Source organism: Prionailurus bengalensis, chromosome A3 (genome assembly GCF_016509475.1).
Source record: "Prionailurus bengalensis isolate Pbe53 chromosome A3, Fcat_Pben_1.1_paternal_pri, whole genome shotgun sequence".
NCBI lineage: Eukaryota > Metazoa > Chordata > Mammalia > Carnivora > Felidae > Prionailurus > Prionailurus bengalensis.
This window is the reverse complement of record NC_057354.1, coordinates 25,809,059-25,879,537: the sequence shown is the minus strand read 5'-3', so window position 1 is coordinate 25,879,537 and position 70,479 is coordinate 25,809,059. Positions and strand designations below refer to the sequence as shown.

The 70,479-nt window shown below is 48.1% G+C and overlaps 2 protein-coding genes and 2 long non-coding RNA genes across 4 annotated transcripts; 3 read left to right on the top strand and 1 right to left on the bottom strand.

Moving 5' to 3' along the window:
• The first annotated feature begins 30,066 nt into the window (after positions 1 to 30,066).
• Positions 30,067 to 40,760, top strand: BPIFA2 (BPI fold containing family A member 2). Its single transcript, XM_043602585.1, has 5 exons — positions 30,067 to 33,031; positions 34,975 to 35,119; positions 35,781 to 35,888; positions 37,564 to 37,716; positions 40,065 to 40,760. The coding sequence occupies exons 1-5, from the start codon at positions 32,875 to 32,877 to the stop codon at positions 40,351 to 40,353; spliced, it is 852 nt and encodes a 283-aa protein (XP_043458520.1). The 5' UTR covers positions 30,067 to 32,874; the 3' UTR covers positions 40,354 to 40,760.
• A 56-nt stretch (positions 40,761 to 40,816) lies between these two features.
• On the top strand, positions 40,817 to 42,939 carry LOC122466945. Its single transcript, XR_006292794.1, has 3 exons — positions 40,817 to 41,301; positions 42,130 to 42,210; positions 42,767 to 42,939. It is a non-coding gene; the product is annotated as an uncharacterized LOC122466945 (long non-coding RNA).
• An 8,222-nt stretch (positions 42,940 to 51,161) lies between these two features.
• On the bottom strand, positions 51,162 to 62,454 carry LOC122496375. Its single transcript, XR_006300786.1, has 5 exons — positions 62,207 to 62,454; positions 59,932 to 60,050; positions 59,624 to 59,758; positions 54,973 to 55,147; positions 51,162 to 52,408 (listed from the first exon to the last, which is right to left on the bottom strand). It is a non-coding gene; the product is annotated as an uncharacterized LOC122496375 (long non-coding RNA).
• Positions 55,577 to 64,041, top strand: LOC122496374 (latherin-like). Its single transcript, XM_043602584.1, has 7 exons — positions 55,577 to 55,676; positions 57,110 to 57,239; positions 58,832 to 58,936; positions 59,836 to 59,985; positions 62,111 to 62,192; positions 62,826 to 62,889; positions 64,028 to 64,041. The coding sequence occupies exons 1-7, from the start codon at positions 55,577 to 55,579 to the stop codon at positions 64,039 to 64,041; spliced, it is 645 nt and encodes a 214-aa protein (XP_043458519.1).
• Positions 64,042 to 70,479: the final 6,438 nt, after the last annotated feature.

Below are 70,479 nucleotides of genomic sequence, written 5' to 3'. Positions count from 1 at the left end.
GTTCACATCAAAGCCCCTTCCACTTCATCACTGTGACCATCTGTGTCACACCCTGGTGAACATAGAATCCCCAGGGCAGCATGTAAAAATGCAGGCCACCAGGTCCCCTCTCAGTGCTTCTGACTCAGTAGCTTCAAGATGGGGAACTGGAATCTGAGTTTAATAAGCTTCATGGGCTGATTGGGGGAAAGACCTGGAGAAACACTGTTTTAGTCGACACTCTTAATTGTGCAATCAGTGAAACTGAGTCTGGAGAGAGCAAGGGGCACATAGCAAGCCGGTGACAGAGTTGGTTTTGGGACCCAGGTATTTGATGCTGAACCCAGCTGGGCCTGAGTGACTTGAGGGCATTTCAAGCGATTCCCCAAATCCCATGAGTCTGCTCCTGTCCCCTGCACGGAGGTGACTAAGAGAGCCAGCCCAGCTGTCAGCTCCTGGCCCCCCTGCACTTTCCCCACAAAAGGTGACTTGGAAAAGGGCAAATGCAGAAACTGGCCTGGCCTGAGCTTGATAAAAACAAGCCGGGCTGTTGCCCTAGGGGAGCCACAGGGCTCAGCTTTCAGGAGCCCTTGTTGTCAGCCCTGAGCCCCCTGCCTGGCCCGGCCCCCACCTCCGCCCCATCTGAACACTAACATCTCACTTCAAGCCCCCCCGCCCCGATTCACCTGCCCCCTGGGGAATTCTGCACCGCCCCTCACCCCCAGTCTCTCTGGCTGCACCCTCACAGCTCTCTCTGTCCTCCCTCTACCTGCCCTCATCCCTCATCCCGGATGTACAACTGTTACCCTCTCTCCAAGTTGCCCAGATCGCTCAAACTGTTTATTGGCATTGTCCTGCTTCAGGGCCTTGTTCTCTGGTTGCTGCACCAGAAGAGTCTCCCGGCTCCTGTCCTTGCCCAGATCTACCCTTTCATGGGCCACACATCTGATTCTTCATCTACCTATCGTTCATTGAGCAACTACTATGTTCCGGGGCACAGGATGAGTAAGACAGCCTCCCCTGCCTCCTGTCCTTTGAGCTTAGGCGGCTCTACTGTTTGAGAGGCCATGCTGGATCTTGGGAATCTTTGCCAAGGCTGCCAGTCTTGGGATCTTGGCCGCTACACAGCCTCTAAATGCCAGGGTCCTCTCCTCTCTCTATGGCACTGGCAGAGAGCAGGGTGCAGGCCCCAGCTCCTCTTCCCAGACTTGGGCAGACCCTCCCCGACTGGAGGGTTACAGAATGTGCTGTAGCTGTGATTCATTTGACCCTCACGTGGGAGCTGTGAGACAGAGCAGGGGTTGGGATTCCCATTTCACAGATGGGAGACTGAGGCATGGGGCATGGGAAGGTGTGACTTCCCAAGGCCACCTGGTGAGGAAAGGACAGGGCTCGGTGACAAGCCAGGCCTCCTGCTCACGCCCAAAAGACTCCTCGCCCTCATCCTAAGAGCAGCCGTGGTTCGGGCTTACTTGGTGCCTGACACGTGATGTGCCCTTGGCAGGCGACTCAGCCAGCTGTCGCAATAGCCCTTTACTTCACGCACAAGCACCAACTGCATCTGACAGACAGACGAGGACACGGAGGCTCAGAAAGGTAGCTTGGGGCCACCTCAAGCGTGAAGAGCAAAGCTGAGATTCAAATGCAGGTTGTCCTGACTTCAGAGCATGTGTTTCTAACCTAAGCCACAGAGACAATGGGGTGACATTTAAACTCAGCCAAACACGGGGTCATGCAAAATGACCAGAGGAGCGGGGTGTGAGGCTGGGAATCAGCAGTCCACATCTTACCAGAGTGTTCAAACTGAGCTCTTTGACCAAATGAGAGCTTCCGGGCAGCCTGATAGAAAAACAGCTTTGGGGGTTGGGCCACTTGGGTTGCAGGACAGTGGGCTTCAGAAGCCCTGCCCCTCCAGGCCCTCTCACTCCCAAGACAGCCCCTGGTCAATGAGGATAATAGTGGTGACAGTGGAGATAAAGTCCTATTAAAATCTTTTCACAGAAGCAGCCAAGATTCTCTGAGCACTTGCCATGTGCTGGCCAGACCATTCGTTACTGCCTTATTCTTGTCCCCGTTTACAGATGAGGAAATTGAGGCATAGGCGAGTTGGTCAATCAGTATGAGAACACACTGATAGCGAAGGGCAGACTCAGGATTTGAACCCAGAGCCCGTAATGCGCTTCCTCCCTGAGTCCCCGGGGGATGGAGCGGGGATACAAGAGAACTTTCTATGGCTTCATCTGCAGGACTGTGTTCTTTTTCCCAAGAACCTTCCTCTCAAAAGTGGCTTCTCCCACAAAGCTCCCCACCTTCCCTTCTACAGACTTTCCTTCTCCCCCTTTCTGAAAGATAGTTCCCTTTCTGTCCCTAATCCCTGTTCAAGGGCATCGGCTGGGAGCCTGGCCGCCAGGGCTCTGAACAAAAGGGGTGTGATGGCCCCACCAATGCCCGGGAAGCGAGCCAGGTGGTTTTCAATTTGCTTTCAGCAGAAGAGGAGTGTTATTGCTGCTACCAATCTACTTAGAGTTATTGGGAAACAATCTTTGATCACAATCTCGTGATTTTTGGCATAAATGTTGGAAGCAGTTCCGAGAATTGAGCAACACCGTCTTAATGAAACTCCCCCATGTCCACCCGTTTGCCAAACAAATAAACAGCAATTGTTTATAGCACTTAGTTCTCCGAAGTTGAAAATTAGGTCTCTGCTGCTTTGCTGAATCCTGTCCCTTCCAGCAGTGACTAAATTCATGTGCAGATAAAAGAACAAATTGAGAAAAAGCTCTGTTCATTTCCTTAAAACATCCACTTCCAAATCAATATTACTTTGTGTTTAATCATTATTAAATTGTTAATAGACTATCCATGAATGTTAATTGCAATAACAATGTAAAAGATTATTTTAAACAGTGCCTTATGGTAAAAAAACAAAATTGAAGAACTTTTAATCAAGATACATATTTTTGATTCAGAGGAGTGCACTTCCCTCTCTGCCTGCCAACCCCCTCCCCTGTTCTTTTCCCATTTGTTAGCTTTGCAACAGCCCTACTGACCTCCTAACTACTCCTCTAACACACCGGCACCTTTTCCACCCCAGGGCCTTTGCACATGCTGCCCCCTCTGCCCAGACAGCTCGTCCCCGAGATATAATTATGGCCTCCTTTCTCACCTCCTGCAGTCTTTGCTCTAAGTCACCTTCTCAGTGAGGACTTCTCCGACCTCTGTATCAAAAATTTCTCTCCCTTTCTCTCAACGCTTCATACTCTCTGCCTTGCCTTTTTCCCTCTTAGCACCAATCCCCTCTTGGTATAAAGACATCATTCAGATTGGATTAGGGTTGACCCTCATGACCTCATTTTAACTTAATGACCTGTTTAAAGGCTCTCTCTCTCTCCAAGTGCGGTCACATTCTGAGGTGCTGGGAGTTGGGATTTCAGCATATCGATTTGGGAGGTGGACACAAGCCAGCCCTTAGCACACGGGAAGCTTCACTTCATGCTAATGCCGCCAGCTCTATGCTTATGATTTGTGCACTTTGTGTTTGCATGTTCTGCTTCAGTAAAGATGTGAGAGGCACATGGTTTAAACCAAAGTATATTAGTACAAACAAAATGATTTGGAGTCTGCTCAGGTGGAAGTTTCTCTGACTAAAAATTAGTGTGTCTTCCAAGGCTCTGGGGTAATGCTGCACGTAAATCCCCAGGGCTGTGGACAGATGGAGAAAGGGACAGCCCACGAGGTTCTGCATCCGGACCCCGAGATGAGAGGGAGAGCTGGCCCGGCTGATTTGCCCCATCCCCCATCTCAGCAGATAAACCTCCTCCCAACCCTCCCTGATGGAGGTCTCCAGACCCGTATATGCCCATTTTACAGATGGTACAAACTGAGGCTTCAAGAGAAGGGACTTACCCAAAAGCCACCCTGGCTGTTTGGTTGTGAGCGTCCTCAGCCCTGACTGAGCCTGGTCACACGGTCCTATCCCTCAGGCCTGGCACCGTCCCACCATTTCCCATGAGCGAGGTGCAAAATGGGCAAAGAGCCTGCAGGCAGAGAGGGAGGCCAGCCAGCTCTTGCCAGGCAGCCTGCCCAGCCCAGGCGTCCTTTGGCCTGGTCACCTTGTGACCAGCTCCGGATTCCCACACCAGTGGCATCCTAAGGACACAGGGCACAGCCTGGGTGCCTGGGAGGGATGAGAAAGTGGGGTTAAGATGAAGTGAGACCTCCTCCCCTGTGGAGGTCAGGGGACCTGGGTCCCTCCTCGTGCAGCACTCATTTGCTGTGTGATCTCGCTGAGCCCCTTTGCCTCTCTGGGCCACAGCCTCCTCTCCCAGGAGAAACACACTGAGGATGAGTGAATGGCGACAGAAAGACCCATCCTCATGGCCACAACAGCCCTCCAATGGCACCACCCTTTAGAGTTTGCCGGTCAGCCTTCCCGACCACCAGGGAAGCACTGCTGAGGCCGGTGCCTGGAGGGCATCTGAGACCCTGTGATAGGACGTGACACATTCAAGATTCCCCAGCTGGCCAATGACAGAGCCCCTAAAGCCACTCTGGGGACTCTGAGCCCAGCCTGGGGGCTCTGCCGCTCCTTTGGTGACCCCTGGGAGGAGGGAGAATTCCCACAGGAGTACTGGCATTTCCAGAGAAATTGTGGCCCTTCTCTCAAACAGAACCAGAATTCTCCCAACAACACTGAGACTCCTTAGGGATGTTGACAATGCCCTGGAATTCCCTCAGGATTAGTGCACCGCCCCACCCCCTACCCCCAAACACTATATTCTTACAGAACACTGGTCTTTCTGAGCTGTCATTAGAATTCTTAGGAACAAAGGCTCTTCAACATAGAAAGATTTCGTAAGGAAAGGTTAGCATTTCTCAAGAATTGGAGTATCCTCTCAGAAATGTGAGTTTCCTTACGAATTTTGAGATTTCTGACACCCACAGAAAGGCTGACAGTCTCCCCCAAGTCAATGATTCTCCCCCAAGAAAACTAAGAGACTCCACAGGAAGTTGCCTAAAAATGGAAGCTAACTTCCGGGGCACTTAAGATGCCTCAGGGAATCAGGTAAAAGCCGTGTTCTATTCCCAGAACTTTGCAAGATGCACACCAAGAGACGTGGGTGCCTGCAGAGAACCCCTCCACACACACACCCACATACACAATTGCGTACATGATGCAACACACACACAGACACACACACACACACACACACACACACGCAGGGATTCATGGTGGTCTCAGGAAGTGACAAGTTCCCGCCCAGCTGACCTCATGGCCTCATCCTCCTCAGGCCTCCTGTTCTCCACCCCACCTCCTTGCTGGTATCAGCCACAAGTGGCCAGTCTTCCAGAAGCCCTGCTCAGGGCCCCCAGGGCACCTGCCCGCCCCCTCCTGCCTGCTACTTAAGCTCTTCTCCACCACTGGCTCTCACTCCAGGGGCAGGTGGAGGAGACCCGAAGGTCCCAGGTGACGGGAGCCATAACCCAGGTAAGGGTCCCACATTCCCTGCTCTCAGAGGCCTGGAGAGCAGCCGGGTGGTGCTGGATAAGGAGCTGGAGCCCTGGGTTCTGGTCCTAGCCGTGACACTGTCCTGCCAGATGACCCTGGGGCCTCAGTTTCCAGATCTGCAGAATGGAGACCCTCAACCTTTGGTATATTATGTCTGTCAAATAACCAACACCACATCTATGGGAAATCCAAAGCCCACTTGTCCAAAGACCAGAAATGTGTCGGCTTATGAACACACTGTGTTGATTTTGCTCATTTGTGGCAAATATTAAGGATTCAGAGCACTCCCTGCCTGGGAGGAAGGGACACAGAGATGAGAGATGAGTGCTAAGCGCAGGGCCCAGAATCTGCTGGCGCAATTGTCATTGTCATTGTTCTGGAGGCTGTTAGCCCAGAGAGAACAGGTGCTCTGCTCGTGTGTGAGACCACTTCGGCCACCTCCCCGCAGGTCCCAGGCCAGAAGGGGGCATGAGCTCCCTTCACATGACCGGGGTCTTGTGGGGAATCCAAGGGGGTGGCAGGGTGGGGATTGCAATTGGGCATCTGCAAACAACAATCATAACTGTAGTTGTTCCATTTCTCGGTCCAGTTTATGAGGACGCAATCCCCCCCTTCCTTCATCTGCAGGGTGCTCGATAGGGGACCCCGCGGGCACCACATGACACCAGTCTTTTGTACGTACTACCAAGAAAGCCAACGCGCTGCGAATTAAACACATGAATTGTAAGATGCCTCCTGATTTCAGAGACAGTCCTGTGAGAGAAAAATCTGGGTCAAAGCCACTTAAACGTGGTAGTAAAAACCAGATGGTGTAATAGATATGATGAGCTTCTGAGTCCTCCAGCAAAGGAGTGCCCTCCTGCCTGCCCACTGTCTGCCTGTCTTTCTTCTTTAATTCCTCCCTCCCTTCCTTCCCCACTGCCTTCTTTCTTTCTTTCTTTCTTCCTTCCTTTTTTCCTTCCTTCCTTCCTTCCTTTGTCTTTCTTCTTTCTTCCACATTTCTTAAAATTTCTTTAAAGTTTAAAATTTCTTTTTAAATTGAGTTGCATACATAAAATGTACATCTCGATGACTCTTTCCTTATGTGTACACCCATGTAATCACTGCCCAAATCTCAAGACAGAACACTTCCATCACCCAAGAGTCTCCCCTATGCCCCATCCTGGTCATACCTGCCCCCAGAGGGGACTACTCTTCTGGCCTCTATCCCCATGGGTGAGTCTTGTCTCATCCGCTTTTGATCTCCATGGAAGCAGAATTGTACTGACTTCTTTTGTTCAACATAATGCCTGTGAGATCCACTCGTGTCGCTGCGTCTGTCAGCTCTCTCTCATATTTCTTTCTTCTAACTCAAATGAAATCCAGTCCAGGAACCCTGGCTCCTCCCTTCTTCTGCCCTCCCCTCCCTGGGATGCACTTGGGCCCCAAACAAGTTCCCCCTGTGTGTGTTGGCTGTGCCCACTGCCCCTCACCCAGGCTGCAGAGTGGCCCCAGGAGGTCCTGCTGCCTCCTCCCTCAGCCTTCTGGTCAACCTGAGGCCTGGAGGCACTCCACAGGCCATTCTTTCCAGCATTTCTCACATTCAAGCCTTCGTGAGCATCCATCAGGTGAGAGTGCAGACCCAACATTCCATATCTGCTTCCTCACGCCCAGGGAGGGTGAGGTCTGCCTTACTCTGGTGACCTCCAATCCCAAGCTCCTTGTGTCTGTTTTCCCTCCCTCCAGCTCGCTCAGCTATAGTTCGGGGCTTGAGTTCTTAAACTGGCAGTCCCAGGGATGGAGCCCAGCAGTGTGAGTGCACAAGTGTGTGCACATGTGTGCGTGTGTCCCACAACATATATTTGAATCACTTTTTTTTTAAGTTTACTTATTTATTTTGAGAGAGAGAGCATGAAGAGGGGAGGGGCAGAAAGAGAGGGAAAGAATCCTAAGCAGGCTCCACACTGTGAGCACAGAGCCCAACTCAGGCGTCGAACCCATGAACCGTGAGATTGTGACCTAAGCTGAAGCTGAAAGTTGGATGCTTAACCGAGCCACCCAGACGTCCCTATTTGAATAACTTTTGAACTCTGACTTAGTTGCCAGTATCTTAAAATCAAAAGTTTCAATTCACCCTCTTGACAAGTTGTGTGTGTGTGTCCATGATAAGCCAGGCCCTACTGTGGAGGCTGGGAATACGCAGTGAACAAAACAAGGACCTTGCCAAAAAAGGACCTTACATTTACAGGCACTTGCCTCAGAATTAAAAAAAAAAAAAAAAAATCCCTGCTTTTCTGGAAAGTTCTAACTTCTAGCCAGAAGGGGTCCACGTCTCCCATATGGTACAGTTGGCTAGTGTCTTGTAAAAATCACACATTTGGAAAGGCACTTGCCCTCCAGTGCATGGCAGCCCCTTCCCTCATTTGAGCTGCTTGCCTGGCTCCTGAAGGCATTTGAATCCTTTACGCCCTGGTCTAGACTTCTGGAAAGCGACTACTGTCAGTCCTGATCTACAAGGAAGGCTGATGAGGACCTTTCTCAGCCTTCTCCCTTCCCCACTGGGCTCATACCGTCTCCTCCCCACCTCCAACACACACAGAAAAAGCCCAGGCCTAGGACTGGAGATGGTGGGGGGTAGGGAGTGGGGGGTGGGGAGGACACATTCCCTCCCAATTTCTATAGTATTAAAAACAAATTCCAGGTGATTCTCAAGAAGCTACCATCTCTGTTAGATTATTAAGAAATTACCTTTCCAGGGAGCGCCTGGGTGGCTCAGTTGGTTAAGCGTCCCTCTTCAGCTCACGTCATGATCTCCCAGTTTGCGACTTTGAACCCACAGCAGGATCTGTGCTGACACCTCAGAGCCTGGAGCCTACTTTGGATTCTGTGTCTCCCTCTCACTCTGCCCTTCCCCTACTCATGCTCTCTCTCTCTCTCTCTCTCTCTCTCTCAAAAATAAACATTAAAAATTTTTTAAATAAGAAATTATCTTCCCAGGAGTGCCTGGGTGGCTCAGTCAGCAGAGCATCTGACTCTTGATTTTGGCTCAGGTCATGATTCCAGGGTCATGGGATTGAGCTCCACTTTGGGCTCTGTGCTGAGTGCAGAGCCTACTTAAGATTCCCTCTCTCTCTCTCTCTCTCTCTCTCTCCTTCCCCTGCCCTTCTCCCCCCACTCATGCTCTCTCTTTAAAAACAAATTAAAAAAATAAAAAAGAAATTCCTTTCCATGATCACTGCTATCTATTAGGGTTTCTCATGGGCCCAGTGCCGTGCCAGGGGCTTTGTGCACATTATCTTATTCATCCTCCAACCTCCTTGTAACAAGGGTCTGCTCTCAGCTTCATTTTACAGCTGAGAGACTTAGGCTCAGAGAGGTAACCTCACTCAGCCAAAGTCACCCAGCAGTTAGATGGTGAGCCTGGAACTGGGAGCTGGATCTTCCTGCCTCCATAACCACCTATAAGCCCCCACTCTAATCCACTCCCATTCTTGCCAAAGAGGAGTCCTTGCTGATCTTCTCTGGAACTGAGGAGGTTGGCCCAGCTCACCACCCATCCTGCCTTTGTCTCCTTGCCTCCCCCGTGATGGGACTGTGCTAAAGAAAACGGGCAGAGAAGAATATTCCCACCATTAATGCCTGCTGTATACCCGTAGGCTCTGTGCTAGGATCCAGGGATATCATATCAGAGTCTTTCTTCAAAAGGTGACACACAAGGGTGAGTAAGTTGCTACAGTGACTGTGATAAGGGAGATCATTGGCTTTAGCCCTTGTTACCACTTCCTTTGCATCCAATTTAGTTATATATTGTTGCATAACAAACTGCCCTCCAAATTTGGTGGCTTCTATCAGGAATTCAGGAGCAGTTGAGTTGGACAGTTCCAGCCTGGACTCTCTCTGTGTTGGAATTAGGTATTGGCTGGGGTTGTAGTCACCTGAAGGCTTGCTCACTGACATGTCTGGCGGGTGATGCTGGCTATTAGCAGTGTCCTTGGCTGGGACTGTCGGTTGGAGCTTACCTGTGGACTCTGGATGGCCTGGGATTCCTCATAACATAGTGACTGAAGCCCAGGGCAGGTGTCTCCAGAAAGAGAGAATGGAAGCACAGCATCACTTTGGTTGTGCTGCATTCTTTGGAGCAATCGCCAGCTTTACCCCGACTCATGGAGGAGGAATACAGACACCCCCCACCCCCGTATTAACACTGCATGCAGAAGATGTGGGACAGGATAAATATACAGTTGTGGTCGTCTTTGGAAAATGCAATCTACCATAGCATCCTCATCCACTAGCTCAAGTATCCGAGGGAATTCAAACAATAACCATCTCTCATAATCCTGGCTCTGTCATTACCGCTGAGTCACCTTGGCCAAAATTATCTCACTTCCATTTCTTCGGCTATAAATTGAAGTTAATAGTGCGTGCCTCTCAAGGTTGTTAAGAAGATTTGACTAAGTGAAATGGTGAGTGGAAAGCACCTAGCATGGGAACTGGCACAGAGTAGGCCCTCGGCAAATGGCGACTGCTGCTTGCCATGTCTACCAATGGAAGCGTTAGACCGTAGTATGCGCTCTGGGGCCAGCCTGCCTGGCTTTGGGTTCTCACTGCCACTTATCAGCTGTGTGTTCTAGGGCAAATTATTCTCTCTCCCCACACCTCACTTCTCTTGGCCATAAAGCAAGCATGATAAAAGCACGTATTTCATAAGGTCCTCGTGAAGGTAAAATGGGGTGATGGAGACAAAGTGCTTGGCAAGATGTCGGGCACATAACACACTTAGTAAACTCTGGCTGTTCTTAGGACCACATGTGCAGAGGAACTTACTGACCATTTACAAAGCACTTCTATATCCAGGGCCGTGTTTTCCTCTCAAGAAGCAGGACAAGTAAAAATATGTCAGTTTTGCAGATGAAGAAGCTCAGAGGCTCAGAGAAATTGAGTGGCTTGACTCAGCCACACAGAAAGTGACCAGGAAGATCAAATGAGACGCCAGGGCTCCTGGATCCCAGACTAAGGTTTCCCTGTTGACCAAATCTTGTCTCCATTGGTACCCAGAGGGAACCATCCCCAGTGGGGATGTGTTTGTGGGCTCTCTTCCTCCCCTGGCACCTGCTTAGCACAAGCCATGCTCATTTTGGAGGTCCCAGGTCCCAAACAGGTAAGTTACCCCATGCTTCTTGGAAGCTCCTTCCAAGGAGATTCCAGAAGAAACTCCCCTCTGTTGGACAAGCTGACACCTGTCACCAAGTCTGACTCATTAGAAGTGCTTAGATTTGCAAGTGATACAGGAGGCCCTCTGCCTTTCCTAGAGGTTCCTAATCCCTTTCGGATCCCATTTGGTGTCTAGATCGTATGTTTAATACAAACCTCATGTCATTTCTCTGCCCTCTCACTGTAGTCTTCTTACACTTGGTTCCCAGGCAAATCTTTCCAGCCTCCATCTCTGATGACCTGAGTCCCATGAGATTGTAGTGCCAGCTGCTTTGGAACCACATTATCACAGACTTGTGGCTTCCGGTCTTCTGATAAAAGACTTTGGAAACCACTCATATGCCTCAAGTCCAGAGTCTAGTCCATATTGTCTCTGACTGTTTGTTATTTGGAACCCCACTCCAGATACTAATTTCTGTCATAGAGATTGTTTGATTGCAAGGGACAAAAACTTTCCCTATGAAATAGTTAAGCAAAAAGATTGATTTATCAAAAGGGGAGAGGTGTTATCCCAGTGATTTCAAAGTTCAGAAGTCCCCCGGGCCTCTCAGACCACTAACACCGAGATCTGGGAAGCTGTCTACAGTAAAGCAGTTACACCCCCCTTGAGGCCACCGTGCTTGTTTCTCAGAGCATAACTGTATCATCATTTTCTTTGCTCCATCATAAATAGCCCCAGTGTGGTCTCCTTGTGTCTGACTTGTCATTGCCTCCTGAGTCAAATGCTCAATAAAATCTAGTAAGAGAGTCTCAGTTCTACATCTATGAAGGTAACCCTTATCCTGGTTCCTGGGCAGGGTCACAGAGCTGTTTCTGGGATGAGCTTATTCCTGTGGCTCTAGTGGAAAGGTGTGGCCTTGGACTTACCCATGCACCTTTGTCCCGGCAGGCAGTAGAACTGGAGGTCTCCTGAGCAGTGGTGGTCTCAGGCCTTCTCAAGACTGGCCAGGTACTTGGCCATGGTGGTGTGCTTGGGATGGGGCTTCTCAGTGGGAGCAACCAGCAGGCTCTGGCCACCAGCAGTTCTTCAAGTAGCAGAGGAGCTGTCCACGTCTGTGAACAGAACTCCTCTGAGAAGGACCAGAAGTACATTTTCCTAAGGACCATGACACTGACGATGTCACTGAGTACAGTATCTAGCCCAAGAAATCCAGTCTTGCCCTTGAAAACAAACCTGCTGACCACACCCCCAGTGAGAACAGCTGGGCCAAGTCCTACTCCACCCATGAGAACCCATGTGGCTGCTTGGGTCACCATGAGTTACCCTGATCAAAGTGAGATGAGGGCTCAAGGTTCTGCTGACAAAAGCAATGTGATTGGTTAAGGGTCTTTAGGCCACCAAGGAATGACTCTCCCCGGACAGCTTGGTCAAGAAGGTATGAAAAACCCTGGCTACTCTGACCACAGTCATCAGCCCAACCTGACATTATAGGTGTGGGAGTTATGAGTGTTTCAGGCAGTGGTCTTCCTGCAGATGGTTCTCTAGAAAGTGCTGCCAGGTCTGAGGTGGCTGTGTCTGGCAGTTATAGTCAGTCTGGGTCATCTGGTGGTTTTGATCAATCTAGGGAAGAGCCAGTAAGTGGTCAGCTTGGGTCAGGGAAAACTGGGGGTTTTGGTCAGTTTGGGGTGGGATTAATGAGTGGTCAGACTGGTGTGATTATGGTCAAATTGGTGGTAGGTCATCTGGTGATTATAGTCAAATTGGGGATAGGCCATCTGATGGCTCTGGTCAGCTAGAGAATGGGTCATCTGGAAGATATGTTCAATCTGGGGCAGAGTCAATAAATGGTCATCCTGAGTCTGGGTCATCTTGAGGGAAGCCTTTAGAACAACCCCAAACATTTGCTCTGGAAGGGGAGGGCTGCCTGCACTGCAGAGGTGGAGAAAACAAGACCAGTGACTTGCCTCCAAGAGTGGTCTGGGACCCAGGGAGTGCCCTGGATGTGACTTCCCAGGCCATTCTTGCTTAGGCCCCCATCGGAGGTTCCCCAGGAACTCAGCTCACACTGTCCTCCTGCTCAGCTTCCTCAGTGGCTCCATGCTGGATGTGACCATGGAGGCTCCCTTAGCGATGCCCCAGACCAGATCTGGCCAAGTCTTACTCGCTCTGCAGAACTGTCAATCTGTCTTCACTGGGATCCACATGTGAAAATGGTAGGTACTACACAAGGAGGGCACAGTGGGGGACAGTGCTAAGCACAGTGGCAGCTACCAGGCTCACTGGGGACCACAGTCAGGATGCGACAAACCACACCACCAGAGCATCTGTCTTCTCATTTCAACCTCTGACCAGGTTTCTCCACCAGGGAACCTACATTTCTAAACAGAAAAGGATATCTTCTTGCTAGAAGCACGTATCTTCCATGAAAGTGTCCCTGAGTATTGCATGGCCCCTTGCCTGTGCTCACACAGAGAGACCCTGGGCAGGATCTCTGTCAAAGCACCTCTCACACTATGTTGTAATTGGGTGATGCACCTACGTGAGGTCTGTGGGGGTAGAAGCTGCCTTATATTTGTCATTAATTTGTTCATTTATTTACTCAACAAATACTGAGCCATTCACTATCGTGTTGTTCCTGGAGATACACTGGAGAACAAGACAGAGAAGGATGAGTAGATGGTTGGATGGACAGATGAATAGATGAATAGGAGGATGAGTGCAAGGATAGGTGGCTGGGAGGATGGATGGATGGATGGATGGATGGATGGATGGATAAATGAATGGATGGATGGATGGATGGATGGATGGATAAATGAATGGATGGATGGATGGATGGAAGGATAGATGGATAAATGGATGGATGGATGGATGGATGGATATAGGGTGGGTGTGTGTATGGATGGAGGGATGTATTAAAATGTAAAAAGATTAGCTGATGGCTCAAAAACTCTTTTGTGGTCTCCCCTAAAAACCTAAGTTTGGTTCCCTAGATGAGTTCTAAAAATTCACACTTACTTAGTTTAAGAGCAATGAGCTGGGGTGCCTGGGTGGCTCAGTCAGTTAAGCGTCAGACTTCGGCTCAGGTCATGATCTCACGGTTCATGGGTTTGAGCCCCGGTTGGGCTCTGTGCTGACAGCTTGGAGCCTGCAGCCTGCTTCAGATTCTGTCTCTCCCTCTCTGTCTGCCCCTCCACTGATTTCTCTCCCTCTCTCTCTCTCTCTCTCTCTTTCAAAAATAAACATTAAAAACATTTTTAAAAAGAGCAATGAACTAAGGGTTAATCAGATTCTGTATCACTATATTTCAGACAGACAATCCCCTGAATAAGTAAGTGTCCAGATGCTGGCCTGGGAACCCAGTCACCACCTAATGGATAATCTCTAAGATCATTTTTCATGGTTGAGAGGGATGCTGTAAATCACAGATGGGTGCTATAACTCAGGAGTGAAATTGAACATGGGTTTAAAAAGATAGGCAGGCAAGCCCTAGAACCCAATTGCCAGCTGTCTGTGGTCTTTTCTGGCTCCCAGAGTCTGAATTCAACGCCTCAGAATCAAGATCACAAACTTAAATGCCCATTAGGGGTAGGAAATTAGCAAAATCGGTAAGTGGGCTCCAGTTAAGAGAAGTACAACATACGAGTTCAATTTCAGTTTTAGGGATCCAACAGAGAGTGGTGGGCACTACGGCAAACTGGACGCTATGTTTCTTATCTGAAGAGGACAATCCCTCTTTGGCTCCTGCTGGCTGTGGCCATTTGGGAAGGCGGGCCCTGTCTTGTCAGATTTCTGAATCTTAAACAGAAACTGAATATTTGGGTTTTTATGTAAAGTTACTTCATTTTTAAGTTCTGAAAACTCACTGTAAAATTTTAAAAGACTGTGCTTGCAAAAGAAGACACTCCTGTGGGCCTCTTTTGGTCTGCAACCTGCCACTTGGCAGCCACTATTTTAGAACATGGTTTCTAAGAAGAAATGCCTTCTATGCACCTTAAAGCAAGTCCCAAGGAATGTAAAAGCTCCCACCTGTTTATAAGGTGGTAGACGCCCTATTAATGACAGGTAGCCCTCCAGCCCATATCTTTCTTTTACTTACTGAATCGTCACAAGAACTTTATTTTCCATGCTACACAGGAGACGCACAGAGAGGCTATGTAAATTGGACAAGATCACACAGCCAGGAAATAGCGGCACTGGGAGGCAAACAATCCGTGTTTTTAACTATCATGGTAATTTGAGTTAATATTTGCCAAGCGCTGAGACTGGTCTTTGGAGCAGAAAGAAAAACATTTTATAACCATCAGCTATAATTGTTGTTATTATAAATTTCCCCGATCCCCTTTGCAGCCTGCTCTCTTCAGGGACAGAAGTCATGCTGAAACGGGTCCTGCAGAACTCCTTACCCAACGTGGTGAGTTTGACAAAAGTAGACCCCATAGATCAGCTAGAGGTACAGAGGGACGGCCAAGGTAGGGATAGTCCACACTGGCAGTTTTATCCCTGGACTCTCCAGCCTCCCAGAATTTCGCTGCCCTGTCCTTTGCCCGCATCCCTGATGCTGGGGAAGGGGGAGAGAAATAGGGGACTGACGTGTGCCAAGCCGTTTTCACCTGTGGAAGAAGGAGATTTGTGTCGTGTTTATAAAAGACTCTGATAAAATCACTCCACTCTGTACCTGGCCCGTCAGGGGCTGGGCTGGGCTGGAAGGGTGGCCCAAGCCTCCTGTCACAGAGACCTCTGCTTATCTGTATTTCGGCTGTGCCCAGTTGTCTGATTCTGGCTCTGCATCACCCATCAGTTGAGCATTCTGAAAAGTAAGACGTGCCATGGGCCTGAGCATTGCTCTCTTGCTAAGACACTGCAGTAGCCACCCCACCCACTCCTGTTTTCTCCCCTTCATGGCTTCAGAGAGATTTTTCTGACTCCTGTCTCTGATCAGAATCTTCTGGAGCTTCCCATTACCAGGAGGATCAAGTTCAAACCCCCAAAGCTGGCAGTCAAGGCCTTTCCTGCTCCAGCCTTATTGTCCTCTGTCCCCATCTTGCTGCTCCAGCCAGCTGATCTCAGACATCCCATAAACTCCAGGACCTTTTCACACATTATAGTTTTGCTCCTCCCTCTGCCTGGAAAAATCCCACACCCCTTCAAGTTGTGGCTCCAATAGTTTGTCTTCTCCAAAGTCTTTCCAGATCGCTCCAGGTGGACTGACTCCCTCCTCAGGACTGCCACGACCTTGTGCGCATGTATCCATCACGCTTATCATATTGTATAGTAACTGTTGGTTTCTTCCACTAGAACAAAAGCTCCTTGAGGGGAGGGACTCTGTCGTAGTCTTTCTTGTGTTTGTCTTATAGCTCCTACTTGGGCACAGAGCAGGCACTCCATATATACTTTGCTGGAGTATGAACTGGAAATGAAAGGGGAGAATGTGGTTGGATGACAGAACAAGGGGCGGAAGTATTAACGAATAGTAAAATAGAAAAATGAAAACATGTATGATAGTATGGGTGGATAGAAGAATGGATGAGTGGCTGGATAAATACAAGGAGGTATGGACAGAATATGATGGAAAAAGAATGGAAAGAAGGAAGAACGAAGGAAAGGGAATTTAGATGTATGGGTGAATGGATGGAAGAATAGGAGACAGTAAAAATGATGGATGGATATAAGAGAAGCGGGAAAGATGAAGGATAATGGATGGGTGTACAGACAGATAAAGGGATGGATGGACGGATTGTTATGTGCCAAGTTAAGAATGTTCCACTCTCTTGTGCTGGAAGACGGTAGGGCTCTGAGCCTACGATGTATTTTCCAGCAATTTGGGAATTATCTCCCCCTTCTGGATAAGTCTGTGTATGACAAGGACAAAGGAGGCTCTGAGTCTGTATTTCAATTTGATCTCTTGTGTCTCCTCTTGTCCTCCCTCCCACTGCCACCTCTGTCCCTCTCTCTCCTTCAGATGTCCACTCACTCAAGTTATTTAGGAACCCTTACTCTGCTCTCACCCAAGTGCCCACATCGTCTGAGCCTTATTACTGCCTGGACTTTCAGGTAAAATCAGCAAGTTCTCTCCTGAGAATCTTCTGAGATTAGCCAAACCTTCACATCTGAGACTAGCTCGGTGGTGGCCCCACCCCATCACTCACTGGTCTTCTCTGTCAGGCAAATGTGCCACAGCTGCCCTGTCAAGAGAGGCAGGCTTGGCTGCTGCTTGACTGTGCGACCTTGGGCGCATGGCCTTAGCTCTCCATGCCTCAGTTCTCTCATCTGTCAGATGAGAGTGATTATCAGACCCATATGAAGTGATCATAGCTCATCAATTCCAAGACACACATTTCCCCCACATTGTACCATTTCTGAAGTTGACATATGTCTTATATTCAATGGTATCCCATAGTTGGCAATTAAAAAAAAATTCCTAGTGGCACATTAAGATCATGTGTATCTTAATCTATGGTTTTTTGACATGTATGAACTATAGTACAATGATTAGATGAGAAGATGTCTGGTCCTTGTCCACCAGAGTAGAGATTCAAAACTTAGTGGTTTATTCCCCTTTCCCCTAGATTTATATCCATAAAATAAACAATCAGGTTAGTTATTTAGGATCACAATATGTGGGGTCCATGCTGGAGAAGTGGTCCACGGTGGAGAAGTGGTCCATGCTGGGGGAGTGGCCCATGGTGGCCTCTCCTGCATCCCTCTCTTCTGAGCTTCTTCTAAACATGAACATGGTCCAGCCAGCACCCCGACTCATGGGAAGTTCTGATTATGAGGAATATGATTTGTTCCACAAAGTAGGACCTTCAGGGACTTTGGGAACAACAGCCCCCATGCCTTCCAGCACTCAACTGCCCAGACTCAGAGTTGGGAATCCAGATTGTAGGAACAGCTCTGCCACCAGCTCACTGTAAGACCTGGGCAAAGCAGTTCACATCTCCAAGTCTCCTTTTTCTTGTCCATAATCCCTCTATGGCAAGTTTGTCGTAAGGATCAAATGAGAGGCTTGGGGTCTGGCATGCAGATGGTGCCCAATTAATGGAGGCTTTCCAGTTTTTCCCAGGACAAACACTTCCCGGCCTCTTTTATTAACTGGCTGATTGAAAGTAAGTTTTTTCTTCTCATCTCCACCCCCGTTGCTTCCCAACCTCATTGCCTTCTTCAGTGTTGACCAGTCCTTTCTCAAGGGCTCTGAAAGCATGGGCTCTGGGGCCATGAAGAGCCTCCCTGACACAGAATCCGTATTTTGGTCCATAAGGAGCACTAAAGCTGGGTTTTTGGATAAGCAATGCCACAGTGACCAGTGGGGTTCCTGAGATAGCCTGCTCCATAGTGATTAATGTTAGATTTGAATTCTAGGTTCTCCTATTCCATCGTGATCCTTGTTATAGATTTTCCTGAAGCAGCCCATTCCATAATGATCAATGTAGGAGCAGAGTTCTGGGGATAGCCCACTCCGCAGGCATCAGCATTGAGATAGAGCTCCTGAACTAACCTACTCCATGGTGAAGAGTATTGTCAAGAAATTCACTCACTCTGTAATAGTACTTCAGGGAAATTGCTGAAATTCTCTACTCCATAATGATCAGTGTTGTGGGGTTCCTGGAATATCCTACCCCATAGAGAAGACTTCTATCATGGGGTTCCTCAAATATTTTACTGTTGTGGTCAGCTATCGGGATATCTCATTCCATAGTGAAGGTATTACCGTTGGGTTTCTGGGCTAGCCCATTCTCTTGGTGTTAAAGTGAGGTTGTTCTTAGTATTATATGTAAGTTTCCAGGCTGTCTCACTTTGGTGAAAAGCATCGTGGTGAGATTCCCGGGATATTGCACAACTCTATGGTGAGAAGCTCTCCAATAAAGCCAAGTGATCTCTGAGTCTTAAAGGAGGTGTTTTTTTTTTTAAGTTTTATTTTATTCTTTATTTTGAGAGGGAGAGAAGGAGTGAGCAGGGAAAGGGCAGAGAGAGGGGGAGAGAGAATATTCCAAGCAGGCACCGTGTTGTCAGTGCAGAACCCAATGCAGGCTTCAAACCCATGAACCGTGAGATCATGACCTGAGCTGAAATCAAAAGTTGGACACTCAACTGACTGAGCCACCCAGGCACCTCAGGAAGGTTTTGTTGTTGTTGTTGTTGTTGTTGTTTTATTACATCATTGTGTTTTCATTCTATTTCCCAAATCCCCTATGCTGAGGGGTGGGGGAAGGAAGGGAGGAGACAGGAGCAGTGGACAAAGGAGAGCTGTCCTGGCCAGACTTCAGGACTATCATCATAGCTTGCCTCAGCCCACCTCCGTCTCCTCTAGGTTTCTCACCAAGATTGGGTCCCCAGCAAAAGACAGGGGAGGAGACACGATCCCCTTCAAGCAGGAAGGGGCAGCCTGTAGTCGCCCTGGAGAGCCAGGGACGGCCTGACTCATCTGAGAGGCCTCTAGTGGCTTCCCTGGGATTTCTCCGTGGTTGTGGCGAAAGCCAGGGAAGATGGCCAGAGAAAGCCCTGGCCTCGGCATCCTGAGAACTGAGTTCAAGCCACAGTTCAGCTACTAGCTCTCCAGGTGACCTTATACCAGACCTTTCCTCTCTCTGGGCCTCTCCTGTCCCATCTGTAAAATATGCACAGTTTCCGAAAGCCTTTCCCTCAATGATGAGTGTTGGAGACATAGGAGAGGACAAGGCCAAAGGCTGGAGAGGCCTGTAGTGGCCATGGTTTTTCCAGGGGCCTCTCCAGCCTCCGCTCTTGTCCTCTCCCATGTGCTACTACAGGCCTGCTTCACAGTGACAACTTTTCATGTCTCTCTTTGCTGCCAGTTGCAGAGGCCCAGTGGTCCTCCTATCTGCAGGATCAGCATGGCACCTTGCCGGGACTCCAGTAAGGATGTTTAAACCCCGGAGAGTCACTGTGGAACTCTGGCCCCATCTCGAGAGACCATCACTTGATGATCTGCCACAGCCGAACTGCCAACAGTCCCTTTGTTGGGCTTGGGCTTGGATGTGCTGGAAGACGGAGTACCTCTCCAGGAAGGTAGGTCAGCATGGGGCTGGTTATGGCAGGGGAGTCTCTAAGAACTGAACCAAAGGAATGGAGTTCCAGTGGGGGAAGACCGGGCTGTGAACATGGCGCCCCCATCAGAAGGTAGGTCTGCTGTACAGCCGAGGGTTTGAGCATTGTGGCTGGCCGCTGAAGCTGGGGCCATCTTCTGCCTGGTAAGTAGGGCCACAGCATTCCCGTAAGACGCACGATACCAGGCCGCTGACGAGCTATAAGCCCTCCAGGGCCCAGAGGCAATGGGTGCTACCAGTGAGGTTGCCTGGGACCCTCGGACCCTGTACCCTCATCTCCCACTTGTCTGTCCTCCGCTTTCCTCTCCTGTATAACAAATTTGCTCCAAAGCCACTTTTTCAGGTTTAAGATACACTTCAGGATCTGCCTGGAAAAAATAAAATTGAGGAACAAGAGAACACACGTTTAGAATCCTGGAGGGTCAGAATCCGGGCCTCAGAGGGAACCTGAGATCTTCCTGATGGGTGGGAAGGAGCAGGAATGTCAGGCCAGTAGGTCCCACATCACTGAAGCCCTGACCCTTGTTTTGCATGAGATCCTCATGATAAGGCTGTGACAGGGAGTGGGCGGCCCCTGTCACAGCTCTTTGGTGCAACAGTGATGGGGCCAGGCTTTGGAGTCAGCTAGACCTGAGTTCAGATCCTGCCCTTCCACCGACGCTCTGAACCTCAGTTTTGTCTTCTGCAAAACGGGAGTGAGAATAGCCCCTATCTCATAGGGTAACCTTAAAAAACTTCATGAAGAAAGCGGCAGTGCAGAGGCTGGGACTGCGTAGCAAGCTGCCTCCACCGGGTAACAGTCTAAAACCAATGAGGCCAACAGAGCAACCGTGCAGAGATGTGGATATAAAACTTCAAGGGGGTGTGAGAACCCGCAGTCAAACCCTCCGCGTCACCCCTGATCCCCAGAGAGAAGCCCCTGCAATCACAGGGGTGGAAACTGCATGAGCTTCAGCTGCCCCCTCGCCCCCATCCCTCCACCTCCGGAAGGAGTAAGAACAGACTGGCGGGACAGCCAGGTGATGGGGGTGCAGTCCCCAGATTACACCACAAGGTGGAGCCATGACCCTGCTAATCCATGCTTCCTACCCTGAAGCCTGAAGATCCTTATGTAAAGCAGCATTTTTGACGCCAGGCACCCCTCTGGGCACGGGCCTTTCATGATCTTAATTTTCAAAGCCATCCCTCAAGATCAGTATCACTAGCTCCATTTTAAATATGGGGACACCGAGGCTCGGAGAAGTGACATGACCAAATGTGAGGACTAGAGAGTCATAATACTTGGGCTCAAATCCCAGTTCCTTCAGCCCACTAAGATACTTAACCTGTCTGTGCCTCAGTCTCCCCATCTGAAAAGTGGGGCTAATAATAGCAGTAACATTATGATAGTTTAATAGACCTTAGCTATTTGTTTTTATTCCGTGCCCAGCCCTGTGCTCCGCACCTCACATGAATCACTTCATGCGGTCCTCACAACCACCTTGGGAGGTGGCCATTAATATCCTTTTTTTTTTTTGCAGATGAAGAAACTGAGGCTCAGAGAGGCTAGCTGCCTGTCCCATTTCCACCCAGCTAGATGGAGGCAGAGTGAAATTCAAAGCCAGGTCTCCTGGCAGAGAGCAGGAGGAGGTATCCAAAACCTCAGAGGAGAGAGATGCCCTAGATTCTTGTCCCGGCCTACATCTCCCTGATGCTCTGGCCTCAGTTTCCCCACTGGTGCACAAGCAATTGGAATGCATGAAGCCAAGCCCCTTTGCCACCCCCGGTTCTGTGACTCACAGTGTGGCAGCCAAGAGACCCCATTCTGGAGGTGCCAGAGTTGGGGCATAGGAACCCCCAGGGACAGAAGGGCCCCAGGTCTCCGCGGGTCTCCCCACACCCTGCACAAAGCAACCCCAGACCTCAAGCCTCTCGAGGACTCCCTCATGTCACACGGACCCATGGCCTGAGGACGCACTGACAGGTGTGGCTCACAAGGCCATTCTGGCCCAGCAACACATATGACAGTATTCATTCTCTCAGCCGCCTTCTCCAGCACCGTATTTGCGAACCACACGAGGCGCCTGTGGGCCTGGAGGAGAGCTGCGTGGAGCCAGATGGAGGGACAAAGAAGGGAGAGAGGGGGAAGCGGAGTGGCCTTCAGCGTTCTCCCCAAGTCTCTGCTGTGCCCCCGGGCACCTGGTGTCCTCGGTCCAGCAATAAACAAGCCTGGAGGGGCCTCCAGTTGCCAAAGGAAGCGGAGCAGGAAGCTCTCGGGAACATTTATTCTTTCAGGCAACAAATACAGTCGGGTCACATTTGCTGTGAATCTGATTCATGCAAACATGGAATCATGTCCTGCAAAATACTAATGAGGTTTCACCTTGTGAACAGAAAGTTAATTATTTCTTTCATTGTTAAGAGCACACAACCAAACACACCCCAGCCTGCCCCTCCTTGGGAGGAATCGAGGCCCTTTCCATTGACACCACACCCCCTCCGGCTCCCTCCCTCCCTCTCCCCCCTCACAACCAGCTTCCCCAGAGCTGAGCCGGGCTGCCTCCCTGGGCTCTGGTGAAGCTGTGGGTCCTGGCGGGGTTGGTCCGAGCCTGAGAGTCTGTATTCCCACAAGCTCCCTGCAGAGGCTGAGGCTGCCGGTCCCTGTGTCACCCACTGAGCAGCAGGCGCGTGGGGGGCGCGGCCAGCCCCCTCCCCACCTGGCTTCTATCGGTCACCCCACAGCCCAGCTCCAACAGTGTCCTCAACAATTTCAACGTGGAGGAACTCTGTGGACCCTGGTCGGCTTCATCCTATGTGGCCCCAACACAGATGCTATTTCCTCCTCCTTGAAATTAGTTCTTCCTTTGGATCCTCCCCCCCCCCCCGCCCCCCACGGTCCTCCTGCCTCTAAGCGTTGCAGCTCTTCCTCCTTTTCCCCCCAGGGTGTGTTCCTACCGGCCAGTCCCTGTTCCTGCACCCCAGCCACTGCGGTTTGTTCAGAGCCCTTGGCCTCCCCAAGTTGACAATCGTGTGTGTCTGTGTGTGTGTGCGCGCACGTGCATGCAAGGAAGACACCTGTTCCAAACCTACGAGTGAGAAGTGCCGGCTAAGTGTGCCAGTGAGGGCTTCATAGAAGGGGTGCCCTGAAGGATGGGGGGGGATCTGTCTGGGTGTGACATCCTCAGACCTAGCTCTGGGCACTGGGAGGAGTTGATGCAAAGCAGGCTCAGGAGGCCAGAGAGGAAGTCCTGGGGATGATCCAGAAGAAACAGAGAGCCTGAGCATGGCGGTAAGCGGAGATCCCACTGGACCTAGGTCCTGTGAGGAAAGGCAGGCAGCTCGCTGTTTTCTCCATACTTTCTCCTCCTCTTTTACCTGGGCGGCCTCTACCTAGTGTTCTGGAACTCTGCCTTCTCTCACTTAATGTACCCCCAGTCCCTCCTTGCCAGGATCGGCACCTGGTTTTAGAGAGAAGGTTCGAAGAACTGACTTACCTTGCCTAAAATCACAGAGCTGGTAAGAAGCAGGGTCAGGATAGAGACCCTCCACCCTTCTCCCAGGCAGGCATTGCAGACCTATCTTAACTGAGCACTTACTATGTGCCAGGCCCTGTGCTGAGGGGCTTAAACCTCACCTAATCCTCATGCCAGTGTCAGCAAATTGGCCTTCGGGTGATTTCTATTTTGCAAATGAGGATTGGAGGCTCAGAGAGGTGATGTAACTTGCCTAAGGTCACACAGCTAGGAAGTAGGAGGGTTAGGACTTAAACCGAGGTCTGGTCAGTTACTACAAGTCCCTGCAAGATAAACATACTCAAAGCCACCCCAGGCTTGGGGATTATGCCAGTGTTTGTTTTCTGTCTTCTCTGTCTCCACCTGTACCATAATGTCTTATCATTTTGTTCAAGTCTCAAAAGGCTCAGTTCAACGCGATTCTGTTTATGAAGGGCCTTCACCAGGACCGGGCTCTGTGTCAGGGACAGTAGCAAAGCCTCAGGAGGAAAAATTCTGACCATCTGCAGGGGTTTTCAAAGCACAGAACATATTCAAGTATGTTACCTGCTTTGTGGAGAGTAATCACAGGCGGGTATGTTTGCCTCCACACTCTGGTGGGGTCTGAGGGTAGACGCACACACGAGTGCTCTCTGGGGCGCAGCACCTGGCGTGGGGCAGGGCCAGAATAGAAGCTCCATAAATATGGGATGAATGAATGGATGAAGGGATGGGAGGATGGACGGGAGAGGGAGTCATAGGTTTCTGGAATCTTCTCGCTGGACTCTAGATCTCATCCCCTACATTTATCTATTCGGCCAGATGGCCAGCCTGTCCGTTAACCTGTTCTTTGCATTCTAATGCACTACAGTGTTTATGGGGACCCACCGCAAGCCAGGCCACAGCTGACTGCCGGACGCACAAAGATGGCGGAGCCATGAGCCATGAGCCGTGACCTGAAGGAGCTCCAGTCCACGTTCCTCCAACTAACACATTTTAATGAGTGCTTCCTCTGACACCGACCTTGGGCTGGGTGGTGCTAGGGAAGAGACACGAATCCGAGCGCTTCCCCTGCCCATGATGGGCTCCCACAGGCCAAGGGGGTGTGAGTTACCAGGGTATAAACGAGTGTGTGGTGTGAGAGGCTCGGAGCATGGACTCTGGGACCAGGCTGCCTGGGCTCTGATCCCAAGTACTCACTGTGAGTGACCCTGAGCTATTCACTTGGCTTCTCTGTGCCTCAGCTTCCTTGTCTGTAAAATGGGAACAAAATAGCACCTGCCTCTGGTTGTCTGGGGGGGAGTGAGTACCTATGACACTATAATTTCCTGCCACTCATGAGTGATGGCAGGGGCTCACCTAATGCCCCACAGGGTGGCCCGTCTCTGGAACAAGTTCATCTTTGCAACACAGGGTGTGGTACTCAGGAGGTGCCCAATAAACGGTGATCAAATGGAAGAGTGGTCCCAGCTCAAAACAACTTACATTTGTTACATGAATGAACGAACGAGGGAGTGAACGAATGAGGGAAATGTTTCAGAGCTGAAAAAACAAAATGTGTTTTCTCTAAAATCAGGAAAAGAAAACCAACGTCAGGATCCCAACATGTGTAATTAAAGGTCTTCAGACTGTGACATCATGACAACTTTGTTCACTGTTACATTTAGCAGTCGTGAAAATGACAATACATGGGAAAACATTTGTCACTTGGATCCTTCTTGTTTGCCAAGAATTCCTGAGTGGGTAGTTCAAGTGTGGGAAACTGGGGGCCTATTGTAAATTGGATGAATTATTCGCACCTGACTGATTTCAAAGGAAAAGGGACAATCCTTTCAGTCTTTTCCAGTAAAATACAGGAATTTCACTGGGTGGATGAGTAGGTGCGCATCTCTGCAGCCATCATCACCTGAGGAAGGGGTGGAGAGGGGGAGCCTCAGCCCAGTCCCCAGGCCCCACCCCTCTGCAACCTCAGCCCCACCGCTCCCCCTGTCTGGTCTCAGTGAGCTGGATGACCTTTTAGGACCTTTCTTGCCAGGGAATTGAGCCATGTTGGGAAAAAGATACCAGCTCAGAGGTTAAGGGCTGGGTCAGTGGGACCAGGAAGCTGCCACGGTGGAGATTAGTAATCACACCGAGGTAGCACGTCCCAGGCTTGAGACAGCCAGCTAATCCTTAATGCCTCACTGGAGATTTTCAATGAGAAATTCATCCCACGACCCTCAAAGCTGGGGCCCTTGTCCCCGAAAGGCAAATACCTGCCATGCGTGGAGACTGCCTGTCCCCTGGAGAGGGGACAGAGGGGACAGAATACTCAAGAGGAGCCGTCACTGTTTCTGTTTCCGGGATGGCTCAGACGAGCGGCCTGGACCTCAGGTGGCCTCGGAGGGGACCGACCTCTCCGGCCACCACCAAAGGCCCTTTGCGTGCCCCCTCACACCCGTGTCCTGAGGGTTTGGAGATCGTTTGCTTGGCTGGGAGGGGACACTGATACAGCACCCCAGCATTGTGCCAGCCCCAGACTGACATCCTCAGACATCACAGCAGACCGAAGAAACACTGAGCCCAGCATTAGCACCCAGAGCAGAGAGGCCAGGGAGACCCAAGGCCGCACAGCTGAGGGGAGAAGTGGGCCTGGCCAGCCAAGCCCATGCTCAAGGCCACTCTGCAGCCCAAGGGCCACCAAGCAGGTCAGCAAGCAGGGGCCAGAGCGAGAAAGGAGAGGTGGGTTGTGCCATAACCTCTGGGGAGAGGCAGATACGCATGGAAAGTACTAGCAGACAGAGAGCCATGGCTCTCCTTTGGAGGAGCCACCTGTGGGCGAAGTCCTTGACCTGTGTGTAGAAATAATAACAGCGGGGTGCCTGGGTGGCTCAGTCGGTTAAGCGTCTGACTTCAGCTCAGGTCATGGTTTCGCTGTTCGCGAGTTTGAGCTGTGCTGACAGCTCAGAGCCTGGAGCCTGCTGCGGATTCTGTGTCTCCCTCTCTGACTCTCCCGGCTTGCACTCTGTCTCACTCTGTCTCTCAAAAATAAATACATGTTAAAAAAAAAAAAAAAGGTTTTTTTAAAGAATCCCTGCCTTCTGGAGCTTCCATTCTAGAGGGAGGATGAGAACCACACATCTTTCAAAAGCGCTTACAGGCTGTACACATGTTACCTTGTCTCCTTTTCAGACTGGTCCTGGGAGGTAGGCACATTTATTGTGCCCACTTAGGAGATGAGAAGGCTGAGTCTCTGGGAGGGTAAGGTCACAGGGCTGGTAAATGGCCGGGGGAGGATTTAAGCCCAGGCCTGTTGTGTCCTTTGTCATGCTCCCACACTGTCCCTTGTCATCCTCCCAATTTCCCTGGGCTCCTACACACTGCGCTGCATCACCCCTCGCTACTGTTTACTGCAGCAATAATAACGAAGATGGTAACTGTTATCCACGGAACACCTCCAGCAGGAGCTGAGCTGGGCTCTCCACTGCCATTTCCTCCTCTGGCCCCCCGCTAGTAGCTCTTCTGAGGTAGAGACCATTCTGATTCTCACTTTATGCTAAAAATAACAGAGGCTCAGAGAGGTTAGGGCACTGGCCTGCTGTCACACAGTCAACAAGGGGAAAGACTGAGACACACAACCAAGGCCAACTCAATGCAGATGTGCTCAGGCCAAGCCGGAGGGACCGTTAGTGATCACCCAGGCTCCTCGTGCCCGTCCTGAAAGGTGGCAGACATCACTCGCCAACCATCTCCTCCAAGCCCCGGAGCTGCCTCAGAGGCCATCTCAGCAGAATGTTCCATCGAGCCCTGCGATCAAAGTCGTGCACGAGACCAGAGTTCTCAGACCTCCCTAAATTGGCCCGGGAGGGGAAACTGAGGCCCAGTGAGGAAATGCACGAGCCACACACCAGCGTCCCAGGGAGCCAGGACTGGTGGGCACTGGTATACGGGGGGCCTGAACCCATTTCAGCTCATCGGGACCTCACTGCACACAAAAAGAAGAGGCACAGCTGCTGCTAGGTGAGCATGAAGCCTATCGGACGCACTGTCTCCTTTAGCCTTGTCACTAACCCCGTGGTGGCAGGGCTGCGTGCAGACGGGAAAACCGAGGTGGACAGGAGTGAAGGGACCAGAAACCAGCAATAACGATAATCACCCTCGTCACTGCTGTTACCATGTGTTGAGGGCCTACCTCGTGCTAACCCTTCCACGCGGGTTACCCTCCTCATCCTCAACAACACCCCTGGCGGGTAAGTCCTGTTGTTAGTCCCATTTCACAGATTGGGAACCTGAGGCTTCCAGAGACGACACCCCTTATCCAGGTCATTCAGCCAGCAACAGGCAGAGACAGGGGATTAGAAGCCAGGCCTGCCCAAGCCCCGAGCCAGGCTCTGACCACCACCCTCAGAGCCCCCTCGGCACCCTTTTGATTTCCACTTTGCCCCTGGGATCCAGGCACGGGGGTGTTCATCCCATTTTACAGACGAGGAAACCGAGGCTTGAGGTCTTTACGACACATTTGGCCTTCTGGGCTGTGTTCCTGGGGTGGGAAAAACTCTCTTCAGGGATTTCAGCCCTGTCCTCAGCTCTGTGCCCCATGGCCGGAGGAAGAGGGGCCCCACGTTGGCAGAACTAGGTGCCAGGCGAGGGGGGGGTCTGATGACTGGTCCAAGGCCACCCAGCACGGCTCTATTAGAGGGGTTCTCCAGGTCCCCGCCCCAGGCTTGGGGACCTGGGCCGCAACCCTGCTCATGCTCTAATGGTAGCACCACGGTCAGCGTGAGGAGAGCTAGGTCCCCAGCCACCAGTCCTATCCCACCCCCGCCCGGGCCACGTTTGCTTGAAGGACAGGCCGCTGGGTCCTTACTGAGCGGCAGGTGGGGGAACAGAGGAGACACACAGGATGCTTCTGAGCCCTCTGCCAGGGCTCCCCAGCCTGATGCCAAGTGGCACCCATTGGCGTTTCCTGGGACCTGTTCCGGGTTGACACAGGCCCAGGGCACCAGGCGTTACAACCAACTCAAACAGCAGAGGCTGAGGGATAAACAGGATATTCAAGCTCCAGGGCTCTCCTGCCCCGCCAGCTGGCCTCAGTGTGACAGGGGTGGAGGGATCTTCCCTGGGGACCCAGATGACCAGTTCCTGTCTTTGTAAAGCCAGGGCAAGCCACCTCCTTTCTCTGAACCTCAGTTTCCTCAACTGGTAATGGGACTCCCAAAACCTCCTCACAGGGTGGTCGTGAGGACTAGCTGGGGAAAGTGCCCCGAAAGCATCGAGCCCAGCACCAGGCACCCAGCAGCTGCCGGACACTCCCCTGCCCCTACCTGGTACAGGGCACTTGGGCAGAAAAGGGGGACTCGCTGCTTCTCCCAAGAGGCCGTGCCTGGAACAGCCGCTCTCAATCGGTGGGTTACCATTTCCCAGCCCTGCCCTCTCCTGTCCCCGGCTTCGAGCAAGTTGTCTTTCCCGCCCCAGCCCCACGCTCCTCATCCGAGAAACGGGGCAGTAACATGCCCCGCAAATCCGCTGGGGAGACGAAACCAGATGAAGTCAAAGCACCGTACAAAGTAGGTGCCCAATAAATGGCAGTTGTTACTGTCCATCGTCTGCTGGTATGGGTCTCATACCAGCTTCTACAAGAGAGACTACACTGTAGGGTGCTGTGCACATAAGCTATAGGCTTGTTCCGGTCATGTCTAGGCTGAGCTGGGGCTCCAGAGGTTGGGGAAGGGTCACAGGTAGGCCATAGGAATCAAGGTACAAGGCACCTCTGAGTGAGTCATCCAGTCCAGGTGTTTTCGTTTCTGGTCAACCGCCCCCCACCCCTGGGGGTAGCCTAGACACGGACCCCCTTGGGGCTCCAGGAACCCCTGACCCAAATTAGCTGGGGATGAGACTCAAGTACCTGTATGTTAAACATGCTTCCTAAGTAATTTTGTTTAATCTTTTTTTTATGTTTATTTATTTATTTTTAGAGAGAGAGGGAGAGCATGAGCGGGGGAAGGGCTGAGAGAGAGAGGGAGAGAGAGAAAATCCCAAGCAGGCTCCGTACTGTCTGCCCAGAGCCTGACATGAGGCTCGAACCCACGCACCGTGAGATCATGACCTGAGCCAAAATTAAGAATTGGACGCTTAACTGACTGAGCCACACAGGCGCCCCTAATCTTTTCTTTTTCTAAGGCTATTGCCCAAATTAGAAAAATTCCAACAAAACTGAAAGCCGTACAAGAAAAGAGGAAGATAAGAGGGGTCCAAGGTCACTGCACAGTCCTTCTCCTTTTCTGGGCCACAGGCTCCCCAGACTTCCCAGCACGGAGGTTAAACTGATGCACTCTGGGCTCCCTCTGGCTTCGGGGTCTGCAGTGTTTTAAGTATAGGGTGTAACCCTCAAGTAGCCATCGGAAGGGAGGAGGCCAACGTGAGCCTACAAAGGTGTGAGTCAGGACTGCTGTGGGTTTGAGTGGCAGGAATCCCACTCACACGGGCTTAAGAAAAAAAAAAAAGGAAGAAGAAATTTATTTGAACCGAAAAGTCCAGAGATATACATGACTTCAGGTACAGTTGGATCTACACACTCAAATGACAAACTTTCTCATTTCCTTAGTATTGGTTTCATTCTCCAGTGGTCTTCACCAGATAATTGTATCTGAAGTCCTTATTTGTTTATTTGTTTATTTATTTTTCATCTTTTTTTTAAATGTTTTTTACTTATTTTTGAGAGACAGACTGCGAGCAGGGGAGGAGCAGAGAGAGAGGGAGACACAGACTCCGAAGCAGGCTCCAGGCTCTGAGCTGTCAGCACAGAGCCCAATGTGGGGCCTGAACCCACGAACCGTGAGATCATGACCCGGGCTGAAGTCGGACGCTTAACCGACTGAGTCACCCAGGCGCCCCTGTATCTAAAGTCTTTAAAGGAAAAAACAGACCCAGGCAACCTGTGGAGACCCAAACCCCGCTTTGTGGGTAGTAAGCTCTTCTCATTCAGAACTGCAGTAACATGATCTCTAGGCTTCTGTAAGTTCTCCTCGTTGCGGGCAGGGAAACATATCTGTTTTCTTCAGAGGAGTCTAGCTTGTGCCATCTTGTTCTTGCACGTGCACATGCACGCCCATATGTGTGCATGTGTGCACACGTATGTAAATGTGCTTGTTCAAGAGTCCCACACCACTGTTAGGAGTAGGATCTGGAGAGCCCCAGGAAGAAGAGGGCCTGAGTTCCCTCCACTTTGATAGATTTAGCCTGGTCTACACCAGATTTGGGGGATTCCCCCAAATGCTCCAGCAGATGGGAGCCCTTAAGGGTGTGGCGAGGGCCTGTAAGCAGAGCCAGTGAAGCAGCAGAGGAGAGAATGATCCGGAGAATACGGCTCCTTAGGAAGCAGGACCTTTGAGCTGCACAGGGGAAGTGTAGGGCCCACTACTCACTCGCCTGTCTCTGTGCCACCCCAGGAGCACCCCAGGGGACAGGAGCTTCTAGTCAACATCACCTCAGAGCTCAGCTGTGAGAGGCAGCTATGCCAGGGGGGAGAGGCTGGTTTTGTCCTGATGTGCTCTGTGCTGAGGAACGGTGCCACAGCAGCCACGGTGGCTCCAGGAGGCCACAGCGGGGCCAGGCAGGTGAGAAAAAGAAAGAGGCAGGAAGCCTGACGAAACCACATCCCCAGGAAGGCAGCCGGACCCAGGCAGAAAGAGAACCTGAAGGGAAGAATTGTGAAAATGCACATCACTCTTTAAACTTAGGTCAGGGAGATCTGGAACCACATGAAGCTCCAGCCACATGAAGCTGCACGGGACCTCAGCAATCACCTAGTCCAATTTCTGAGCATCTCTGGTGATGGGGACCTCACCACCTGCCCAGGTGGGTGGCTGGCTTTACAGGGTGCTCCAGGGAGAGGCCCGGAACATTCTAAGGACAGGTCAGTGTCTTAGGGACCCATGCGAGAGGAAGGCCCAGAGCACAGGACAGTAACAACTTGCTGGAGGGCAGGAAACAAGTTAAAACAAAAAAACCCAGTTGTGATGATTTGTTGTGAAAGAAGCCGGCAAGGAGCTGAGGGTGGGAGCGGCTGGCTCCCTCAGCTGGACAGTCAGGGAGGTTCTGGGGAGGGGGGTGTCAAGGGCTGGGGACAGCTGGGGATGAGAGCACAGCCTCTGCGAGGGACCACGGCAGGAAAGAGGTTGGCACCTTTCTGAAACAGAAGGAAGGCCAGTAGGGGCTGGGGAGGGAGAGGTAGGAGATGACTCTGAAAGGCAGAGCACAGAGGACACAGGCTTCGAGAGCCATGGCGAGGACTCTGGGGGTAGGCTGAGTAACACCCCTCCGGCTGCTGTGCTGAGAGTAGAGCGAATGGAGGCAAGTGGGCAGAGGGAGACCAGGGATGAGGCTGTTGGTGTGTATCTCCTGACACTGGCTGTGCAGCCTCAGGTGAGACGCTCGACTTTTCTGGGCCTCGCTATTGCCCACATATATGGAGGTAATGTGGGGCAAGTTTTGTTCACTCCCAGGAGGAGCTCCCGACCAGCTAGATGGAACAGGCTGTGGGGGATAGGAAGCTCTCCGTCAGCACAAACATCGCACTGAGGCTGGCTCCACCACGCGAGATTTTGTGAAGAGCATTCAGACACCAGAGGAGGGTTGGGTAGAATGACCTCCCTGGTCGCTGACCCTGACTCTCTGTGAGCCATTATTCTAGCCCTACCTCTGGACCTGTCTTGCTGGGTGACCTCAAATTGGTTACTTCCCCTCTCCGTGCCTCAGTTCCCAAGTGAGGACAGAATTAGCTGGATGATCACTCTTGGTCCTCCCACCAGAACATTCTCCTCTTCATCCATTCTCAGTCTTTACCCCAACCCTCACTCACAATGGCCACCATCTTGGCACCTGGATGCTCCATGAGAACCTGGTCTTAGTCTTGGCAGAAAGTCCTCTGCGTGTCCATCCATTTCAGTTCAAGCATCCTGGGTGACCTTTGGGCTGGAAATCTCTCTGCTCATCCTGGACAGCGGTTATTTTCTTTGGAATCGCTCTGGATGGCCCCGGAACCAGGGCTTGCTTCTGTGCACAGCCTCCCATCCTGTCACCACCACATAAAGGCCACCAGCCCCTAGCAGATCCCAGGAGACTGTGCAGAGGAACAAGGATTTGCAGACATCCTCCTCCAAACCTGTGAGTGGTGGGCTTTCCCCCTGATGGCACCCCACGTGGCGATCTTCAGAATGTTTGGGGGGCAAGAGACAGAAGGATGGGACCACTTGGATTAGCTAATATTTTGAGTGTAGCATTATTATTGACATCCAGAACTCTGATCAGAGGACGAAGACAGCAAGATGGTGTGTGTGTGAGGGTGCCCCCTAACCTTGACTCTGGGAAGGGGCCAGAGTGGGCTTCACAGAGGGCGTGATGTCTTACTGAAGCTGGAGAGTCAGTAGGAAATAACTTAGGTAAAATTGCAAAGACAAGGAGGCAGAGGCGCTAGCATGTGCAAAGGACCTTTGTGTAAAGAGCACAGATTTGGAACTAAGTGTGACTTGCCAAATTCCAGCTCCTCCACTCACTGGCTGTGTGTTTCTGGGCAAGTTGCTCTAGCTTTCTGATCTGGGTTGCCCATCTGTAAAACGGCAGATAACCACATCTACCTTAAAGGAATGTTAAGTGTAAGAGTAACAGGTGCTTATCAAAGATGATCCTTTTCTCTCTGGGTAATTCTCACTCTTGTTCCTCCTGGTGTCAAAGTGTTAAGACAAGATGCTTCAGCTTTGGAAACTTGTTCTCTTGTGCGGCCTGCTCACTGGGACCTCGGCATCTCTTCTTGGAGACCTTAGCAACGACCTGAATAATGTTGTGGACAAGCTGAAACCTGCTGTTGAGAAAGGACTTGAGACCATTGACAATACAGTTGAATGTGAGTTATCAAGATGATTGGCCTAAATTCTATGCCCGCATTACCAGAGGCTGCCACCAGGGGATGCTCTTTACGAGTGGTTTGCTGAGAAAGGTGGCTATTCAGTTCTAGTTCATTCACTTATTTTTCTAGGAATAAGCAATGCTCAAATGAATATCCCTTTACATACTACATCGTGGCAAACTTTTCCTAATATACACGTAGGATAAATTCCTAAAAGTGAGATTTCAAAAGTTCAAAAGTTATGCATATTTTAAATTACAGTAGTTGTTGACAAATAATCCCTTACATTAACATTCTCTCCGTTAGTCTTGGGAGAGCGCCTTCCCCTCCCCCACCCTTGACAGCACTAGTATGGGCAACTTAAGTGTTTTGCTAATCTCATAGACAAAAGATTATAACTCATTTCACTTTGTATTTCTCCAATTATGAAAGAATCCACTCATTTTTTCCATATTTTATTAGCTGTTTACATATTTTAGCACATTTTGTTCATATTCATAGCCTATTCTTCTGCTACGTTGTTCAATGTTCTTATTAATTTGTATTAGTTCATTGGAAATTAGCCATACTTTTTTTTTTTTTTAAATTTTTTTTTTTTCAACGTTTATTTATTTTTGGGACAGAGAGAGACAGAGCATGAACGGGGGAGGGGCAGAGAGAGAGGGAGACACAGAATCGGAAACAGGCTCCAGGCTCTGAGCCATCAGCCCAGAGCCCGACGCGGGGCTCGAACTCACGGACCGCGAGATCGTGACCTGGCTGAAGTCGGACGCTCAACCGACTGCGCCACCCAGGCGCCCCGGAAATTAGCCATACTTAAGCCCTAACTAGGTAGCTTTTTTTTTTAAGTTTATTTATTTATTTTGAGAGGGAGAGCACACACACACACACACACATGCACACACACACACGTTTGAGTGGGGAGGGGGAAAGGGGCAGAGAGAGAGGAGGGAGAGAATCCCAAAGAGGCTCCGGGCTAACAGCAATGCTAACAGCTCCAAAATGGAGCTTGATCCCACAAACTGCAAGATCATGACCCGAGACAAAACCAAGAGTCAGATGCCTAACCAACTGAGCCACCCAGGTGCCCCTAAGCCTAGGTAGCTTTAAAGCTACATAGCTTTATATTTATTTAATTTTGTCTCTTTTTTTAATTCTGATTTCTTTTTGTTGTTGTTGTTGTTTTGTAAATGTTTGTCTATTTACTTTCAGATAGAGAGGGAGAGTGGGAGCTGGGGAGGGGCAGAGAGAGAGGGAGAGAGAGAGAGAGAGAGAGAGAGAGAGAGAGAATCCCAAGCAGGCTCTGTGCTGTCAGTGCAGAGCCCAACTTGGGGCTCAATCTCACAAACTGTGAGATCATGCCCTGAGCCGAAAACAAGAGTTGGACCCTTAACCAACTGAGGCACGCAGGCACCCCTTTACGAATGCCTCTAAATGCCTGATGCCAAGCTCTCATCCTCGAACTCCCATTTGCCACTTTTATGAGTTGGAGCCATACTTTTCCCTTGATTCTGGATTTTCCACTTCTTAGTTTATTCTCTTCATTTTGTTTGACCCAGTTTCTGAAACTTGTGTGAACATCTCATTCAGAGCAATAGACCACCCCCCCCCCCACCTCAACTAGAAGCTGGTGTACAATCGATATCAATTGCCTCGTTCGTTGATTGATTACTCTGGGTATGAATGATGAGTATGTATTAGTACAAAGGCAGCACGGAAGGGACAAAGGCTCCCCAGCCGCACGACTTTAGGCACATTTCTTAACCTTTCGGTCCTTTATTTCCTCATCTGAAAATGCAGATAATAACAATATCTACCTCATTTGGGTTGTTAGGAAGAGTAAATAAAATAACATAGGCAAATGGTCTTACCTAGCGCCTCGTACATGGTCACTGCTCCATAAATGGCACACAACTCTCAATGGCAATTGTTTTTGTCAGCTATCCTTCAGAAACTGAAGGCTGACGTGGCGGTGCTTCAGGATTCCAAGGTTTGGCAGCTGGCCAAGCAGAAGCTGCAGGAAGCTGAGAAGTTGGTGAACGATGCTCTTTCGAAGGTCCTCTCACTTAAGAACGGGACTTTGAGGTGAGTTGATGCTTCAAGGTGGAGAGCTTTGCTTCAGGAAAAGGGTACACACATCTTTGGGGAGGTGAGTTTAAGATCAAAGACAGAAGGGTGGATAAACCTTGCTCCTCCTCATAGAGCTGAGGCCGTCTGAGGCCAGGTTCATCAGGGCTTGGGCAAATTAGAAGCAGGGCCGGGGGCTGGTCCGAGCAGCTCATGGGTTTGGGCTTCCACATTCTGTAATTTCGGGATCCCGGTGAAGGTCCCTTTAATCCTCACCCCCACCTGCTTGCTGGTGCCTGAAGTCCCTCTTCCAAGGAATAAGACCTTTCTTCTCCAAATATAGCTGAGGGTAAAAGTCTGGATCCCCTCAGGAGAGAGAAAACTGGAATTCATACCACATAGCTGGCTCCACACATAGAGTTTTGGAGTCAGACGGTTCTGGGTTCAAGTTTTGATGCTGACACTTATTGCTCCCCGGAATCTGTGGGGGAAATGACATCCATCTGAGTGCCCGTTTTTGCTACGCCTCAACACGGAGAGGATCAAACTTCCAAACAGGGCGACCGTGAAGGCCAAAGAAGGCAGGGGTGGTGAGGCCCAAATGCTCAGCGTGATGCTGGCATCAGGGAAGCATGGCTGTCACGAGGAATAACAAAGGCAAACCGTGGTTTTTGCACAGCTTGAACATCCTTAACTCCCGCATCCTGAATATCAGAATTGAACTGACTCCTGATGGCGAAGGCATTAACATAAGGGTCCCCGTCACCGCTAATGTCACCCTGGCTCTGTGAGTATGCATTCGAATCTGGGATTGGGGAGTGGCAGCGTAGCATGGCCAGGGGATTCCCAAATTGGAACCAGGCACTTTTCCATGCTGCTATGTGGCCTTGGGCCTCAGTTTCCCAATCTGTAAATGAGGGGGCCTTTCCAGCTCTAAGATCTGAGACCTTAAAATGTTCTGATGAACTTTGGCCATCACCAGGTCTCTTTTAAAAGAACCTTCCAGGAGCGCCTGGGTGGCTCAGTCGGTTAAGCGTCCGACTTCAGCTCAGGTCACGATCTCGCGGTCCGTGAGTTCGAGCCCCACGTCAGGCTCTGGGCTGATGGCTCAGAGCCTGGAGCCTGTTTCCAATTCTGTGTCTCCCTCTCTCTCTCTGCCTCTCCCCCGTTCATGCTCTGTCTCTCTCTGTCCCAAAAATAAATAAACGTTAAAAAAATTTTTTTAAAAAGAACCTTCCATTAAATATTTCTGAAATCGTAACATTTGTACGATTGTAAAATTTGTAACTTTTACAATCTAATTGTAAAATCTGAAAAATTGAGAAAACATGAGCATTCACAACTCTTTGGCAAAATTTCCTCCAGCATTATCTGCTCTCTTGAGACTCTCTTTGAATGGCAAGGACCACTGTGCCTAATGCATATAGTATTGTACAGTATATAATGAAGGGCGTATGTGACAAATACAATTTTAAAGTATATTAATGACTTTAAGAAAGAAAGATAGGAGAATGAGCATGTGTGGAAGCAGATAAATGGAGGACACGGGGGCTCCATCATTCATTGGCAATGAGATCTTGGGATGGTTGCTTAGCCTGTCTGTACCAGTATTTCCCCATTTTGAAAATAGAGATAATAGTGCTTTTCCCTCATGGTGTTTGTGTAATGACATGGATTAATCCAGGCATTTTAAAAAAAATTTTTTTAGTATGGAAACCAATTTGTCAATAAATTTCATATATTAAAAAAAAAAAACCATAAACATTTTTCTCTTAATCTGATCAAAACAGACTAAGTCTGAAATTATAAATAATTCTTGTTTTTATGTTTTTGGAATTTCATAAAACTGTGCTGTAGGCAGAATGCTATGGACTGAGAAGATAAGTCTGCCTGAGAGGGAAGGAAATATAAGGCCTCTAGACTCTATCATTTTATTAAAGGAGAAACTGAACTGTAAAAAAAAAAAAAAAAATTTTTTTTTTTAAAAGTTTATTTATTTTTGGGACAGAGAGAGACAGAGCATGAACAGGGGAGGGGCAGAGAGAGAGGGAGACAGAATCGGAAGCAGGCTCCAGGCTCTGAGCCATCAGCCCAGAGCCCGACGCGGGGCTCGAACTCACGGAAGGCGAGATCATGACCTGAGCTGAAGTCGGACGCTTAACCTGAGCCACCCAGGCGCCCCAATCCAGGCATTTTAGAAATGCCTGGCATATAATTTGCCCTCGATAACTGTTAACTATTGTTATTATTTTAATTATTATAGTGGTGCTATATAAAAATGTCATATGAGCCATATCCATGTGGCTAGGCAAAGACGCCCCTAACATAAATATGTCAGTCTCATAAGGAATATAGATGACACTGGCATCAGCCATAGACATCCTGGGTAGTGCGTACCCACAGTGGAGGAAGCTTAGCAGGCCTTCTCGACTTGCATTCACTGGGAATCTTATTTCCTACAGGCCTCTCATTGGCAAGAAGGTCAACCTGAAGGTTTCTTTGGACCTCCTGACTAGCCTCAGACTTGAAACCGATGCCCAGACTGGCATCCCCAAAGTGGTCGTGGGAGAATGCCTCAGTGACTCAGACAGCATCTCCATCACCTTGCTGGACGGGTAAGGCCCTTGTTCCACCTCAGCAGAGCTGGGCTCTCGGGGGAGTTGAGGACCCCTAATCTCAGCCCTATTCCTATACCCACGAGGCAGCACCATGTGGCGAAAAGGAGTTTCGCTCTGGAGTCAGACAGACCTTGGCTCTGCTACCAGCTTGTAACATTGTGACCAACTTAGCCCCTCCGAGCCTCAGTTTTCCCTTCAGTGAAGGTGATAATAATGCCTGCTCCTCAGTTGCTGAGCCGACCAGATGGAAAGACACAAGTGTTTGGCACCCAGCCTGGCACACACTAAGCTCTCAGGGATCATAATACCCATGCGGACTCTGTCTCCTTGTTCTCTCCGTTACCGAGACCAGAGTGTTGACCTCTGAGCACGAATCTGTTCATTCCCCCTTACGGTGCTGCCAGGATTCTGCTTCCTGCTTTTTGAAGCTCTGTTGTTTTGTGCATGTGCACATTTAGGATTGTTACTTTTTCTTGAAAAATGGACCCCTCTATCATTATGTTATATCCCGTAATAACAACAACAACAAACTGTATTCACCTTCTTGCCTCCATGTGGGGGTGGGGGGAGAAGAGAAGTCAGTGCTTACCATGGGCTCTAATTTCCGATTGCCCCCAGAGAGGCCTCCACCCACTGGAAAATTCCCAAAATGAGATCTTGAAAACTCAATCCTCTCCATTAAAATCATCGATCCCTGTTAATCCACAAAACCTATGCCTTAAACTGTGCTTGAAAGGGCATGTTTGCCGGGGAAAGAGGATTGGGAGAGGAAGGGTGACCCTGGAGGTGGCTCATGGAGGAGGAAAGGCTGGAAGCTGAGGGCTGGGGCAGGCTGGCTTTGGGAGGAAACAAGGCTGGCTTCTCAGCTCTCAGCCGTGAGGGCTATGAGCAGAGGTCACTCTACCATACCCCTCTCGAGGGATATGACCGCAGGTTGCCTGAAGTTCCCTCCCCCCACCCAAACCAAAGAAAGGCTCTCCTGCCTGATGTTATTTGGGAAGGCTGGGATACAAAGTGACAGACCTGAGCCCTGCTGGATACGGCCTTTTCTGCAGGTCCCAGGGAATTCATCCTGTCACTCTGGGTCTCAGTGTCCACATCTGTGAAATGGCATTCCTCTCTACTGCCCCCAGCCTGCTTACCCCAAGTGCTCCCCACAGCTGTCTGGGCTCAGTATGACCTGGCCCCACCCTCAGATCACTGTGCTCTTGCCATCACTCACTGTGTTCCAGGCACCCTGGCCCTTACTCTGGGCTCAGAGAAGCTCTCTCCCACCTCTAGACCTGTCCTTGTTCTGGCCTCCTAGAACACCTTGCCCCTCCACCTCCATGTTCTTCTTAACCTTCAGGTTCTAGCAATGCTTCCTCCTGGGGCGCCTGGGTGGCTTAGTTGGTTAAGCGTCTGACTCTTGATTTCAGCTCAGGTCATGATCTCATGGTTTGTGAGTTCAAGCCCCACATCGAGCTCTGTGCTGACAGTGCCGAGCCTGCTTGGGATTCTCTCTCTCCCTCTCTCTTTGCCCCTCCCCTGCTTGCACACATGCTCTTGCTCTCTATCTCTCAAAATAAATAAACTTAAAAAAAAGATTTTAAAAAGTTTCCTTCTATTCTCCCTCGAAATAGTCTACTCTAGCCCTTCAGAGTACTTGTCCCAAGTTGTCCTTATATATTTAATTCTATATTTACTTCATTGCTTCTTTTAGCCAAAAATGCTTGAACATCTGCTATGTCCCAGATAGGCTCTGAACTCTGGAGAATTTTTGATGACAACAGACAAGGACCCTGTTTTCCTGGAGTTTATTGTCCTGAGGGAAAGGCAGGCAGACAAGCTTCCAGTCCATCTGTAAAGAGCCCTCAAAGAAAACGTCAGATTATAATGTCAGACACATAGCGGTCTGATGCAAAGCACTCTCTTAGGCGAGCAGTCAGGGAAGGCTGCTCGGAGGAGGTGTCGGTCATGCTGAGAGCTGAAGGTGGGAAGGAGCCAGACTTAGCAAGACTTGTTTCATGCTTAGGTACCAGGAGGCATGGTGCTTGTGTTTTGCTCCTCCCCGTGGCCCCAGCCCAGCTTAGTGCCTGGCATGTAGGTGGTGATCTGTAAATATGTGTTGAATGAATAAATGAATGAATGAAGTCTTAAGGTCGTGAGGAGACTCTCACAGGTTGAGGTGAGCCTCTGGTCAGACGTGGGGTGCCCCTGAACAGCACTCTGTGGTTAGAAAGGCGTCACAGTGTCCCTGGGTCTATGTGACTTCAAGGTGCTACATCATCTCCCACCCTCCTCCCCGCTGCTATGTGGCAGTTCTCCCCATTTGCCTGGCTTTATCAGTTGCCTCTCTTTTCCAGCCACAGTCAACTGATCAACAAGGTCCTGAACTCCATGACCAGCATCCTGGAAAAGACTGTGTCCCACCTAATAGAGAAGGATGTGAGTCCTCCACTCCTGGGGGCCCAGAGACATGAGGGGGGCGGGCGGGGGAGAAGGGAGGCAGGTGTACCATTCACAGGCCTGATCGTATTCTCTGGCACCTTTTCTTCCAAGGTGCAAACTTCTCCTTGGGCTGTCAGCTGGAACCTGCACCCCTTTACTCAGCCTGGGGAGCAGGAGAGAGGAGCAGGGCCTGACAGTAGCTGAAATCATTGGGTCCCAAACTTGAGCCACTGGCCATATCTACCTGGCCCTTTTAGCTAATGTGTTCCTTTAAACAATGCAATTTTACTTAAACTTATTTAAATACATTTATCTTAAAAGAAAACTATATCTCTACCATAATTAGAAATTAATATCACTTAGATAATTAATTAAAGCAATAAACACCAACCTGTAAAAATAGGTATTTTCATCATTTTCATACGTACACACATATGTACACACAAAGTTCCAGACATTCTGAATCAGTCATTCTGGAAGGGGGCTGGGTATCTGGGTTTGTGAAAGAAAAATCCTCCACGTGGCTCTGTGATTCACTGAACGGGAGCCTCACTACTCAAAATGTGGTTCTCTGACCAGCAGCATGGACCCTCACCAGGGAGCTTACTAGAAATGCAGGCTGTCAGCCCGCCCCCCTGCCCCACCACCACCCCAGACGTGCTAAGTCAAAATTTGCATTTTAGTGAGATCCTCAGGGGATTGTACACACAGAATGGTGAGAAACTCTGCTCTATGGTTCCCAGGGCCCCATCTGATTTCTTAAAATTCCAGGGTGCCAAGGTTCAAGGTTTCCAAGAGTGTAGGGTTCTGGGATGTGAACATTCTAGAGTCTCAAGGTTCTAGGGTTCCAATGTTCTAAGGTTTTAGAATTCTAACATCCTATTGTTCTCTAGTTTTAGACTTCTAAGTTTCTGTTGTTCTAGAATCCTAAGGGTCAAAGGTTCTGAGATACTCCTGGGCAGCTGGCAGTTTCTCCCCAGCTGATAATGATTTGTCCTCCTTCCTGTTCCTGGCCCTCGTCCCCCTCCCTCCTTCCCTTCTGCCCTGTTTCTCCGCCCACCCCACCCCACCCCACCCCCGCCCCACAGGTGTGCCCACTGATCCACCTCTTGGTCTCCACCGTGGATGAACATATTTTACATGACATCATTGGTAAGTCACAGCCTGGGGACGGCGGCAGGGGGAGCTTTTCCCTCTGCAGTCTTCTAAGGTTAAGCACGCACCCTGCACCCACCCCACGGTAGGTCTGGCCAGGGGACCCTGGAGAAGCAGGAGGACCCAACGTCTGAGCAAGCTGGGGGAGTGTGGCTGGATGGAGTCTTTGCAGAACTGAGGGGGTTCTGTGGGCCTCTGAGAGCTCTCTATCATCCCTCTCTAAACCCACAGAACCTGCCTGTGAGATGTGAGAAAGAAGAGCGGCCATATCTGGGTTCAAATCCTGGCTCTGCTATTTAGCAGCTATGGGGCCTTGTTCAAGTGGGTCTGCCTCTCTGAGCCTGGGTTTCCTCCCGGGTGAACCAAGATTGTAAACACCGGAGGCTGATGAGTGGATTCAGAGGAAAAGCTGGCCTCTTTCCCTCCTTGTGAAAAGCCGTGGCTTCTCCTCCAGCCATGGGGGGTGGGGGAGTGGCTTTCTTTGTTCTCTGGGTCTCCAGGCGTGGCTGGGGTTGCCGAGCAGAAGTGGGTAGGTGAAGGTATCAGGGTCCTGGAGGTGGCCCTTCTATGGAAACAGCCACAGGTCAGTTCCTTGGGCGATCTCTCTACACTCTGCATACACCATCCCGTTGGAGCCTCGCAACAACCCTGTGGGGTGGGTGCTGTCATTATACCCATTTTACAGATGAACAAACTGAGGCTCAGAGAAGTGGACTGACATGCCTGAGGTCCCATGGCTGTCAGACTGACCCGCTGGAGAGCAGCAGCCATGGGGGTCTGGTTTCTATTGGAGAATGAGGCCTGCTATTTATTTTGTCCCTTCAGATAAACTTCCAAAGGACAGCAAACCGCAAGCTGCTGCCTGAAGAGGGGCATGAGGAGGGTTGCTGTGATGCCCAACCAAAGGTAAGGGGTGGCTCTGTGCCCCATTCAGGGGAGGAGGCCCCTCCACAGGCACCTGTGGTGAAGCCAAAGCAAGGCTTGGCTTCTCTCTTTTTAGCAGCAGGCTGAGCCCTAATTTTGGTCATAGACTGAGCTGTGACCCTGGCCCCAGCCTGAACCCTGCCTGGTCACACTCTGCACCTTGAGCCTTATTCTGACACCCAGAATGAGCCTGGATCCTAGTCACAGACTGAGCCCTGACCTTGATCTCAGACTGATCCACGATCCTGGTCATATACCGAGCCCTGAAAACCCTGGCTCTAGTCTTGGCCTCTGATCAGTCTTTTCACATCTGCCATTGCTCCTAAGGTGAGGGGAGAGAAGGGTGAGGGGAGGAGGACAGGTCCGTGTCAGGTGCCAGAGACAAACCCCAAACCACAGGTGCCAGTCCCTTCTCCAAGACGTGAGACTCTGTAGGATATTGTGGAAAAGAGTTCGGGCGGCAGGGTCTGGTGGCTGACAGGGATCCACAACAACCCCACTGCGGTCAGTGCCCTAAGCCCTTGCGGTCTCATTCCAGCTCAGTTCCCAGTGGCTTGACTGTGCTCCATCTGGTAAGGTACGGCCACCATCCAGAGTGACAGCCTAAGTTCAGCCGGAAGGAGCCCTAACAGATCCTTCTCTTCATGGTTGGGACAGCAGCCTCTGTGCTCACCGCCCTCCACCCCCTGCAATAAAAAAACAATTTCTGCACCCTCCTGTGTGGCTCCTTTTATTCCCTCCATTGGGATAGGGAGGGGGCAACTGGGGCGGTAGAGACCTGGGTGGGATCTGGAAGGGATATTTGGGACTATCCATCTTGTTTCACAAGGCACAGAGAGGGCAAGAGACTGACCCAGGGTCACACAGCCAGTCGGTGGCAGGGGCAGACCCCTTGATTCATCCATTCACACGTTCGGCAGGTATTTAGTGAGTCCCTACTGTGGACCAGGCAGGCAGTGGGAATGCGACAGTCACATTCTGGGTGACCCCACCTAGTGCTTTCGTCCCCTGCCCTCCAGGGACTCTGAGAGGCCTTGTGGAGGACCGGGGACATCTGATCCATGGGCTCAGGAGTACAGAGCAGAATGACGTAGGGTCAGGGGCCTAGGCCACATCCCAGCCTGCCCCTCCGTGCCCCTGAAGGGCTGGAGCTGAGATCAATTCAAGCAACCCCTGAGAACACCCATGGTCCCCAGACTCCAGGGCTCATCTCCCCTCCAACTGCCAGCCTGAGAGCCTGTGCGCCCACCTGCCAGGCTGCACGGAGGCCCAGCCAGCCTGGTGAAGCCAAGGGTCCCTTGGAGACCAGCTGCTGTCTCCAGCCGAGGTCGCTTCTTCCACACTCCAGAGCTCAGCTCACCCCCCAGGCTGTGCCAGGCCATGGTTGAGTCAGCATCGCTCTGCTTATGTTACCACCACTGCCATCCTGCGGAGCTGCCTTTGCTGGCCACATGTGACCTCACCAATTCTTAACAACAGCCAGGAAACACTGTTCTTGTCCCCATTTGACATATGAGGAAACTAAGGCTCACAGAGGGAAAGTGACTCATCAAGGTCACACAGGAAGCAAGTGGCAAATCTGGATTTGAACACACAACTATGAGAGTCTTTGCTCAGAGAAGTGACATCCCATCGCCCAGGCACTTTGGCTGCCTCCTCGGCCCCCAGCAGGCACTGCTTTCTTCTGCCCCGGACACATGAGAGCCTCTCGAGGCTGCTCTTCCTCCCTACATGCAGGCCTCAGTTTCCCCTTTGCCCTGCAGGGAGGAGGATGACACCCCATCCAAAAGGGACTGCCTCATGGGGTCCAGTCACCTCAAGGGACTCTTGAGTCCCTGGAGTGGCCTGGAGGGGCCTCAGACCAGCTCTCCTGAGTGATCCCATGAGGACCTCAGTTCAGATGTGCCAAGGGGCCGCTGGGCACAGGGCGAGGGCCAGGGAGTTAGGCACATCTGAGCTCAAGATGGCCCCTGCCACTTTCTAGGTCTGAAATCTTGGGTAATTTACTTAGCCTCTCAGAATCTGGAGTTTCTCCCCTGTAGGGAATTAACAGTAAAACCTCGGTCACTAGGCTGTTGCGAGGATGGGAAGTGTTTAACTAGGGCCTGATAGCTATTGCGTCCCCTCTACACACTGAAATTGCTATCACAACCACCCTAGTGTTTGTTGATTGACTGCTAACAGCCCTGATGTGGTAGAGAAAACCACGGTCCTGGGAGATCGTGGGTTTTCACCCCGTCTTTATCACAACACTGCCAATGGTCTCCCAGTGGTCATTCTCTCCCCTCCCCAGATTTTAACTGGGCACATCGTCCCCAGCCAGAGACTACATTTCCCAGCCTCCCTTGCAGTAGCCATGCGATTAAAGTCTGACCAATGGCATATCAGCAGAAATGATGTGTTTGAAAGGAAGGAGTTCCTGGCTGGCTGGCTCAGTGTGTGGAGCATGTGACTCATGATCTTGGGTTGTGAGTTCAAGTCCCACATTGGGAACTGAGCTTTAAAAAAAAAAAAAAGAGGGGGGGTCCCTCTACTTTCTTCCTTCTATCAAGTTAGAAATGGGAATGAGCAGAACTTCCTGAGACCTAGAGGTAGAAGCTGTGTACTGAGCCAGCACAGCTGCTCCTAAAGCCCCTGACCACCCACCTCTGGGCTCCATGGCAGTAAAAGAATGAGCTAGTGTATTTAAACCAGTGTGTTTTGGGGTCTCCTTGTCAAGGCTACTTTGTCTCTATTCCACCTGCCTCCTTCTGCCAATAACGTGCTGTGTGACATTAGCCTGCTAACTTCTCTCTGAGCCCTGTTTTCTTATTTGCACAGAGATCCCTAAAGGGACAGAAGTTAGTGCTCCCTCCAGACTTGAATGGGAAAGAGAATAAACATTTATTGAATCCCTACCACATGCCAGGTACTGTATTAGACTGGTGATTCTTTGCCCCCCAGGGGCATTGGCAATGTCTGGAGACATTTTAATTGTCACAGATTGTTGCAGATGCTACTGGCATGTCGTGAGTAGAGGCCGGGGATTGTCACTTAGCATTCTACAATACACAGCACAGCCTCTCACAAAAAAGAATCATCCAGGCCAAAATGTCAACAGTGTTGAGAATTCTTGTATTAAACCTTTATGTACATTATCTCATTGAATTCCGTTTTTTTCTGAGGGATGCAGTGAATGGGTCTTGGGGGAAGATGTGGCAACTAAGTAAGGCTCAGAGAGGTGAAGTGACTTGCCCAAGGCCACACAGCTGGTCAGGGGCAAAGCTGGATTTAATCCAAAGTCACCTTCCTCCAGAGCCGGTGCTTCCCTTCTGGCGGGGGAAAAAGGGTGAGTTTTCCTTTCTCGCTGTTTTGTGACAACCCCTCCTCCCACAAAAAATACACAAAGGAGGTCTCAAAATTCAGGGCTTCTTTGGGCAGTAACCAACTGGAGTCATTGCCAAGCCTTTGTCCATGCTGTTATGTCTACTGGGAACACCATTCCTCCTCCCTCCCCAGCTGGCTAAATCCTGCTCAGCCTTAAAACTTTGCTCAGGGGCGCCTGGGTGGCTCAGTCGTTTAAGTGTCCGACTTCGGCTCAGGTCATGATTTTATGATTCATGAGTTTGAGTCCCACATGGGGCTTTCTGCTGTCAGCCTCAAACCCACTTTGGATCCTCTGTCTTCTCTCTTTGCCCCTCCCCTGCTCCCCCTCCCTCTCTCTCTCTCTCTCTCAAAAATAAATAAACATTTAAAAAAAGGAAGAAAGAGTGTCAACTCTGGTTAGTATGGTTTTTCCCTTCTTTTCTTTTTTAACATTTATTTTTGAGAGAGGGGGAGGGGCAAAGAGAGGGGAACAAAAGATCTGAAGCAGGCTCCACCTAATGGGGGCCACCAACCAGCGAGCCTCGAGATCATGACCTGAGCTGAAGTCGGATGCTTAACCCACTGAGCCGCCAGGCGCCCCGGTTTTCACCTTTCCTATTCATCAGTGCCCCCATGAGCCCGTGAGCTCCTTGAGGGCAGGTACCTCGCTCCTCTCGACAGCCCCAGCGTCCAGAAAAGGACCAGATACAGTACAAGCACTAACAAATGTTGAATGAGTGAGTGAATGAATGAATGAACGAATGAATCTCTTCTGTCTGTATACAATCAGACACCATCTCCAGGACACCTGAGTGGGTAGGTGCACAGGAAATTTCTAGCAAGCCAGACTGGGGGTATAGGAGACTTGTCATCATTTTCTGTCAATCAGGGCCAGATACCTGGGACTTGAGGACATAAGTGATAGACTACGACCAAATGCGGGGCTCCTAGGTAATTGAAGCCAGAACATGGGGCGGGTGGGGCCAAGGCCACTCGGCCCCACCGGTGACTAACGTGGGCAATGGAGGTGAAAGGAAAGAGGGTGCAGAAGTGACGAGGGCTCTGTTGTGAGCCTGGCGCCCCTGCTACCAGCTCTGGCTCAGACCTCAAAGAGGGGTGAGGGCTTCCTGGAGACGGTGACACCTCATGAAGGAGGCTTTGGGGACAAAGAGGCCATACGGAGGAGGAGAGGGAAGAACTGGCCTGAGGGAATATATGGGAAGAAAGAAGGCAAGACCTGACTGGACCCCGAATCAGCCAGAAAACAGAGAGCAAAACTGTCGCGCAGGCTCTTTTAAAGGTTTAATTCAGTTAAATAAATGCTGGATCTTTCCAATGTTTGCACCATCCCTTCAGGATAACATCTCAGGATCAAAATTATTTACTTTATGCCTTGGAACATTTTAGGATGCCAGGAACACATCATAGAACTTACCAACCCGGATCTTTCTGTTTACGCTAGGATGAGGGAGTATATACATTTCACCGTATATTTGCCAGCAGGTAGACACTTTTATTTTAAATATTTGTTCTTTGAATGGGAGTGGAATAAACTTCATCGCCCTGGAAGAGCTGAAGGTCCCAAGTTAGGAGAGTCAATTATTCCATCAACTCAACAGATTATTTTCTCAACTTTTTTTTTTTTTAATTTGGGGAAATACTGTGTTTTACAGCTGAATGAAAATACAGCTCTGAGAACTGTGCTGAGCTGGTGTCACAATGATGCAAGAAACTGGGACTGGGTGGGGGAACTGAACGGGGATGCTGAAATTTGACAAATTTCATTTGTTGGGGTGACTCACTTCTGTGTTAATGTTTGTTCAAGAAATAACATGGATTTTCCAAAAGGAAGAGGGTTGTTGAGCACCTAGCTAAGCCAGGCTCTGTGCCTGATGACAGAAACAGGACCCCCTGCCCCTGAGCGCAGCAGCCTCGAGGGGATCCTGCAAAGCTCCAAGTCCACGGCAGGGGCTGGGAGTGAAGAGGGCAGGACTCGGGCTCATATCCCCCCTGGGAGGTGGGGGTGAGAGAAAGACTCGGAGGAGGGGCTTCTGGCCCAGCCTGGAGCTGAGGGGCATCGCATTTTAACAAAATGACATATTTTATGAAAAATAACCCCATGTTCCAGAAAACATCAAAAGTGAGAGGAGTGGCTCTGTTTTACTTTCTTTCTTTCTTTCTTTTTTTTTTTTAATTTCGCGGGGCGCCTGGGTGACTAATCAGTTAAGCATTCAACTCTTGATTTTGGCTCAGGTCATGACCTCACCATTCAGGAGTTCAAGCCCTGCATGGGGCTCTGTGCTGACAGCATGGAGCCTGCTTGGGATTCTCTTTTTCTCTCTCTGCCCCTCCCCTCTCTCGGTCTTCTCTCTCTCTCTCTCTCTCTCTCTCCCTCTCTCTCTCTCTCTCTCTCACACACACACACACACACACACAAATAAATAAATAAACATTTTTTAAAAATCTCCATAACGACTGGTTTAACAGAAGACAGCTGGATCCTCGCATCTGCTCTGCCTCTAGTCAGTTCCAATATCACATGTCATGGAGTTCTCAGAAAAATCTGCTCTACACTTGTAAGATAAATAAGAGAGAAGAGGCAAATAATGTCTTCATATTAATTCAAAATTTTTTTGGACCTCGCAGACCTCCTGGAAGTTTGTTGGGGGCCCCCAGACTACACTTTGAGAACCACTGGGCTAGTTACTAGGAAGCCATGGAAAGTTTCCAGACAGGAGAGAGACAATCTCAGCAATCAGTTTCAGGAAGTTTCCTCTAACAGGTTGATATGTTGGGTGGGTTGAAAGGAGGCAAAGGCCATGGCTGGTCCAGGTCCCACCCAGGGCAGGAGCTGTTGGGGTGGAGAGCTGGGCTGTGGACAGAGAGAGAGGGTGGCTTCCAGGGAGGAGGTGCCCATGAGAGAGGTACAGCTAGGGAAGTCCATCCTGCAACTTAATCATGCTGAGCCTTTGCTATCCTGGGCCCCCCAGACTAGGCTCTGGGGCCAGAGCTGATGGCTCAGGAGCCTACATCCCACCGTCCTCAGCTTAGGAAGGAGAGAGTGTTGCAGGAAGGCACTAGACCTCACCTTTGGTTCTGATTCTCTTTATCTCATATCCAAGGTCAGTAGGCAAAGTCACATTTGTCCCTGTTGTCCTGCAAGCACTTGCCCATCCAATGACCCTCTGCCTACAGACACAACTGCTAACTGGAGCAGCTGTACTGACAATGGTATCCGTGGACCTGCATTTCACAACCTTGATCGAAGCTTCCAGACTGTCTCACCACACCATGCCACAGTCACACCCCTTGGTATTTACCCAAAGGAATTTAAAAGATGTGTCCACACAAAAACCTGCACTTGGAGAATTTAGCAGATTTATTCATAACTTCCCTAGCTTGGAGGAACCAAGATGCCCTTCAACAGGTGAATGGATAAATAGACTGTGGCACATCCAGACAGTAGAATATGATGCAGCACTAAAAATAAATGAGCTATGGGGCTCCTGGTGGCTCAGTCACTTGAGCACCCAACTCTTGGTTTCTGCTCAGGTCATGATCTCGTGGTTTCTGAGATCAAGCCCTGAGTTGGGCTCCACACTGACAGTGGAACCTGCTTGGGATTCTCTCTCCCTCTCTCTGCCCCTCCCCTGTGCTCTTCTCTCTCTCTCTCTCTCTCTCTCTCTCTCTCTCTCTCTCTCTCTCAATAAATAAATAAACATTAAACAATTTTTAAAAAGAAAGGAATGAGCTATCGGGTCATGAAAAGACACAGAGGAAACTTAAGTTCATATTACTCAGTAAAGAAGTGTACTAAGTGAAAAGGCTGCATACTGGATGATTTCAACTATATGAAATTCTGGAAAGGGCAAAACTACAGAGACAGTATAAAAAAATCAGTATTGTCAGGGGCTTGGAAGGAGGGAGGGATGAATTGGCAGAGCACAGAGAATTTTTAGGGCAATGCAACTGTTCTGTATACTGTAGAAGTAGATACCAATCATTACACATCTGTCCAAACCTACCGAATGTACAACCCCCAGCGCAAGCCCTAATGTAAACTGTGGGCGTTGAGTGATAATGATGTGTCAGTGCAGGCTCATCGTCATAACAACAGCCCACTCTGGTGGGGGATGCTGATCATGGAGGCTGTGCGTGCACAGGGACCAGGAGGTATACCAGAAGTCTCCGCACATTCTGCTCAAATCTGCTGTGAATCTAAAAGTACTCAGAAAAAGTCTATTCAAAACAAACAAACAAAAAAACCCTTCAAGGTGGAGGTTCCAAGCCTGGCATTGTGATTCCCTTAGAACCTGACCCCTGACTGCCTTTCTGCCTCCTCTCCTGGGCTTCCTGGCCCATGTTCTACAAAGAGGAGGCATGCAGTGATGTTTTGGTGGGTGGCCAGGAGCTCTCAAATGACCCACATTAGGATGGCCTTCCGGCTCTAACATGTATCCATAGGCAGAAAACATACTGGATGAAACTGAGTCGTGATTAAGACCTTGGCTCTAGAATCTACCTCCTGGGTGTGGATCTTGGCTCTTCCAGGGCTGGAAGCACACCACTCAGCTTCTTGGAGCACAGCCTCTTTGCCAGTAATGTGAGTGTTGGAGCATCAACCCCTCATAGGGTTTGGAGAGGACAAAATGAGTGAGGTATGCAAAGCATGCGGTGCAAGGCCTAGGGAGGCAGAAGAACTTAGACACAGCCCCTAAAAGCTGACACATTAGCAGCAGAAACTGAAATCCTCAAACTTGGAACTGAACAGGGGGACAAATGGTCCCAGGTTTGGAGTCAGAGAGAGATTAATTTCTACCAGGGAAATCTGTAACACCTTCTTAGTAAGGGTGAGTGAGATTAGAACAAGGCTTCAAAGAATGGCTCCTTAATTCATTCATTCCTTTCACACAGATCTATGGAGTATTTGCTACTTTCCAGGAACACAGGAATAGTTCGAACAAAGGTCCTGAGGTAGGAGGGGCAGGGCATAGCAGGGAAACAATGTGTAGGCAGCACTGGACGTAGGCTGCATTTAGGGATGGTTGGCGAGAGATCACCATAAGGTCCCCACAGCTTGGACTTTGTGGAACTGTCTGATCTTTGCCAAAATGGTTAAATGACTTAGTGTGGCAGACAAGAAAGTACTTTTCAGCTGTCCCTTCAAGGAGACCTGCCACAAAGAGGTTAGCTGGCTAGTTATTCTCCATATCTATGTGTATGTCCAGTTGCACAGAACGAAGACTAGAGAGCAATGAGCCAAAGTGCTAGTAGAGGTTATCTCTAAGTAGAGATATTGTTTTCTTTATGCATTTCTATATTTAAAAATGTTCCCTCATGGGGCACCTGGGTGGCTCAGTCAGTTAAGCATCTGACTTCAACTCAGGTCATGATCTCGCAGTTCGTGAGTTCAAGCCCCATATTGGGCTCTGTGCTGACTGACAGTTCAGAGCCTGGAGCCTGCTTCAGATTCTGTGGCTCCCTCTCTTTCTGTCCCTACCCCCCCACACAAACATTAAAAAATAATCAATAAATAAATAAATAAATAAAATAAACAAACAAACATTTCCTTGTAAACAGGGATCATGTGAACAATCTGAAATATATGTTATAATATATTTTTGAAATTAAAGCTTGAGTGGGGTCCCAGTTTTTGGAGCAAATGATGAAGCATATCTGTCCTTCAGGCCTTGAGGAACAAGCCTTCTCAGTGTAACAGAGAACTGTTCCTCCTACCCAATAAGAAGGCCTCAGCTCTGCTCTAAAAGGAGGAATTTGAGATGTGGTGTCAAAGTTACAAGCTTGGGCATAAGGCAGAACTAGATTCACAACCTGATTCTACTGTAGACTAGCTCTATGATCTTGGGCAAAGTTTTCCTCTCTTGAGTCTTGGTTTCCTTTTCTGTAAACTGGGGCTAATAATAGTTTTTACATGGTAAGGTTGCTATGAGGATTCCACAAGCATTTGTGAAAATTGCCTATCAGTGCTGGAATTATAATAGATGGGGGAACTGAGGCCAAGAAAGGGCATGAGGCCTGACCAGTATCAAAGAGCAAGGCATAGGTAGAGCCAGGGTAAAACTCAAGCCTCCCTGAACTGAAGCCAGGATACATCCCCCCTTGACTCCACTCAGAGTAGACTGAGTGGCTTCCTCCTTCACAGTCCTTTAGGTCCACCTCACTCATGGCACAAATGAGGAAACCAGCAGATAGGGCCATGAGTGAGAGTCATGAACGCAGCCTCCAGACTCTCTCAGGGCTCCCAACATTCTCTACACCTCTGCATTTGCTGACATTCGTGATGTGCAGTTTGAAATATGTTTTTGACACTTCCATCAAATGTCTTAAGTGAGTCCCTATCTCCTTAATCCTCTAGGACTTCTATGCAGGAATGTTTGCTTTGGAGGTATTGGATGGACGTGGTGAGATTGAAGACTTCTCATCAGTTTCCTAGTGCCACGTCTTCCCAGCAATGGGGCCATTCGCCATTTATAAAGTCTGCCCTACTGCAGAGCCATCAGGATTCAACTGACGGAGACCCAGGGCATCAGAGTGGTCCTGAAACTGACTGGGATCCCCACAGGTACTGCCCCAAGATGCTGAAAGTCTCAGATCTCCTTCTCATCCTCTATAGGCTGCTTGCCCTGTTGTCTGCTCAATATTTGAATACTTGAATGATGTGTGAGTCTGTTATATTGTATATTTTAATTTCTTGGATTTCAGTCCATTTGTCCTTTTGTGCGTGTGTGTATGCCTTGTAATTTTTCATTAGATGCTGGACATCATGATACAAATTATAGAGGTTCTAAACGATGTCATCTTTTTCCAAAGCCAACTGAAAGAAGATAGTCAAGAGATAGAATATAAGTGGATTGCTTTGATTCTGCTGAAGCTCAGATTTATGTTTTATGAGGGTGGAAATGTTTTGATTTTGCTCTTACTCTTCAGGGGAGCCTTTATTTCTAGGGCATGTCCCTTTCTCCTGCAGAATTGTCTTCTGAGTCTTAACTAAAAGACCAAGGTGTCCATTAAGGGCACTCCATCTTAATAAGGCTTGAATTCAAACCAGTGTCTCCCCAGCACCACATGGGGAGGTGCTGAAATCTGCTCAGCTTCTTAACTTTCAGCTGCTATTTTCTGCTGGTGTCTCAAAGTCTAATGATTTTCACACCAAATATAATGTGCATTTATACACATTTATGCATTTCTATATTTAAAAATGTTCCCTTTCCTCCCACACCACCAAGAAATTTCTCTGACACTAGCTGAGTGTCCTACAGTTCACCTCAATTCTGACACACTCTACCCAGAGATGGCATTAGAGTCCGCAGCTTAAGAGCTCAGTCCCATGAGACTGCCCTCACTTCCTATGCCACGTGCAAGTCCATGTTGGTTACCTGTGTTTCTGATTAACTGGCTATAAGTCAAAGGTTCGCATAACCCCTTCCTTGGGTTTGATTACTTTGCTAGAGTGGCTCACAAAACTCAGAGGAACATTTTACCTCCTAGATTACTGGTTTGCTATAAAAGAATACAACTCAGGAATAGCTAGGCAAAAGAGATTTGTAGGGCAAGGTGTGAGGAAAGAATCATGGAGCTTCCATGCTCTCTCTGGCTGCATCACTCTCCTTGAATCTCCACATCTCCACCAACTTGGAAGCTCTCTGGACCCCATCCTTTTAGGTTTTTATGGAGGTTTCATTACACAAGCATGACTGATTAAATCACTGGTCACAAATGACTCAACTCAATCTTCAGCCCCTTTCCTCTCCCCAGAAGACTGAAAGGTCCAACCCTCTAATCACCTGGCTGGTTCCTCTGGCAACCAGCCCACATCCTTAGGTGCTTTCCAAAAGTCACCTCATTAACATAACAAAAGACACCTTTATTGCTCTCATTACTTAGGAAATTCCAAAGGTTTTAGGAGCTCTGTGCCAGAAACTGGACAAAAACCAAATATTTGTTTCTTATTATAAATCATAATATCACAAGTGTCACACTGCACAGGTGAGCTTAAGTCCAGTGAGTTGAGGGAAATCTGTGCACCAACTTCAGGTTTCTTTCCCTGTGGTACCTCCCTCTGTGGGATTTTGTTCCTCAAGTACCAACTTGAAAGCTCCTAGTCCAATTTCTGCCTCCTCAGCCCAGTAAGACTGGTCCTTTTGTTTGGACTCTACTCCCCCATATGGCAAATTGGGAAATGACCTTAAGCAGAATTTGGGGTGAATGTGGAGCTCACCTTGAATGACACCCTTTTCTAAAGAATCACAGGCTCTCATATTGTACCTGCGTAATTTTTCATCGATACCCTCGAAGCACTGTTTTATATATTTCTATCTTATATAGTTTCGATTTACTGGGAAGATAAGTCTAGTAACTCTGTCATGACCAAAACCAGAACTCTGCAGCTAGAATTTGACCTTATATCTCACTGGAACATTGTAACCACCCATTTAGGGCTCAGGGTGAGAAGGTTCAACACAGGAAATGCTGCAACCTTCCAAAAAACAACTTCAAGATTGGTTATTTCAAGAAAATGTTTTATGGGATATAATATGGCAATTGAGCCAAAAAAAAAAAAAAATCCAAGTATGTTCATCCCAGGGCTGTTGGGATTTGAATACAAAAATGACCAAAAGGAGGAGACTGATTAAATAAACATTGGTCAATCCATACATTAGAATATTCTTCAGATAAGGAGGTAGAAAGACAGTCATGATGTGACATTATTTGATCAAGTGATTCTATAGAAGCATGGCAGGACAATCTTGGTTTTTCATAATGTTACATGAATGTATGTGTGTGTATGTACATGCAAGTGTGTAAAGAAAAACTTTTGAAAGTAGAAACAGAATTTAATCTCTGAGAATTTATTTTTATTTACTTTTTTCTTTCTTTGTATATATCTTTTTCTAATTTTTCTACTGGTCTGAAAACAGATCATCAAAATTAAAATTAAACCAAATGGGCTACTTTACATGGGATTGGTAACCAGAACTGGCCTCAGACTCTTTCCTGAATCTGTCAGGTGTCTAAAGGGAGGATTGGGCCCTACCAGCATCTGCCTGTTAGTCTCAGGTCCCAAAAGGGGCCATTTGCACTGTCATTTGGTTGAAGCCCCAAAAAGTCCCATCAACATTTGCATGAGGGGGTGTGAGGTAAGTGTCAACATCCTGAAGACCTATCCCAGCCCATGCCATATAAGCAGAAAGTTCCAACCCAGAAGCACGCCCTCCACATACTCTAGACCATGTCCATGCCCTCGAACGTATTGTTTCCTGCCAACTCAGGAAGAGTTGAATCCCAAATGAGAATCATTATCATCATAAAACTCATCAGCATAATGGTGACCATTTATGGAGCACTTCCAATATGCAGAGTGCTGTGCTCAGTACTTACGATAAGGCTGAGAGGAAGGTATGGGTGTGTATCATCCACATTTTCCAGATGAGGAAATTGAGCCTCCAAAACTCTGCATTGCCCAGATTGTCCAGCAAGTAGTAGGTGGCAGAGCTGGGATTCCATCCCAGGCCTGTCTGTCTCTGAAGCCAGTGCACATCACCACCAATGCCTCCTGTAAAATGAGGATAATATGTCCTCCATACAATGTCATGTGGTGAAGCAACTTGCCCTAAATCCCACAGTCCCACACCTGGTAAGGAGTGGAGGACTTCAGAGACTGTTCTTGCAACTATAACATTGTGCAGTCTCTCACAGCGGCATTGGGCAGCTCTACTGGGGAAGACTGTGTCCCTGCAGGAAAAGCTGCATGTCCAGCTCCATTGGCCTTGGGGAGTTGACTTCATCTCTTGTACCTTTCATTTCTTGCTCTATACTATGTGGAAAAGCATGTCTCCTCTCTGAAATTCACTGGCCCCATCTGTAAAGTAGGTCCGCATGAGTTCTGTAGCCACCATAGACCCAAGCTCTGGGGAGACCCCCTCAGAGAATGACCCCATAGCTGACCCTCTCTGCCTGCTTCCCTACAGGTACCTGACCCAAGATGCTAAAGGTCTCCAGCCTCTTCATTCTCCTCTGTGGGCTGCTTGCTTCATCCTCTGCTCAAGAGGTCCTCTCCAGAGTTTCTTCCCACATCACTGATGGTGAGATTGTCTTGCCTTGGGTCATACCTGGACTGATCAAACCCATAGGCCTCTCCTAAAATTCTAGACAGTCAGCCAATGTGGGTTAAGTTCTAATTAGCATAGTGTCTGGGACACAGTTAACATAATGAATCATTAGCTGCTCTGATCATCACACTACTATATTTAATCCTGTGTTCCCAAGATTCCCTCTTTCCTGTCTCCTTGCCCTGATTTATCTATTAAAACCCACCAACAAGGGGCGCCTGGGTGGCACAGTCGGTTAAGCGTCCGACTTCAGCCAGGTCACGATCTCGCAGTCCGTGAGTTCGAGCCCCGCGTCGGGCTCTGGGCTGATGGCTCAGAGCCTGGAGCCTGTTTCCGATTCTGTGTCTCCCTATCTCTCTGCCCCTCCCCCATTCATGCTCTGTCTCTCTCTGTCCCAAAAATAAATAAAAAACGTTGAAAAAAAAATTTTTTTAATAAAAAAAAAAAACCCACCATCAAAAGACCCAGCCCTACCTGGACTGGCTCCTGTTCACCTTTCCTACCACCATCCCCACCACCAATCACTGGCTCCCCTTCTGCCACAGTAGCCTCCTCAACACATAAAGCACATCCCAGGACCTTAGCATTTGCTGGTCCCTCTGCCTGGAACACTCTTCTGGCATCAAGTCTCCCTTCCCTTCTTTCAAGTCTCTACTAAAAATGTTGCATTTGCAGAAGACATTTCTTGACCTCCTTGCATGAATTACCACCCTCACTCAATATTCTCAATTCCTCACTCTGCCTTTTATTTCTCCCTCATGACAGAAATAGCTTCAGTAGAATGCACAGTATGGCTGCAGTGGTTAAAATACTGAAAAATTTTTTCTAAGCTCCTTGGAAAGTAGCCCCTGCTCAGAGATTCCCTAGGTGGCCCCCTCTCATCACCCCAACCATCCTATCTTAATCCCAGGACTCCGGGCTTCTCACCAACCAAAATCTAATGAGTCAACACCTGGCACAGCCCAGGAGCCACAGAACCAGGCTACAGAACTATGGTTGACATCCTCTCCGGTTGGTTGGTGCCTATGCCCAACTGGTTGTTGAATATTTTGAAACCAGCCCCCTCATGGCACTTATCTGCACTTGACTCACACATGTCCCTTTATTCACTACTTTATCATCTCTTTCCCCTCATCCCCACCAGAATGCTGGCTCCACAAGGGCAAAGAATGCTGCCTATTCTCACTGGTACAGCCTGGAATGGCCCTGGCACATAGTAGGACTCTAAAAATATTTGCTGAATGATTGTGTTGGGAACTTGGCCCGGCACCAAGCAGACCAGGGAAACTAGGTGAATGAAGAATAAGCACCACATGTGGGACATTCTCAGAGGTCAAGGTTGCATCCGAGAATCTTTGGCATCTAAATGTCTAATGGGAGGTTGGGGGGGGGGATATGTTTTTCAGCTTTGACACAAGGACTCCTTGGTATGAACTTTCTTCCCACCCTGCAGACAATTGACTTCCAGGGGCCATTGAAGGATATCTTCAGCCTTGTCCTAGGCCACCAGCTCACCAATGGGGAAGCCAATTTTATGTGAGTGGTCTTTGATCACAAACCCCCATGTCCAGACTGTCCTGATTTGTTGGTTTATTAGCAGCCTTCTGGCATTTTCTTGACTCTACAGAGCCCCTTCCATCAACTAACAGCCTTTCCAACTCTAATGGACTAAGACCCCCTGGTTGGGAGAAATTCCTACTGGGAGCAGAGGCAGAAGCTAGGGAGGTGCTAAAGACAGGGGTCCAATCTCTTTGTCTGGGAAGAGAATGGCTGCTCACCAGCTGTGAGAGCACCACCAGTGTCTTCCCCTATCTGAGTCTCAACTTCTTCCCCTATTAAATGGGGAACTATAGCATCCTACCCTACAGGACTGTTGTGAATATTAAATGAAACAACACATGAACCATGCTTACACAGCTTCCTGTCCTCAGCAAGGCCCCAGTCAGCAGAACCAATAACAACAACCTCTACAAATAACGATATGGTAATCATAGTAATCAGTGCTATCTGACAACCAGAGTGTAGAAGATGCAGGTCCCTTGTCTTAGCACGTTCAAAACTACTGATGATTCCCAGCCTCCCAGCCTGCTTCTCCTCCAGCCCAGCCCATTTTAGCTAATGAAGCTCCATTCATCCTGCTGCTCTGGCCAAAACTCCTGACATCGTCCAACACCCCTCTCTTCACTCACACCCCCATGCAGCCTGTCTGCAAATTCTGTCAGCTCTACCTTCAAAACACACCCAGGGGTCTGACCATTTTCTCCACCTCATCTGGTGTGAACCACCAGCATCTTCCCCTGACTTGTGGTCCCAGATTCCACTGCTTCCACTTCAAGCACCCTCCCCCATTCCTTCCACCAGTATCCAGAAGCATCTTTCTGAGAAGTAGGCCAGACACTGTAACTCCCTTGCTCAAACCCTCCAATGTCTTCTAGTTACTCTTAGAACCAAACCCAAAAGTCTTACCGTTGTCCCACAAGGCCCCCTGTGACCTGGTCTTGACTGCCCTCTCCCTTTCCCCTTGCCCACCTGCCACCTGCCATGCTGAGCCTGTTGCCAGCCTCAGGGCCTATGCACTTTGTCTTCTCCCTGGTCCTTTCATCCTCTGGCCATCTTTATGATCTACCTGTACCCTCATTCATGACTCTGCCCTAGTGTCACCTCCTGTAAGAAGCCTTCCCTGACGCTCTGTCTAAAATGTCACTATTCCCAGTGTTACCCTCTTCACCTGATCCCACCAGGCTTTTTCTTCACAGCACCCATCACCCGACACGTTCTGTATGCATTCACTTACTAGGTTTATTGTTTTACACACACACTCTCTGCCCAAGCATGAGCTGTCTATAGCTTTCAGTCTTCTACTTTATTCATATTCCAGCCTGCTTGGTGCTGGCCAAAGGGCTAGACATGATGACCATTCTGTGATGCATTAAGGCAAGAGGTTTTTTTGTTCAGGGCTATATTCTCAATGCTTATCTCACATGGCAGCTGTACAATAAATAACATGATTAATGAGTCAGTAACTATCTTTGCATACATTCAGCCTCTGCTCTGTAGGGGACCTGCCTTTACACAAAGTGGGGCCCCCAGTGGCTAGAGCCACAACCTTCCCTGCTTTTCTCACACAGGGTACAGATGAAAGACCTTCGACTTTTTCAGGTCTTCATTGAGACCTCCCCTGACTTCAAGGGGATTGATTTACGGATGCCATTGGCGTTTTCCATACAAATAAAGTAAGTAACAGCTGCAAGTCACTGGTTCAATTCTGTACTTTTGCACAGATGTGTGGGGGTTTGGGAAGCAGTCATAACTAAAGGGTGTCCAGTATTACCTTAGCAAGGCTCATTGTGTGGTTGGGGTAAAACACCCTCCCTCTCCAGGCCTGGGTCACTCTATGGGTAGAATTTGGAGGCTGCAGAATAACTGAATGCTTCCAAGCTGGGGGTCCCTCTAGGGAAAGCAGGGAAGGTTGAGCAGATTCCTTTCCCTGCTTTATCCAGAGAACCCCACCTTCATTTATTTGGACTTCATGAGCCCACTCAGCCCTGACTGAATACAACTTAAGACGAGAACACAGAATGTGCTCTAGATGGCAATGCCCCTTGGCACCATTGCCTAGAGATTGTCCACAGATGTGTTTTGTTTGGTCTGCACTGGTGTCTTCAGAGAGACCAGACATTCCTCAGGTCACCACAGCTGTCGCCTCTCCCTGTGAAACCAGCCCCTGCTCTATCTGATTCATTTCCATATCAAGCCTGGTCCTGGAGGCAGTGGAGTTGGTGACCTCTAGAAGAATACTTTCCAAATTCAGTCTCTCAGTTTTGATAAGATGCCATACTTACAATCAACCTTTTCCTTTCTAACTGTCCCCTAAGCCAGAGATAGTGGGTATTAGGTATACATCCCGAAGGCAGACCTACCTGGCTTATCCACTGGCTGGATGGCCGACTTGGAGACAGCCATTCCCATTCTCCAGTCCTGAATTATCTCTTTTGAAAGATGAGGAAATGATCTCAACAGGGTGATTTTGAGAGTCCTGTGCAAACCAGGGGAACCTTCATTTTAGAAACAAATGGGAGTAAAATAAGCTCTGAGGTTCTCTCCCACCAGCCTTAATACTTCCCTCCCACAGGTTTCCGGCTCTTAATCCCTACATATTCCATGTACGGACAGATATGAAAGTCCAACTTTACTTGGAGAAGGATGTAGACAACAGATACCAACTCACCTTTGGGCATTGCAGGATTGTTCCTGAGACTGTATGGATCCAATCCGGAAATTTGTGAGTTCTCCATTTTTCTCTCTCTGCATCCAACTGGTTGTGATGAAGTCCCAAGGAGGCTTCACCTGAAACACGTCAACACCAAAGCATACCTTCCAAATGAGTCTTTTGTGCATATGGGGATGTATGTCCTACAAATAGAACTCCATAGAATTTAAAAATTTTTTTATTATGAAAATAATATTTTCACTGACATGAAAAGAGGTTCACTGAATAATAGCACCAAGGACAAACAAAGCAGGCTCACTTGATTATTGGTTGACATTTAGGTTATTTCTGAATTTTTTGCTATTATAAATAATCCTGAACCTTTTAGTGCAGGAAATTATAGATTCGTGAAATGATTGAAAAAGTATAAACAGTTTTATGACTTTCAAATTTGAAGGTATATAATAGTTTTAAGGCATTCCACATCACTTACCAAATACCTTGCCAATAGAACTGAAGTGAGGTGTTTCTGGCTGGCATTGGTCACTTTCACCCTATAGCCAATCTGGACCAATTACTCTCATGTTTACAACTTTTCTCTTCAGTAGGAAATTTCAGCAGAAAATCCCATGGGTGCCATTCTCTTGACTATCAGTAGAGCAAGGATGTCATCATTTGTGTATTAGTCTGTGACCTCTCCTCTTCAGAGTAACAGTTTTCAGAGGTTTGCCCTTTTACTAAGTTACCTTCTACATTTGTAATCTCTTTTTTACAATATTCTTTGTAAGATTTTTTAAAATTTAGGCTCACATCTATGATTAACTGCAGTCAAATGCTCTACCACTGAGCTATACCCCCCATGATTAACTGAATCCAATAGTCATCACCAACCTATTGTACACCGTGTCTTTTTCATTCATGAATTTTATTTTGATTCATTTCACAGTTGCTCATTGTTTTAAGAAAGATCTGAGTGTGGAATCTTTTCTGAGCCCTTACAGGTCTGGTAATGTCCTCCTGTTCTGTTCCAGATACAGTGTCCTTGACTCACAGCCATTCTGCCCAACTCTGTCAGTGTGGCTCCATATCTTTTGATATGTTGAAGAAAACCAGTTTTTCCTTTGAGGGAAATCTGAGTCTTCAGGCTGGAAGTGATAGATCAGCTGATTTTTATGTAAGCATTTTATAGAATAAAGACACAAACACTTTGCCTGAGAATGAGATTTACCCTCACTTGTAAGGATTACAAACTGAGCCAGGAACATGAAGACATATTTACACTGCTGTTTCCTGATTTTTTCTCATCTCCCCCCCAACTGAAGAATGATATTACACTATTCCTTCCATTAAAGCATAACTATCAGGCTAAGGAGATAAGTTCTATTGGAACATAGATAATCAGAAGAATGGGAAAGCGTGCCAGAAAGAGAGTGATCAGGATCTAAAATGGTGGTAGAAGCTGAAAGCATTCCAGAAGAGAAGAATGAAATAGGCAAGGAGAGGGAGGTGATGGGGAACAATGATGAGGGCAAGGTGATTTAAATTGAAAGATTAATTTCAGGGACACCTGGGTGGCTGAGTCGGTTGAGTGCCCAACTCTTGATTTCGGCTCAGGTCATGATACCAGGATCGTGGGACTGAGCCCCATGTCAGGCTTCATGCTGAGCATGGAGCCTGCTTAAGATTCTCTCTTGCTCTCTCTCACTCTCCCTCTGCCCCTCTCCCCTATTCGTGCTCTCTCTTTCTCTAAAATAAATAATAAATTAGAAAATAAACAAATTAAAAGATTAATTTTAAGGAGTCCTAAGAGGTAGGTTGGAGCAGAAGGGCAAGCCTAGGTATGGAGCGCCATGGAAACAAGGAGTTTAAATAATGTGGGGTCAACTAAATACATAAGTGATGTAAAGAAAGGAGGGTTTGGTGGGGTGTCTAGGTGGCTCAGTTAAGTGTCTGACTCTTGACTTTGGCTCAGGTCATGATCTCATGGTTCGTGAGTTCAAACCTCGCATCAGGTTCTGCCTGACAGCACGAAGCCTGCTTGGGATTCTCTCTCTCCCTCTCTCTGTCTCTCCCCAACTGGCTCACTCCCTCGCTCTAAATAAATAAATAAATAAATAAATAAATACTTTCTAAAAAAAAAAAAAAGAAAGGAAGGTTTTGGAGAATTTAATCTGTTCTACTTTCATTCTTCATTTAGCATCACCCCAATGAAAAACTTTATTGTGGAAAACATAGAGAGAGCCCTGGGAAACGTGATAATCCATAATTTTGGAGCAAAAGTAAGTATACAAACCCAGACTCCTTAAGTTTTTGACTCTGAGACTCAGAGCTTGGCGGATTGTGTCTTTTTAATAAACTGGAAGGAAATCTTCCAGGAAGGAGAGTTAGGGAGAGAGGAAGTGGCATTTATGAAGCTCCCATTCTGCAGCCAGCACTGGTGAAGTGCTTTACGGATATTAGTTAATTCTTCAAGTCAAAATCAGCATCTGTGCGACTGGAGATAAGTTGATAAGCCTCTTCAAGACTCAGTTTCCTTATCTGTAAAATAAGTGTAAGTAATCATAAAAATTAACAGCTAATATTCGTTAAGCACACAGGCACTGTGCTAAGGATCTTACATGAATTTTCTTACCCTACAAACAGTCTCATACTCTAAATAACAATATTCTTTCCATTTGCCAGATTTAAGAAAAAGTTCCAGAGATGGCCAATGACTTATCTAAGTCACATAGCTGCCAAATAGCTCAGCTGACATGTGACCCCAAGGCAGTCTGTCGCCCAAACTCCCCTACCTGGTCGTTCTCTAGACTAGGTTGGCTTAGAAGGAGAGTTTGCCTTGATTGCCCCCTGAATATTCAGACACCATTGGTAGAGTCCTCCTTCTGACTCTTGCATATTTCCTTGTCTTTCAGATGTGTCCCTTCATTAATTCATGGCTTTATAACCTGAATCCGCAAGTGACTAACCAACTGATTAGTAAGTACTGGTGGTGAGAAGACATAGGAACACCCAAGGAGAAAGCTCAGACCCCTCCTTCACTCTTTTAATCTCCTCTCCCCTAACACTTCCCCCAGACAAAACATCCCATCCCTGATGAAGCAGAATGGTCCCTACTAATAACAATCCTCATTAACTCAGCTGTCATTTACTGAGGAAGTCCTGTGCGCTATTCCCAGAGTTAAGCACTTTGCCTTCACTAGCCATTGAAACTCCACCGCTAGCCAAGAACATGGTGGTTTCAATTCTATTCTGGTCCCAAAAGCCTAGAGAAAATGAGATATAAATGGAAGCTACTCTGGGGGAGAAAAGCTGCCTGATTCCTCTTAACTTTCCTCCTAGATTAGATGATGCTACATTATGAGCAGAAAATTGACCTGGTTTCAACCCAAAGACTGCTTCCTTCCAATAGTCTCTATCTCCAGGCACCCAAAGTTTCCATGTCTGCCAGAAGCTAAAGCAGATAGCTGAAGCCCCCAGCAGGAATCTGAAAACCAACAGAATTTCTGGGTTGAAAGGACTCCCCTTTAATTCACTGAAGATTCACTAGTCCTTACCAAGGGCTAGATGCTGGAGTTTCTAAAGTTCCTTTAAATGTCTCTCCTGACAAGCGGTTTTCTGGCCTCTCCTCACATACCTCTATTGACAGGAGCTCACTATTTATGAAGTAGGAAATTTGAGACAGTTAATCTGGATGAGTATTAAAGCTCCCAAAGTTTGATTCCCAGATTCACCCAAAGTAAATGTGAGTGGGGCAGCTCAACCAATACTGATATTGGGCTAGCATTCTGGAGAGGTGACCAGACAAATGGGGACCCAGCTGCTATAATGCCAACTTCCCCCACCATCTCATTTCAATGTACAGATCTTCAGTTATTAGTTTGGAAGGGAGTAGCTGTTCCCAATTTACGGATGAGGAAACCAAGGTGCAGAACTGTCACTGAGGTGATCAGAGATACCAGCAACTAAGCATAGCCTCCAGGCCCAGCCTTGTGACTCCAAGCATTTGATTCATTCCCTGACCCTGCTCTGCCCCCATTTGGAGCAGGAGAAAGCTCCTTTGGCCTCTCTGGTCCTCCTTTACTCCCACTGTCTAAGGTATTTGTTTGCCTTCTAGGTCTGCTGCTGTAGCATGGCACATACCAAGCCACAGTCGAAATATCTGCAAAGTAAAGGAGCCATGTTTGCACCAATCTGGTGAGAGATCAGAGCATATTTCCATTCCTTAGTGATGACACTTGGCCTTTAGGGCCATTATAAATATGTCATTTGTTCATTCATAAAATTTCAATTAAGCATCTACTATGCGCTAACTGCTAGGAATATGGCCGTGAATAACACAAAGACTCTGCTTTCCTGAAGTTTGTATCCTAGTTGGGTGTGCTGACAATGAACTAAGAAATAAATGTATAGCCAACTAAATTCCAGAGGGTGGTGGGTACTATGCAGAAAACAAAGTGGGGTGTGAGAGAGAGTGATGGGTGGGGGCAGAGAGGGAGGCATCACATTAAGAGAATATAGTCAGGCAGAGGGCTCTTTGAGATCTTTCAGATGAGCCCTGAATGATAAGGCAGAAGTTGTACCAAGACCCGGTTGTGCCAAGATCACAGACAGGAAGATAAGCATGTGCAAGAGCCCTGAGACAGGAATGAGTCTTCCTTTTGGAAGCAAGAAAGGGGAGCAATGTGGCTGAGATGTGGAAGGAGCTCAGTTATAGGAGATACCCTTCAAGGTTTCTGTAAAAGAAGATGTTATTATTCATGCATCATGTATTTATTTACAACTATTCTGTGCTGAATACACTCTGCTCAAGTATCACCCTCTTAGATCTCTCAAAAAAAAAAAAGCATATCTGCCACTCTCTTCCTTGTTTATTTTTCTTCATAAAATTCATTATTATCTGACTTTTTACTATATTATGTGTTTCTTGTCTGTCTCCCCTACCAGAATATATATTTCATGAAAGCAAGGACTTTTTCCTTTTTTTAATTATTTATTTTTGAGGGAGAGAGAGAGAGACAGAGCATGAGTGGGGGAAGGACAGAGAGAGAGGGAGACACAGAATCTGAAGCAGACTCTAGGCTCTGAGCTGTCAGCACAAAGCCCAACGTGGGGCTTGAACTCACAAGCCATGAGATCATGATCCAAGCTGAAGTCAGATGCTTAACTGACTGAGTCACCCAGGCACCCCAGCAAGGACTTTTTCTATTCCTCGTTTTATCCCAGGTGCCAGGATTACAAAAAATGAATTAGACATGTCCCTGACTTCAAGAGTCCCAAGTCTAGTAAAGGATAAGGCAAATAAATAGGCAATTTCATATGCAGTAAGGTGTTCTGGTTGGAGTTCTCTGGAAGTAAGGAGGCAAGATCCAGTAGCACTGCCTGAAGACTTCCAAGAAGACTTCACAGAGAACACAGCATTTAAACTCGATGTTGAAGAATGGTTGAGAGTTTTTTATGGGAAAATGCATTAAAAGAAGAGGATGCATGATGTGCAAATATACAGGAGTAGGAAAGAACCTGATGCTCTAAACAATGGGAAGAAGCTTTAGGTGACTGGTCATAGGAGTCATGGAGGATGGAGGCATCCTCCTCTGAGCGCCAAGGAGAAGTGTATAGTGAACTATACATGTGCTTTCTAAAAATAAAGGTTCACATGATGGAGTGAGCCACCGAGAAGAAGGTGAAATCCATGAAAGGGGGCATAAAAAACTGAATGGCCAATGCCATAATGGAATCTATGTCTTTGGGCTGATAGCTTAGTTATGTAAGATTCTAAAGTAATCTTGTCCAAATAGAAATATAACACAAAACACACACGTAGCTTAGAGTTTTCTAGAGATGAAATTTTTACAGGAAAAGGAAACAGATTATTATTAATGAAATGTTTTACATTCCTTTTTTGTGCTAATTCTTTGATATCTGGTGTGCATTTCATAATTATAACACATTTCAATTTGGACTAGTTGCAACTGAAGTACTCAACATCCATGTATGGCTAGTGGCTGCCATATTGGACAATGCAGTTCTAACTAACTTGCTGCCAGCTGCAAAACTTTGAAAAGCCTAGAGCATTTCATTTGTACCCACAAAAACATCTAGGCTGCCATCTAACACAGCAGCTCCAACTGTGCCCCCATGTTATATTCAGTCGACAGACATATTTGGTTCAACCTAGAAAGTATTTTGTAAATGTGACTATGTTGTCAATATTAAAAGTAAGAAATATATCTTTTGATCAAGCAGGACATCTGACAATATTTTACATCCTTGTGTCATGAAGTAAGGCAAGGTGAGAAGGAAGATTCATCTTATCTGACGAGAGAGAGTACAGGGAACACAGCAAATTTTTTTGTCCAGGGATAGGCAGTGGATGGATGTCCAGACTGGAATATGGTTCAGCACCATGGAGAGTGGACAGCAGTACCAGAGGGAAGTGAGATGGGGAGAAGAGGCTCTCAGCTCTGGTTTACAGCCTCCTTAAAAGGGGGTAGAAAAAAGGCGCCTGGGTGGCTCAGTAGAGTAAGCATTCAACTCTTGATTTCAGCTAAGGTCATGATCTGATGGTTAGTGGGTTCAAGCCCCACCCACCTCCCCCATGGGGCTCTGCGCTGACAGCGAGGACCCTGCTTGAGATCCTCTCCCTCGGCCCTTCCCCTTCTCTCAAAAAAAGGAGGGTATGCAATTGACTAATATCTTGATTATCTCACACAGAATCAGGTACTGCTTGCTGATCTCTTTGGAATATCCTCCACACTTCAGACCATCACCTGTATGGCGATGATCCTAGATGTTCATATTGATTATTCAGCTGCTACCTGGAATTTCATTACCCACCCTGGACTCAAGGATCCCTACTTCTCTGGGTATGGAGGCTATTTCCCTGTAACTTCTCACCAGAATCCATGTGCTGATTCCCTGTAATATCTTCACAATAAAAATTTTTTTTGCAGCTCTGAGCTGTAGGCCGTCCTGCCTCCATAGTGCAATGTGGACAGGGGCACAGATAGTCAGAGATGGTGGTGGGTCTGATCGTGATGATAAAAATTTGCACAGTGGAGGAGGATGCCTAGGTTAATCTTTATATCAGAAATGCCTAATTTAATCTTTATATCAGAAATACTTCAACACTCTGGTCTGGAGATTCCCAAAAACTAAGGAATAAATCTTCCTGTCTTGTCTGAGATGTTTTCTGGAAGATTCTGTGACCTTAGGTAGCTCCCTTCTTTGGGCCACAATCTCCCCACTGTGAAGTGAGAATTTTGGTCTTATCCAGTAAGTCCTTCAGGCAACCTACAAAGTTGTGGCTTATGGAAGAAAACATATCTTGGCCCTGGTAACTCCATTTTTCTTCCCTATATCACCAAACTTTTCAAGAGACATATTGCTATTCATTCTTTCAAACTTCTCACCTTTATCTAGTGCTCAATTTTGGATAATCTGGCTTATTTCCCCAACTCAAAATAACTTACTTTAGGTCATTTATAACTTCCTTCATGGACAACACCAGTGAACCCTTATTCAGTGTTCATGTTCCTCAAGTCATTACAAATTAATTTTGGAAGATCACTCCAATCTACTCCCCACCTTCTTCTGCTCCTTTTTTTTTTTTTTTTTTCCTTATCACTACCTTGATTCATGCCTGGCACTCTTCTGTGCGTACATACATTACATCATTTGCTCTTAAATAAATTGTGTTTTTATTAAGCTTTTAGCTCTTGGTTACAAATCTATCGTTCTGTACTCTGATTTGCAATGCTGGGTCTGGGACTCTGAAAAACACCTATCTTTTTTACCGGCTTGCTCCTTATTAGTATCCTTTACTAGAGGGAGATTGCAAGGCTGAAAGAGGAGAAAAGAAATCTCCTCTCTTCTGTTTGCTTCCTGTTCCTCTAACCATCACCCAGCAATGGTTTTTCACCCAATCAGGGAAAGGTGGATTCAGTGTACAAGTTGTTTGTTTGTTTGTTTGTTTAATGCTTCCAAACCAGCTTTATTACGTTCCTCATAATATTGCACCAGCCAACAAGAGTCCCTTCTTCAGAAGTCTGTTTCCCAGTTCCATGGGGTTTCTCCTCCAAGATCTTTAAAACTCATCCCAACCACCCTTTGTTGTCACTAGACCCATAACTAGGTTCAAACCTCAGCATGCTCCAGGGGAGCAAGAATAGAGGATAAAATAACTTATATACTCAAAATAATGACCTTTTTTGCCAATTTATATCAGCAGACATGAGGAATATGTATAGCAATTGATTCTAAATATGTTAGACCAAGGAAGATAGAATATAACACTGGGTTGTTCCTAATTAATTGATGAGTGCTTTTATCAAAGATTCTGGGTTTAATATTAGATCACATAGTTAAAAATAGCTTTGATAGTTTACCGTGTTGGTTATTGGAAATTGAACTCAATAATGATCTTCATTCAGGGCGACTAGGTTGCTCAGTTGATTTAGTGTCTGACTTTGGCTCAGGTCATAATCTCACTGCTCATGAGTTCAAGCCCCGCATCAGGCTCTGTGCTGACAGCTGGGAGCGTGGAGCCTGCTTCTGATTCTCTCTCCCTCTCCCTCTCCCTCTCTCTCTCTCTCTCTCTCTCTAATATAAAATAAAACATTTAAAAAATGGCCTTCATTGAATAAGGTTGAGAACTTTCTAGGTACAATATAAGTAACTAATCTAAAGGCTTGGGGAGATTGGACTGTTGGAGTGGATTGATCTTTTGCCAACACATATGTCCCAAATTACATCTGAGAGGGTCCAAAGGACAATCTCTTCACTAAGATATTGAAAATTACATTAGTTAAGGGTACCCACATCCTTGAAAAGATCTGTGGTGGCTGTTTTCTGGGAGCCACCACATCTGGGAGATGCTGCCATTGAAAAGGATTCCCTGATTTCAATGGGGGACAGTGAGATATACAAGTAACAGAGAGCAAGTGGTGGAGCTTAACTGGCAGAAACAAGAGGGCATGCTTATTGTAATGGGTAGCAAGGATGAATTGGTAATCAGAGTATTTGGCAATTGCTAATTGATCACAGTTTTCCTAGAAAGGAAATCGTTCACCTGCTAAATGTTAATTAAGAGGATCTCCCGGTTTGGAATCCAGAAACTTGACTTGGGTTGCCAAAATTGAAAGTCAGAGCCTTTCACCCAATTTGCAGTTAAAAGCCAGTTCAGAATCAAGAACCCCTTGATTGAAAGGGAGGCAAGGGATCCTGGAATATTGCCACAGCATATGCTATAAATCTTCCTTCAAGTATTTCCCAAACTGGCCTGTTGACATTTAGTAGAATCATAGTGCACTGTGTAAAAATACCCGGAACTTTTGGGGATATGAGATACTGGATCTCTGAATTTATGCTATTTTCCAGGAACCCAAAATACCTTTATGGTCCAGCAAATCAGGTTTGTGTTTGTCAAATGATAAGTGGAGTTTTGGCATAAGTTTGATTCAGAATGGCCTGATAATTACACAGACCCAGTCTGTGATTATTTCTCCAATTCTTTAATGTCTAATTGGAATAGAAATAATTCGCAACTGGCAGAATCCCCACTTGGCTCTGTGATCCATGGAGGGAGAGCTTTCGGGAGAGGAAAGGCCAAGTGGAAACTCCTGGAGCTTTCTCTTGTAACAGGATAATAAACCAAAGCAATACTACAACACTGGGGAACTGGAGAGACAGAGACCATCGTTTTAGTTTGAGAGTCAAAAAGATGCTGATACTTGTATCAGTCAGGATTAATGCAGAGAGAGAGAGACAAAGAAAGGGATGAGAAGGAATCAACTTACATGAATATGGGGGTTGACTAAGCCAGACCAAAATCCATAGGTCAAGCTATCAGGAAGGGAAAATCAAGCACTGAAGCTGCTGTCCACAGGAAATATTCCTTCTTTTTCCCTTCCTCCTCCTCCTCCTCCTCCCTCTTCTCTCTCTCTCTCTCTCCCCCTTTCTCCTTCTCTGCCCTCAGCATTGCTTTTAAGTCCTCTCAACTAACTGAATTAATCCTACCTGCATTATCTAGGATACTCTCCCTTACATTAAGTCATTTCATTATGGACTGAAAACTCCCTTCAGAGAAACACCTAGGTTAGCATCTGATTAAATAACTGGAGACTGTAGCCTAACCAATTGGACACACTAGAAAAAAAAAAAAAACTCACAATACTTATCCCATCCTCATTTAACAAGACTGTTCACTGTCTTTAAAGTCAATCCAGCCTCTGACACCTGGGATTCACTATTGCCCTTGGAAACATTTTTCCTTCTATTCCAAGATGTAGGGGCCATCAGAATTGGCTTGCCTTACCTGGCAGGGCTATCAGCACACCTTCATAGTTTTTCTCAGTGCTATTCAGCAATCCTGCTCTCTACCATAATATAGTTTACAAAAATCTTGGTCATATTGACATCACAGAGCATCACATATGCCCAATACATTATTAACATTATGCTGATAAACTTGAGGAGTAGGAATTAGCAAGAATTTAAAGGCATCAGTAAAATACACACAAGCAAGAAGATGAGATGCAATCTCATAAAAGCCCACATTCCCACCACTTT

Coding starts and splice junctions, on each gene's coding strand:
- BPIFA2 (XM_043602585.1), top strand. CDS start 32,875: ATGCTTCAGCTTTGGAAACTTGTTCTCTTGTGCGGCCTGCTCACTGGG. Junction 33,032..34,974: donor CATTGACAATACAGTTGAAT/GTGAGTTATCAA, acceptor TGTTTTTGTCAG/CTATCCTTCAGAAACTGAAG. Junction 35,120..35,780: donor CTTAAGAACGGGACTTTGAG/GTGAGTTGATGC, acceptor GTTTTTGCACAG/CTTGAACATCCTTAACTCCC.
- LOC122496374 (XM_043602584.1), top strand. CDS start 55,577: ATGCTAAAGGTCTCCAGCCTCTTCATTCTCCTCTGTGGGCTGCTTGCT. Junction 58,937..59,835: donor GCGTTTTCCATACAAATAAA/GTAAGTAACAGC, acceptor TCCCTCCCACAG/GTTTCCGGCTCTTAATCCCT. Junction 59,986..62,110: donor TGGATCCAATCCGGAAATTT/GTGAGTTCTCCA, acceptor TTCTTCATTTAG/CATCACCCCAATGAAAAACT.